Genomic DNA, 72,089 nt, shown 5'->3' on the forward strand with positions numbered 1-72,089 from the left:
GGCACGGGCTAGAGAAGAGATGGAGTGATGTGGTACAGGAGGACGTGGAGCTGAGTGGACTTGCCGATGACCGGTACCAGCGGTGTCAAAATCGGCCTCAGTGGAGGAGGCTCGTGAAGGACGCTACTGGGCAGTTGGAGGCAGTCGCCCTCCAACAACAACGGAGGGCGGAGGAGCGACGCTCACAACAACGAGCGGAGCGCCGGGTGGCTAAAGCACAGCAAATTGGCACAGTATGGGGCACAGGTGGTGCATCAGCCGGTCATCTCAGTCAGTCGATCCGTGGCACCTGCTGGGTCTGCCCCGTGACCTCCTGCCAGCGGGCGTTCGACACTTCACGTGGCCTCAAGGTGCACATGGCCTGGCACAAGCGTCGTGGTGACGTCACCGCCACTTAGTGGCGAATGGCGGTTGTTGTTGTTGTTGTGTGCCTGTGTGTGTGTGTGCCCGTGTGTGCCCGTGTGTGCGTGCGGGCGCTCCGGGAATGAGGGATAACGGGCGCGGGCTACACTTCATCCCGCGTCCCCTCCGCCTCCCCCCACCCACCCACCCACCACCCCAGAATCCCACCAGCCACCTCGCTACATTCCACAGTTCCGAGTTGCACGTCACCCCACACACACTCACTCATAGGGACACAGAGGCAAAGTTCCCCCGTGTAGCCTTCGACAGGCTGTAGGGGCAAGTTGCTGTTAAGCCTGCAAGCTGCTGACCGATGTTGACACACCGCACCAGGTTCTCGTTTGAGGCTGGCTCGAAACGCGTGCGTCTCTATAAACTACACACAGAGGTAAATACGCACGCAAACCTGCGTTCTGATATGCACATAAATGCGCGTACGTGTACGTATGCATATTTATAGACGTACACGTACGTGGCACATACACAAGTACATCCACGCATACATTTGTGTCCGCGCATACGTACACACGTACGTGCGAACGTACGAGCGCACATACGTAAACGCAGGTACACGGGCATACAAAGCGCCCCGTAAAGGCTTAACGGGCTGTAGGGGCAAGTGCTGTTAGCGAGTAGCACCTATGAAGGCCGGCACGGCACACGAGGGGGGCGAGTGGCCAACATCACGCCCAGCCACCTGTCTCCTCAGTGGCGATGTTTACACATCGCACCAAGTACTCATTTGAGTCTGAGTCGACCTAGGGGAGGCCCAGGACCGTTTCAGATAATCGTCACCGGTGTTTGTCCGTGAGAGGGAATCGAACCCGGGTCGCCGGGTTCGTAGCACAACGCGCTAACCGCTGCACCACCGCTCCCCGTCACGACACACAGACGGGTACACGAACAGCCTCGCACACGGCCGCACGTCGCGCTCCTGAGCGCCACCATCCCAGAGACGCGCACGCGTTCAACATTCCGGCCGCCCTGACGTGGGCGTCCCCTAGGTCCACTCGGCCTAAAATGATGACTCTAGAACGGTGAGTGCGTGCGTGCGTTACGCAATCGTGCGATTATACACGTGCCACGACACTGACTCGCATCCCTCCGTGGAGTGCGATGCTCCGGCCTTAATAGGAGCTCGCAGACACCCACTGCCCCCCCACCCTCCCCCCGCACCCTCCCCCCGTCACTGTCATCCTTGAAAATGATGACACCACCCCCTCCCCCCCCCTTCAAACGAAAAAAATCGACAACACTGCCATGAAGATGAAAACAATATACGAGACGACGACGTTTCATGCAATGACCCCTGTTAGTGATTCTGATTATCGATGAGAGTGTGTTTAAAAAATCACTCTTCGCCTGGATAACCAGGCAGGAGATATTTTCCGGAGCCCTGGCCCCCAAAACTACGGCTCGCAATTAAACTCGGGTTGAAATCCTTAATTGTACGAGACAACGCGTCGTCTCGTTTATTAAAAAAAAGATACCTCCACATTCAGTAAACACGGCACAATTTCTTTAATTGCTTTAGGAATCAAAGCCTGCCGTTAACATAATCAACAGACAGCGTGTAGACGACACGGTCACGTAAATAGAGACAAAGATCCCCCGTGTAGCCTTAACAGACTGTTGGGGCAAGTGCTGTTAGCGAGCACCTATGAAGGGCGAAATGTTACACGAGGGGGTGGGTGGCCAGCACCCCGCCCGACCGCCTTTGTCTCCCTAGTGACGATGTTTGCACATCGCACCAGGTACTAATTTGAGGTTGAGTCTACCTAGGGGATGCCCAGGACAGTTTCAGATAATAGTCACTTGGTATTGGCCGTGAGCAGGAATCGAACTCTGGTCGCCGGGTTCGTAGCGCAGCGTAGCGCTAACAGCTACACTACTGCTCCCCATGAGGTACCACACACACACAGCACACACACACAGCACACACACACACAGCACACACACACAGCACACAGCACACACAGCACACACACACAGCACACACAGCACACACACACAGCAGTAGCACACACAGCAGTAGCACACACACACAGCACACACAGCACACACACACACAGCACACACACACAGCACACACACACACACAGCACACAGCACACACAGCACACACACACAGCACACAACAGCACACACACACACAGCACACACACAGCACACACACAGCACACAGCACACACAGCACACACACAGCACACACACAGCACATACACAACACACACAGCACACACACACACACACAGCACACAGCACACACACAGCACTACACAACACACACAGCACACACACACAGCACACACACAGCACATACACAACACACACAGCACACACACACACAGCACACACACAGCACATACACAACACACACAGCACACACACACACACACAGCACACAGCACACACACAGCACATACACAACACACACAGCACACACACACAGCACACAGCACACACACAGCACATACACAACACACACAGCACACACACACAGCACACACAACACACACACAGCACACAGCACACACAGCACACAGCACACACACAGCCCACACAACACACACAGCACACACAGCACACACACAGCACACACAGCACACACAGCACATACACACACAGCACACAGCACAGCACACACACAGCACACACACAGCACACACACACAGCACACACACACAGCACACACAGCACACACACAGCACACACAGCACACACACAGCACACACACAGCACACAGCACACACACACAGCACACACACAGCACATACACAACACACAGCACACACACAGCACACACAGCATACACACACACAGCACACAGCACACACACAGCACACACACAGCAGACACAGCACACAGCACACACACAACACACACACAGCACACACACAGCACACACAGCACCCACACACACAGCACACATACAGCACACACACAGCACATACACAACACACACACACAGCACACACAAGTCGATATATCTATTCTGTTCACGTTTACAGCAATTTCGAGCACTCTGCTTATTTTCAAATCGCAAGTGCTTGATTTTGTTGTGAACGAGAGTCAGACTCATCTACTCGTTCTTCTGAAGTCCAGTGTAGCAGGCCGCAAACACAGCGTATTGATGAAGTAGCCTCGAGTTCTAGATTTGAAGCTTTCGTGACTGCAAGTATTCATATTCTTAGGTTTTTTCCAGTAAAGTCACGTAGGTAAAAAATTAATAAAAGTAAAAATAAAATAAAAAAATAAAAATCTCGACGTTTCGGAGGCAACACAAGCTTCCGTCTTCAGGTGGAACCGTCACAGCCTGACTGCTGCATCAAGTGAGAGGTGTGACGGTTCCACCTGAAGACGGAAGCTTGTGTTGCCTCCGAAACGTGATTTTTATTACATTTTTATTTTACTTTTATTAATTTTAATTTTTCACCTACGTGACTTTACCGAAAAAACCTAAGAATATGAATCCTTGCAGTCACGAAAGCTTCAAATCTAGAACTAGTTGTCATTTGTTCCAAAGTACGTGCACGTACAGAGCACGCTACGTGTGGCGGATTTCCATCGCGGAAATTGTCGTCCATAGCAGCCTCGTTAGTGCTCATTTGTGCGGCGTCTGGACGTGACCTCGAGGCCTGCCTCGAGGTCACGCGTCTTGGAGCGCCGCCTGGCGGCATCGTGACGACTTCCCGGCCCACGAGGGGAACGTTGGAAGTCTTGGAGCGACCGACTCCGATATCGCGTCACTCAGGGGTGTCCAAACTTTTTTGCAAAGAGGGCCAAGTTTGATCAAATGAAGATGCCCGGGGGCCAATAGTCCCTTCCGACATTATTTTTTTCACCACAAAAGTTACGTGAAAACACACACACTGTTATAAAAAAATGTCATTGCCACAATTAACTTTATTTTTCAAATGACAATGTAACCAAATATAAGCCACTCAGGCAGACGTGAACAACTCTAAAACGCAATTCTGCCTTTCATTCAGTCAGATAACATTGAACAAACTGTATAGAATACCTTACATTTCCATGAGTTAAATATCTTTACCTCATGAACATTTTTAACAGGAGTTATAAGTAATGCAAAGTGGTCTGTTATCATTAAACTTTAAAACAAGTGAATTTTGCCCTTGTTTTTTACAAGATCTTTCAGAAAGCAATAGTTTGTGTCACATCTACAGCTACATAACATCAACAGTTATAACCAAATCTTATTCAAGAGTTTAATAAAAACAAGTGCCATAAGTCCATCATGTTTGCAATAACCACAATACAAGCAGTCAAAATGCGAACAAAAAGAAACAACTCTGATGATGATAATGATATGCACTGTCCTTGAAGTTGATTGGTCCACATCCGAGACAGTACCAGTTGAAAGGGTAAAAACCTAGCACTATATTTTGCCACTGGTAAAGGAGATGTCTCATAGTGTAAATGCTTACCCCGAGCTCTCAATACTCTGATAGTGCGCTGTCTTTGAGTTGTACGCCTTTTGGTGTCATCTGGTCCAACACCAATGGTGACCGGGCTCTAAGGAAAGCTGTCTCGGGTGTGGACCAATCAACTTCAAGGACAGTGCATATCATTATCATCATCAGAGTTGTTTCTTGTTTGCATTTTGACTGCTTGTGTTGTGGTTATTGCAAACATGATGCCTTGTATAAAGGTGTCAGTTGTTGTACCAGTTGAAAAGGGTAAAAACCTATCACTATTTTGCCACCGGTAAAGGAGATGTCTCGTAGTGTAAACGTCAAACCACATTTGGTGAACGAGGCGTGTAACGATGGAACTTCTCCAAAGAGACACGCGACCGAGCCAAGTGTGATTGGGCAACTGCGCCGTGCGGCGCCTTGCGCACGAGCGCGTGAGGTGCACTGCCCCAGCAACGTAGCGGCGCAGAACCCGCCGCCGCTCACCGTCCGTCAGCGTCGTACCATTGCCGGCACGGGGCTTGCAACTACCCGCCCCCCTCTGTTCGCACCCGGGTGCTTCGACCCCTCCGGCGCACCGGCGCAGTTGCACCGCCTGTGCACTCGACGGTAGCTGCGCTGCCGCGAGCGGTGAGCGGTAGACCAGGCAGTGCCGTTCGAGTTCACCCTTCACTTCGCTGCCGGCCGCTGGCGGCACGAACCTCGTGGCCTACGCAGAGATGATTGCACGAGTTGGGCAACTTGCGTGAAGGGTAACTGCGTTGCAGGGCAGCAAGTAGGTGGCCGAGCTAGCGCGTGCTCAACGGGCGTGTTGTCTCCTGCTGAACGTGTTTGTCGTATTGAAACGGCTGCACGCCGTATGGAGCTGGAAATCAAAATTTCCCTGTACAAGAATAGGGGTAAGCCGAATGGGTTGACATGTATGAATGTGTGGCATTTAAATACAATACTCGTTTTTATTAAAGCTGTGTCTGTGTTTGTTCAGGGTGTGCCAGGGTCTCAGGGTCCTATGGGACCTCCTGGTGTGCCTGGACCTCACGTGAAAAGTTAAAGAAAGTGTGCGGTAAATAGTTGATGTCAAAGGTTTCTGGAAATTGTTGACTCCCCCCTCAAAACATATCTTTACCCCCACGTAGTTATATATAGCTACACGCCCTACATACAACAGAGGAAGTAGTATCTATTGATTCTGTAGTTGTCTCGACGGACTGTACAGTAGTATCTACTGAGCCAGTAGTAGCTACTGACTGTGTAGTAGGATTTACTGCATTTCGTATTTTCATTAGAGAATGCACTGAATGTGTAAGTTGTGAATAAATGACGCTGCAGCGACGACAGCCTGACTCGTTCTTAGTTTAATGTCGCATTTAGTCGTCTAGACAAAAGTATCAGCTTAGATGCAATATCACCCTAAGAAAGTTACGTACCCGTTATTTTGGTATGATTTATCCAAGAGATAAACTGCCTCATGTGGCACTCCGCTTGTTTCTACTTTATATATACTGTATTAATGTATACTTACATACATTTAATCACGATTATTTCCTGTTCCATCAGCTAAAATTACCATCATATATACAGTGAGGGAAAAAAGTATTTATCCCCTGCTGATTTTGTACGTTTGCCCACTGACAAAGAAATGATCAGTCTATAATTTTAATGGTAGGTTTATTTGAACAGTGAGAGACAGAAAAACAACAACAAAATCCAGAAAAACGCGTCAAAAATGTTATAAATTGATTTGCATTTTAATGAGGGAAATAAGTATTTGACCCCCTCTGCAAAACATGACTTAGTACTTGGTGGCAAAACCCTTGTTGGCAATCACAGAGGTCAGACGTTTCTTGTAGTTGCCCACCAGGTTTGCACATATCTCAGGAGGGATTTTGTCCCACTCCTCTTTGGAGATCTTCTCCAAGTCATTAAGGTTTCGAGGCTGACGTTTGGCAACTCGAACCTTCAGCTCCCTCCACATATTTTCTATGGGATTAAGGTCTGGAGACTGGCTAGGCCACTCCAGGACCTTAATGTGCTTCTTCTTGAGCCACTCCTTTGTTGCATTGGCCGTGTGTTTTGGGTCATTGTCATGCTGGAATACCCATCCACGACCCATTTTCAATGCCCTGGCTGAGGGAAGGAGGTTCTCACCCAAGATTTGACGGTACATGGCCCCGTCCATCGTCCCTTTGATGCGGTGAAGTTGTCCTGTCCCCTTAGCAGATAAACACCCCCAAAGCATAATGTTTCCACCTCCATGTATGACGGTGGGGATGGTGTTCTTGGGGTCATACAAGTTAAGGGGGAGGAGGGGGGGAGCTTATCAGAATGTGGTAGCCAATGAATGGAACGTATTGGGAGGGGGGGGGGGTGCTAAAAGAGGTGTACGTAGACGTCGACGTGGACGTGTTTGTGCGCAAGCCCCTGTTGGTGCACATGACAGAAGAGAACGAAAATGCCCATGTTGTTTTCACCAGTGTTGGCTGACAATCAAATACGAAAAAGGAGAGTACTGTTAAACGCTGGGGATGTCAACACTCGGTAAAGTAAAATAGTGCCTGTCAGATAAAATGGTCCAAAAATGTGTAGTTAAATCTTTTTTTGCATGGTTAATAACATCTTTCCAATGATTACTAAGTTTGTACCCATCATCACGGTTGAAATTATGTCTGTGTTTGTATATCTGAATGGCTTCGTGTACAAACCTTTGATGGTATCCAGAGGGTTTGCAGAGCACCTTAGTCTCGGAAAAACAATATTATGAGAGCCCATCTGTGAAGGATGTCATCCCTGACTTGCAATACCCTGGAGTCTATAAACTGAGTTGCAGCTGTGGTGATTGTTACATTGGGGAAACGAAACGTCATGTCTCTGATCGTGTCCGCGAGCACAAGCAAGATTTGAAACACGGCAAAATTGAGTCTTCCGCCTTTGCCGATCATTGCTACAACGCGGTGGGCTCTCATGATATTGTTTTTTTCCGAGACTAAGGTGCTCTGCAAACCCTCTGGCTACCATCAAAGGTTTGTATACGAGGCCATCCAAATTTACAAACACAGACATAATTTCAACCGTGATGAGGGGTACACACTTAGTAATCATTGGAAATATGTTATTAATCATGCAAAAAATATTTAACCACACATTTTTGGACCATCTGCCGCCCTTCCATGCGCACCTTTCCCTGTAAAACACGAGATCATCGAGTCCACGCATTTCCCCCGTGTTCGACGAGGGAAATGCTCGCCGGGGGGGGGGGGGGGGGGGACGCTGGGATTCACTGGGAGATGCTGCACTCGGTGCCGGCGACATACAGAACTTGTGGGTCCTCGTGGTCAGCAAATCTGAGTGGGAGAAGCGGCATGTGGTTGGAGGGGCAGAGGTGGTGGTGGGGGGGAGGGGCAGGGCAGGGTGAGCGATGTGGACGAGTCACCGACTCCTCCTCTCTCTCCCATCATGCTGAGATCTCGGTGGCTACTTTGTCCCAGGCTCGGGAGCCGATTGCAGATCTCACTCTTGCAGGGATCCGCCTGGCGCCCCCCCCCACCCCGTCGGCAATCACGCAGGGTGGCGGTGGGTGGGGTGGAGTGAGGGAGGGGAGTTGAGGGCAACTGCGAGGTGCGGAACGACAGCCGCGCCATCATGCAGCGACATCCGCTGACAATTTTGTCCGGCCATGATTGTTGTTGCCAGGGGCGAGGCCCGTGGGGGCCACGGCCGACAGTCGACGGGGCGAGCGATCGAGCCGGCGGATTAGTCGGGGCCCCAGCTTCCCAGCAAGCCGCCGCCGCCGTCACTTGCACGTGTACTCCTCCGCCCCCTCGCTGCTCGTGCTGCAGCGCACGTAGCAGCACCAGCGGAACTCGCACTTGCAATGCCACGAGCGCGTGTACCGGCGCGTGTCGTAGCCGCGGCCGCAGCACAGCAGCTCGCAGCCGTCGGCGCGCGGCGACGTGCGGTCGCACGGGCGGCCGCGCGTGCCCACGCTGCCCGTCAGCCGGTCCTCCTCGCAGTAGCTAGGCGAGCTCTCGGTGAACACGAGCTCCGTGTGGAGCGGCTTGCGGTGGCCGCGCGAGCGCCTCGCCTGGAGGAAGGCGGGGGGTAGCGGTGGCGGTAGCGGCCGGCGTGCACCGGCTCCACGTGGACCGCCTCGTCGTACTTGCGCTTGAGCGCGGAGCCCACCTCGCGGAACTGGGGCAGCGTGGCCCAGCACGTCCTGGTGGTGCACGAGCCCAACACTCCGTGGCACTTGCACACCGGCTTCATCTTCTCCTCCAGCACCTGGCGGCACGTGGGGGGGAGAGAGAGACGAGAGGGCAGGAGAGCATCGGGGAGGTAGGTGGGGACAAGTGGGGGGGGGGGGGGGGAGACAGAAAGACAGAGAGAGACAGAGAGAGACAGAGAGAGACACAGAGAGACACAGAGAGACAGAGACAGACTTTGACTTTAATAATTTTATTACACCAGCGGCAATTGTGCTGGAGTTTTCCAATATATGAGCCTTTATGGCAACACACAAACATGTAATAAAAGACTCTGTCAGCCACTGCTGGTCTCCGCTTGTCTTCTATTTAGGTTCTTCTCCGCACCCCGCTGGTCTCCTCCACGGACCAGCGTCGTCTCCTCTCGCGTGCCACGCACGCTCCTCCGTTAGCTCCTCTACTCCCGCACTCCGCACCCCGCTGGCCGACGGCGTGCTGAGGACCTTCGGCCACGTGGCCGATGGCGCGGATCTCTCTCTCACCACCCAGCGTGGCTCAGCCTCTCAACTTCCACGACTGCCCCGATCTCTTCCGGGCTCCCACTAATATACATTCCCCCCACGTGATCCTGACTCCTCCCTTCCGGATCGTCAGATCCGGCCTTCCCATAATGCCCCGCTGGCTCCGCCCCCATTCACCTCGCCTCCCATTGGAGCCGAGGTGAACGGTGGCCCCTCCCACACTGCCCCGCAGACCAGGCTCCGCCCCCCAATACCCCGGGCCGCGTGATTGGACCAGAGCCCAGCAACAACCCCATTTACACTATGAGACACCTCCTTTACCAGTGGCAAAATATAGTGATAGGTTTTTACCCTTTCAACTGGTACAAAAACTGACATCATGTTTGCAAGAACCACAAGAACTCACAACACAAGCAGTCAAAATGCAAACAAAAAGAAACAACTCTGATGATGATAATGATATGCACTGTCCTTGAAGTTAATTGGTCCGCACTCGAGACAGCTTTCCTTAGCTAAAAATAAGCATTGTGCCGGAAAAATGACGAGGAGAAGAGGTAGGATAATGGGGGGTGGGAAGGGGGGGGGGGAGAGAGTGGGGAGGGGGGTGATTTTGTTTTCAGCGCCTGCGTTGGATTGGATCTGGAGGAGTGCTTGGTGTGGGGAAATCGCTGGACACCTTGCGCCCGGCGGCGTTGTTGTGCAGGTTCATGAGCGTGCGCGCGCTCCGCTGGACCTCGCGCGCGTCCACGAAGAGGCGCGAGAACTCGAGGCTGTGGCTGAGGTCGGCCGAGCAGCCGCCCTGTGCATCGTAGAAGCCGCCCTGCTTGGCGCCGTCGCAGCCACACCAGCTCCGGTCGCCCCGGCCGCACGCCGCCGTGATGGCGTACGCCACGGCCGCCGCCATCACGGCGTGCGCGAAGGCCGCTTCTCGGCTACCTGCTCGTGTCGGGGAGCCCACGCACGGGGGGGGGGGGGGGGCGGTGTGAGCAGCAGGGTGGTGGAGCAGGGACGCGTGGGAGGTGGGGGGGGGGAGACGCGGGGTCGCGGTGATGGGGGTGGGGAAACAATTGATCGGCTGGATAAGGCAACTGCTGCATCATAAGCTCACGGGCAGCCTGCTGATAAATGGAGTCCTCTCTGAGGAGATACCAACTGGGTCAGGTGTGCGACAGGGGTGTCTCCCTATGTCACCGGTGTTATTCATATTGTGAATGGAGCCCTTTGCCCAGGCGGTCAGGGGAAATCAGCGGATTAAAGGGGTGTAGGGAGCCAGCAAAAATAGCCATGTATATGGACGATGTCGTCATTTCCTGTGGGGATGTCTCCTCGGTATGGGAGGCCCTAGGACTCGCGGATAGATTATTTTTGGCCTCGGGATCTAACGTAAATGTGAGGAAGAGTGAGATGCTGATCTTCAGTGACCCCAGGCTATTCGAGGGCCGTCGACCGGTATAACGGTGCTGGGAGAGGCGATCAAGATCCTAGGGGTCAGCTTCTGTTGGCAGGACTCGGCGACGAAGCATTGGATGGGAAGGGAGAGGGCGGTGAGGGGCAGGCCGGCCGGCCGGGCGGACAGGCGCCTTCCAATGGATGGTAGAATGTTGGTCCCGAGGGTGGAAATCCTCCCGGCACTTATCTACCGGGCCTACGTGATCTCGCCGGGGCGCGCAAATGGCGAAAAGACTGCAGCGAATGTTCTTCAGGTTCATCTGGGGAGGGGGGGGGGGGGGGGGGGCGCGATGGGCCGAGTGGAACGGGAAACGATGTGTAATAATAAAGCGTCGAGAACGGTGGGAGGGGCGCCCCGAATATCACGTGCACCCTCGCCACGATCCTGGTCTGCGACACGCTGCGCCTGTATTTCTCCAATGGACTCCAGGTGGAAGCCTCGTTACATACGGCACAGGCAGGCGTGGCTCCTGCGGTGGCCAGGGGCTTCGTTGCCGGCACCCCCGTGGCTTGGCCTCAGGGGTGGTCGTGCACCGCGGCAAGCGAACACGTCGTGAGGCGTGAGCCGGCCCAGACACGCGCGTCGTGGATTCCCAGGGACGTCCTGGCGGAGACGTCTAAGCAGGAGGCTGGTACAGAGGTGCCAGGTGCACGGGGTGCCGTGCACCGACTACTTTAGAAAAACGTAACATCGCCAGCCCTGACGAAAAGGCAATGGGATTTATCCTGGCTGGCGGCCTGGGACAGGCCGGAATAAAGACGGTTCATGTGTTCCCGAAGATTGGCCCGCACCCTCAGTGCCCATTTGCTCGGGAGGTGTGGGAGTTATGTCGGCCTCTGCGGCCTCATTTTTGTCCAGTAAAGGCCACATTGCCTAATATAATTTGGGGGATGTTCAGACAGAGGGCGGGGGAGGTCTGGGCTCAGGCGTGGGCCGTCGTAAGCGCCGTGAAGGAGGCGGCCCTGTGGGCGGCGCGCGGGAGAGTGATTAAGGGCACCTGCATGTCGGCCGTTGGAAAGGGTGGTGTAGGTGGAGACAGAGATGGTGGGCAGTGACGCTGCAAATGAGAAATGGCGGTGGCCTCCACCCCCGTGTGGCACAGAGTTTGAGGACGGCCTCCGCTGCGAGGGTAGGCGGATTCATGTTTCTTCCCTGGCGACGGTAAACTTGTTCGCTCAAAGGTTGTGTGCAGGATGTGTCTCTCGTGTTTCATACTCGGTGCACCTGCTGTCAGGGAGAGTGGTGCAGGCACTGGTTGTTACAACAGGATCACCGGCTCGGGTTGTGGTCATGATTTCTCCTGTTCTTTTTCCTGTTCTAGGCAGAGGACTGCCCATGATTGAGAAATGAAAAAACTTTTAAATAAATAAGAAACGTGGCGCGTTGCGAGTTCTAGAATTCAGAGAGAGACGCACAGGGTGACCGCACACCGCGGGTCCGCCCCTCTGCCGAACTGACGCCGAGTCGGGGCGCTCACCGCCTGGGAGCTCCTGGCCGAACACCGTCTCCTCCCCCAGCGCCGAGCAATTCCAGCGGCTGAATCGGAACTGGTGCCGGCACTCGCCGATTCCCAGGCGCGCGCCCTCGCCGACCGCGACCATCGCGTCCGGGTGGCTCCGGCACAGCGCCCGCTGCTGTGGCGTCAGTCCCGGAATCTTGCCGCAGATCGTGTCCGCGGACAGCGCCCTGCGGCCATCGGGCAGGCAGACGGACGCACGGACGGCGCGTGGACGGAGAGCCGCCCGGCGGCACCGTGACCCGCGCGAGCGAACGCAGCAGCAGCAGCAGCATGCAGACTTCTCCCTCGACGATCTTCACAGCGACGCGTTGCCACTCATTGACCCGACATCGCCACCGCAGCCCCCCCCCCCCCCCGTCACAACGCCGCGCGACGAGCCCGGCTTCTCGACGAGCCCGGCTTCTCTCTCTTACCCCCACTCGCGAGTCGAAGAAGGCCGCCGTGAGAGCAGCAGCAATGCGGAGGAGGGGGCGGTGCGGCGGTGCCCAGCGGTGGACGCGCGCGCCACATGGCGCCGTCTGCCGCGTGGCCGAGGTGCTGGCGCGCGCCATCTCGCGGAGTGTCACAGTGCCGCTGTGACGAGTCGAGCCAGACCACCTCGTCACACGCAGCAGCAGCTACACACACAGTGACACTCAGCTACACACAGTGACACTCAGCTACACACACACGCCTACACACAGTGACACTCAGCTACACACACACAGCTACACACAGTGACACTCAGCTACACACACACACCTACACACAGTGACACTCGGCTACACACAGTGACACTCAGCTTATACACAGTGACACTCAGCTACACACACACAGCTACACACAGTGACACTCAGCTACACACAGTGACACTCAGCTACACACAGTGACACTCAGCTACACACACACACCTACACACAGTGACACTCAGCTACACACACACAGCTACACACAGTGACACTCAGCTACACACACACACCTACACACAGTGACACTCGGCTACACACAGTGACACTCAGCTATACACAGTGACACTCAGCTACACACACACAGCTACACACAGTGACACTCAGCTACACACAGTGACACTCAGCCACACACACAGCTACACACAGTGACACTCGGCTACACACAGTGACACTCAGCTATACACAGTGACACTCAGCTACACACAGTGACACTCACCTACACACACACAGCTACACACAGTGACACTCAGCTACACACAGTGACACTCAGCTACACACACACAGCTACACACAGTGACACTCAGCTACACACAGTGACACTCAGCTACACACAGTGACACTCAGCTACACACAGTGACACTCAGCTACACACAGTGACACTCAGCTACACACAGTGACACTCAGCTACACACAGTGACACTCATCTACAAACAGTGACACTCGCTACACACACACAGTGATATTCAGCTACACACACACAGCTACACACACACAGTGACACTCACCTACACACCACAGTGACACTCAGCTACACACACAGTGACACTCAGCTACACACACAGTGACACTCAGCTACACACACAGTGACACTCAGCTACACACACAGTGACACTCAGCTACACACACAGACACTCACCACACACAGGTGACACACACCTACACACACAGACACTCACCACACACACAGTGACCACACACCTACACACACACACTCACCACACACACAGTGACACACACCTACACACACACAGACACTCACCACACACAACAGTGACACACCCCTACACACGCAGACACTCACCACACACACAGTGACACACACCTACACACACAGAGACACTCACCACATACACAGTGACACACACCTACACACAGACACTCACCTACACACACAGTGACACACACCTACACACACACAGACACTCACCACACACACACAGTGACACACACCTACACACACACAGACACTCACCTACACACACAGTGACACACACTACACACACACAGACACTCACCTACACACACAGTGACACACACCTACACACACACAGACACTCACCACACACACACAGTGCACCACCTACACACACACAGACACTCACCTACACACACAGTGACACACACTACACACACACAGACATGACCTACACACAGACACTCACCTACACACACAGTGACACACCCCACACACACAGACACTCACCACACACACAGTGGCACACACCTACACACACAGACACTCACCTACACACACAGACACTCACCTACACACACAGTGACACACACCTACACACACACAGACACTCACCACACACACAGTGACACACACCTACCACAGTGACACACACCTACACACACACACACTCACCTACACACACAGTGACACACACTACACACAGACACTCACCTACACACAGACACTCACCTACACACACAGTGACACACACCTACACACCACAGACACCACCTACACACACACAGACACTCACCTACACACACAGTGACACACACCTACACACAGACAGACACACACCTACCACACACAGACACTCACCACCACACAGTGACACACACCTACACACAGTGAACACACCTACACACCACAGACACTCACTACACACACAGTGACACACACCTACACACAGACACTCACCTACACACAGACACTCACCTACACACACACAGACACTCACCACACACACAGTGACACTCACCTACACACACACAGACACTCACCACACACACAGACACTCACCTACAACACACAGACACTCACCTACACACAGACACTCACCTACACACACACAGACACTCACCTACACACAGACACTCACCACACACACAGTGACACACCTACACACACACAGACACTCACCACACACACAGTGACACACACCTACACAACACAGTGACACACACCTACACACACAGACACTCACCACAACACAGTGACACACCTACACACAGTGACACACACCTACCACACACAGACACTCACCTACACACACACAGTGAACCACACCTACACACACACAGACACAACCACACACAGACACACACCTACACACAGACACTCACCTACACACACACTCACCTCACACACAGTGACACACACCCACACACACAGACACTCACCACACACACAGTGACACTCACCTACACACACACAGACACTCACCTACACACACACAGACACTCACCACACAACAGTGACACACACCTACACACACAGACACTACACACACACAGACACTCACCACACACACAGTGAACACACCTACACACACACAGACACTCACCACACACACAGTGACACACACCTACACACACACGACACTCACCACACACACAGTGACACTCACCTACACACACACAGACACTCACCACACACACAGTGACACACACCTACACACAGTGACACACCTACACACACACAGACACTCACCACACACAGTGACACACACCTACACACACAGACACTCCCACACACACAGTGACACACACCTACACACACACACACAGTGACACACACCTACACACACACAGACACTCACCACACACACAGTGACACACACCTACACACGCATACATCACCACACACACAGTGACACACACCTACACACACAGAGACACTCACCACATACACAGTGACACACACCTACACACAGACACTCACTACACACACAGTGACACACCCTACACACACAGACACTCACCACACACACAGTGACACACACCTACACACACACAGACACTCACCTACACACAGTGACACACACCTACACACACACAGACACTCACCTACACACACAGTGACACACCTACACACACAGACACTCACCACACACACAGTGGCACACACCTACACACACACAGACACTCACCTACACACACAGTGACACACCTACACACACACAGACACTGACCTACACACACATACACTCACCTACACACACAGTGGACACACACCTACACACACACAGACACTCACCACACACACAGTGGGCACACACCTACACACACACAGGACACCTACACCTACACACACACATACACTCACCTACACACACAGTGACACACCACCTACACACACACAGACACTCACCACACCACACAGTGACACACACCTCACACAGTGACACACACCTACCACCACACACAGACACTCACCTACACACACAGTGACACACACCTACACACAGACACTCACCTACACACACAGACACTACACCTACACACACAGTGACACACACCTACACACACACAGGACACTCACCTACACACACACAGACACTCACCTACACACACAGTGACACACACCTACACACACACAGACACACACCTACACACACAAGACACTCAACCTACACACACACAGTGACACACACCACACCACAGTGACACACACCTACACCACACAGCAGACACTCACTACACACACAGTGACCACACACCTACACACAGACACTCACCTACACACACAGACACTCACCTACACACACACAGACACTCACCACACACACAGTGACACTCACCTACACAACACAGACACTCACCACACACACAGACACTTACACAACAGACACTCACCTACACACACAGACACTCACCTACACACACACAGACACTCACCTACACACACACACAGACCTCACCACACACACAGTGACACACACCTACACACACAGACACTCACCACACACACAGTGACACACACCTACACACACACAGTGACACACACCTACACACCAGACACTCACCACACACACAGTGACACACCTACACACAGTGACACACACCTACACACACACAGACACTCACCTACACACACACAGTGACACACACCTACACACACACAGACACACACCTACACACACAGACACTCACCTACACACACAGACACTCACCTACACACACAGGACACACACCTACACACACAGACACTCACCACACACACAGTGACACTCACCTACACACACACAGACACTCACCTACACACACACAGACACTCACCACACACACAGTGACACACACCTACACACACAGACACTCACCTACACACACACAGACACTCACCACACACACAGTGACACACACCTACACACACACAGACACTCACCACACACACAGTGACACACACCTACACACACACAGACACTCACCACACACACAGTGACACTCACCTACACACACAGACACTCACCACACACAGTGACACACACCTACACACAGTGACACACACCTACACACACACAGACACTCACCTACAACACAGTGACACACACCTACACACAGACACTCACCTACACACACAGACACTCACCTACACACACAGTGACACACACCTACACACACACAGACACTCACCTACACACACACAGACACTCACCTACACACACAGTGACACACACCTACACACACACAGACACACACTACACACACACAGACACTCACCACACACACAGTGACACACACCTACACACAGTGACACACACCTACACACACAGACACTCACCTACACACACAGTGACACACACCTACACACAGACACTCACCTACACACACAGACACTCACCTACACACACACAGACACTCACACACACACAGTGACACTCACCTACACACACACAGACACTCACCACACACACAGACACTCACCTACACACACACAGACACTCACCTACACACACAGCACACTACCACACACACAGACACTCACCTACACACACAGACACTCACCACACACAGTGACACACACCTACACACACAGACACTCACCACCACACACAGTGACACACACCTACACACACACAGTGACACACACCTACACACACAGACACTCACCACACACACAGTGACACACAACTACACACAGTGACACACACCTACACACACACAGAACTCACCTACACACCCACAGTGACACACACCTACACACACACAGACACACACCTACACACACAGACACACACCTACACACACAGACACTCACCTACACACACAGACACTCACCTACACACACAGTGACACACACCTACACACACACAGACACTCACCACACACACAGTGACACTCACCTACACACACACAGACACTCACCTACACACACACAGACACTCACCTACACACACAGACACTCACCACACACACAGTGACACACACCTACACACACAGAGACTCACCTACACACACACAGACACTCACCACACACACAGTGACACACACCTACACACACACAGACACTCACCACACACACAGTGACACACACCTACACACACACAGACACTCACCACACACAGTGACACTCACCTACACACACAGTGACACACACCTACACACACAGACACTCACCACACACACAGTGACACACACCTACACACAGTGACACACACCTACACACACACAGACACTCACCTACACACACACAGTGACACACACCTACACACACACAGACACACACCTAACACACCAGACACACCTACACACACAGACACTCACCTACACACACAGACACTCACCTACACACACAGACACTCACCTACACACACAGACACTCACCTACACCACACAGACACACCTACACACACACAGACAACACCTACACACACAGACACACACCTACACACACAGACACACACCTACACACACACAGACACTCACCACACACACAGTGACACACACCTACACACACACAGACACTCACCACACACACAGTGACACTCACCTACACACAGTGACCACACACCTACACACACACAGACACTCACCACACACACAGTGACACTCACCTACACACACACAGACACTCACCACACACAGTGACACTCACCTACACACACAGTGACACTCACCTACACACACACAGACACTCACCACACACACAGTGACACTCACCTACACACACAGTGACACACCTACACACACAGACACTCACCTACACACACACAGACACTCACCTACACACACACAGACACTCACCTACACACACAGTGACACACACTACACACACACAGACACTCACCTACACACACACAGACACTCACCTACACACACAGTGACACAACACTACACACACAGACACACTACACACACACAGACACTCACCTACACACACACAGACACCACCTACACACACAGTGACCAACACCTACACACACAGACACTCACCTACACACACACAGTGACACACACCTACACACACAGACACTCACCTACACACACACAGACACTCACCTACACACACAGACACTCACCTACACACACACAGTGACACACCTACACCACAGACACTCACCTAACACACACAGTGACACACACCTACACACACAGACACTCACCTACACACACAGACACTCACCTACACACACACAGACACTCACCTACACACACAGTGACACACACCTACACACACAGACACTACCTACACACACACATTGACACACACCTACACACACAGACACTCACCTACACACACAGACACTCACCAACACACACAGACACTCACCTACACACACACAGTGACACACACCTAACACACAGACCTCACCTACCACACACACAGTGACACACACCTACACACACCAGACACTCACCTACAACCACAGACATCCACCACACACAGTGACACTCACCTACACACACAGTGACACTCACCTACACACACACAGACACTCACCACACACACAGTGACACTCACCTACACACACAGTGACACACACCTACACACACAGACACTCACCTACACACACACAGACACTCACCTACACACACACAGACACTCACCTACACACACAGTGACACACACCTACACAACACACAGACACTCCACCTACACACACACAGACAACTCACCTACACACACAGTGACACACACCTACACACACAGACACACACCTACACACACACAGACACTCACCTACACACACACAGACACTCACCTACACACACAGTGACACACACCTACACACACAGACACTCACCTACACACACACAGTGACACACACCTACACACACAGACACTCACCTACACCACACAGACACTCACCTACACACACAGACACTCACCTACACACACACAGTGACACACACCTACACACACAGACACTCACCTAACACACACAGTGACACACACCTACACTCACCTACACACACACAGACACTCCCTACACACACACAGGACACACACCTACACACACAGACACTCACCTACACACACACATTGACACACACCTACACACACAGACACTCACCTACACGACACAGACACTCACCAACACACACACAGACACTCAACTACACACACACAGTGACACACACCTACACACACAGACCTCACCTACACACACACAGTGGACACACCTACACCACACAGACACTCACCTACCACACACAGACACTCACCTACACACCACCACGGACACACACCTACACCACAGTGACACATCCCCTACACACACACTGACACACACAGACACTCACCTACACACACAGACACTCACCTACACACACAGACACTCACCTACACACACACAGACACTCACCTACACACACACAGACACTCACCTACACACACACAGACACTCACTACACACACACAGACACTCACCTACACACCAGACACTCACCTACACACACACAGACACTCACCTACACACACAGACACTCACCTACACACACAGACACTCACCTACACACACAGTGACACACACCTACACACACACAGACACTCACCACACACACAGTGACACACACTACACACACAGACACTCACCTACACACACAGACACTCACCTACACACACACAGACACTCACCTACACACACAGACACTCACCTAACACACAGTGAACACACCTACACACACAGACACTCACCTACACACACACAGACACTCACCACACACACAGACCTCACCTACACACACAGACACTCACCTACACACACACAGACACTCACCTACACAACACATACACCACTACACACACAGTGACCCACCCCTACACACACACAGACACTCACCTACCACACACAGTGACACTCTCCACCAACACACACAGACACTCATACACCACACAAGTGACAACACACCTACACGCACACAGACACACTCACCTACACACACACAGACACTCACCTACACACACACAGTGACACCACACCTACACACACACAGACACTCACCTACACACACAGTGACACACACCTACACACACACAGGACACTCACCACCACACACAGTGACGACACACACCTCACACACCACAGACACTCACCTACACACACACAGACACTCACCTAGCACACACAGTGACAACAAACACCGCCATGCGCCACTAAGTGGCGGTGACGTCACCAACGATGCTTGTGCCAGGCCAAGTGCACCTTGAGGCCACGTGAAGTGTCGAACGCCCCGCTGGCAGGAGGTCACGGGGCAGACCCAGGTGCCACTGGTCGACCTGACCGAGATGACCGAGATGACTGGCTGATGCACCACCTGTGCCCCCTACTGTGCCAACTTGCTGTGCTTTAGCCACCCGGCGCTCCGCTCGTTGTTGTGAGCGTCGCTCCCTCCGCCCTCCGTTGTTGTTGGAGGGCGACTGCCTCCAACTGCCCAGTAGCGTCCTTCACGAGCCTCCTCCACTGAGGCCGATCTTGACACCGCTGGTACCAGTCATCGGCAAGTCCACTCAGCTCCACGTCCTCCTGTACCACATCACTCCATCTCTTCTCCAGCCCGTGCCGCGCCCGTCTAGCCCCCTCGATCCGGCCGAACAAAAGCTGTTTAGGCATGCGGTGGCTGGGCATGCGGGCTACATGACCCAGCCAACGCAGCCTTGCCTGCCGGAGGAGCTCACTGATGGGACCTTGCCCAGATCTTTCAAGGATTTGTGAGCTCCTCACACAATCCAGCCTGGTTAAACCCAGGATGGATCGTAGGCAGGCCAGCCTAAATGTTTCCAACCGGCGAAGATGCTCCACCAGGGGGGTCCACGTCTCGCAAGCGTAGAGAAGGGAGGGAATGACCGTGGCCGAGAAGACCTGAAGCTTCGTGCGGAGCGACAGACCAGGTAGCTTCCACACAGCGTTACACAACCGATGAAAAGATATTGCCGCTCGACTGATTCGGAGTGAGACCTCTGCTGATAGACTGGAGCCGGTCATAAGCACACTGCCCAGGTATGGGAAACTCTCCACTCTCTCCACAACTGCCCCATCACCAATTGGGAGTTGTGGGGGTGGAGTGTCCGATGGTACAAAATACCCAGGCAGGTGCTTGGTTTTGGTGGGGCTGATGGTAAGGCCCCACCTCTTAGTGGCACGCTCCAGTCTCAGCAGCAGCGCCTCCAACTCCTCTTCTGAATGAGCAGCTATTACCAAATCATCGGCATACATAACGTGGTTGACCAATAGGGAGCCATCCCTTGATCGCACCCGGGCGTCGATCAGCCTCCCATTATATCTGTACCAAACGGAAATTCCCCCGTACAGCTATTGAAGGCTTCACGAACTACGCGGTCAAAATAGATGTTAAATAATGTGGGAGCCAGAGGACATCCCTGTCGCACCCCAAGGTGTACAGGGAAAGGCTCCGACTCCCGGCCGCGTAGTTTTACCCGGGCCCGCTCACCATCATGAAGGTCCTTAATGATCGTGAGCAGAGGGTCAGGGACTCCGAAAGCACGAAGAATAACCCAGAGTCCAGTCCTACTGATGGTATCATAGGCCTTGACCAGGTCAATAAAGCAGAGATGTAGGTCTTTTTGGAATTCCCTACACCTCTGCTGTAGCAGACGGACAGAAAATATGGCATCTGTGCAGGACCGCCCTTTCCTGAAACCGCATTGGGGCTCCGCAAGCCCCTCCTCAGCGTGCCTAGCAAGGCGATGTTGAATAATCCTTGCCAGGACCTTACCCGGCACACTGAGGAGTGAGATGCCCCTGTAGTTGTTACAGTCTGTAACAACTACAGGGGCATCTCACACCTACACACAGACACTCACCTACACACACAGACACTCACCTACACACACAGTGACACACACCTACACACACAGTGACACACACCTACACACACACAGACACTCACCTACACATACAGACACTCACCTACACACACACAGACACTCACCTACACACACAGACACTCACCACACACACAGTGACACACACCTACACACACACAGACACTCACCTACACACACAGACACTAACCACACACACAGTGACACACACCTACACACACACAGACACTCACCTACACACACACGGCTGCGGCCGTGGTGAAATCCTCTATGAAAAGTAGTTAAGGGGCCGTCCATAAATGACGTCACGCCAGGTGCGTGACGTCATTTAATGACGGCCCCTAATCGATGCACACAAACACATTTAGAATAATTGATTCTCGATGGGCTTTAATTGATGAAGCAAGCAGGTGTAATCAATTCCGTTGTGTGTTCTAATTGCCCAAATCGCGCTGTGAGATGCAAGTGCACGTGGCACCTTGACCAAGTCATTCAGGAAATGTGAGCCACATCTCACGCCCCTCCGCCCCCAGAGCCACGACACCATTCGCCACCCTCGCCGGTGGGATACACGTCGAAACCTCATCGTCGTGTTGTCGATGACAGTCACTTCACACACACATCGTGTTGTCGATGACAGTCACTTCACACACACATCGTGTTGTCGATGACAGTCACTTTACACACACATCGTATAGTCGATGACAGTCACTTCACACACACATCGTGTTGTCGATGACAGTCACTTCACACACACATCGTATAGTCGATGACAGTCACTTCACACACACATCGTGTTGTCGATGACAGTCACTTCACACACATCGTCGTGCGGATCCACCTCGTCACGGGAGAGAACAGGACTCGCCAAATAAAAACGAAGCAATTGGCAACATTGTCACTGGTAGGAACCTCCTAGTTACACCAGCCCACAGGGGATTATTGTGTCCGTCCGTCCGTCGTGCAGGGAGGGGCTGGGTGGGGAGGGAGGGGCTGGGTGGGGAGGGGAGGGTGGGGAGGGGCTGGGTGGGGAGGGTGGGGCTGGGTGGGGGGTGGGAGGGGTGGGGCTGGGTGGGGAGGGGCTGGGTGGGGAGGGTGGGGCTGGGTGGGGAGGGGCTGGTCACCCCGTGGTGCCCTTATAAAACTCAACGTTTCACCTACTCACGCCGGCTTGTGCCCGCCCTCACAGTCGGCATATTTGCGGAATACACCACGCCGCCGTTGACCCTGCAGGCCATTGAGCGAGCAACCCGACGTTCCTACCAGCTCCCTCCGCAGCAGCAGGAATGTTGTTCAGTGGCAACTTAGAGGTATGAAGCCAGGCTCAGATGTCCTTGAATGATGGGATGAACAGATCTGACGTCAGCTGCTGCACGTGTGTGTGCTGTGCTAACTTCCTGCTTCGACTCTTATAAAGAGTTCCAGAGGAAAACTAAAATAAACTATTGTTTTGTTACAACCTCCGTGTTCATCAGAGTTAATATACTTTACACTGTCACACACTGCCCGGTTTTTCCCTCCACATTCAGCGTCTTTGACAGACAGACATTGACACACGGAGTCTTGGTTCTTTCGGTAAAGTCACGTAGATAGGAAATAAAAATAACAGATCATGAAATTAAATTAAAAAAACACCACTTGTGTTGCGATCGAAACGTCGTGGGTTTATTCTTTATTTGCATTTTTTTTATTTTATTTAACATTATTATCTGTTATTCTTTTTAATCTCCGTGACTTTACCGAAATAACCAAGAATATGAATTGCTGCAGTCACGAAAGTTTTAAGTCAAAACACCGAGACACACGTTGACAAAACCCACCTTGTTGTTGTTGTGGGCAGGTAGCTTCTGTAAACAAGAGCGGTACAGCAGCTCAAGCGGGCTTGGGCTGGTAAAAAAGCGAAAAAAAAACTGCGTTAATATCTACAATAAACCAAAGTGACAAAGTAGCGAGCCGCGTGAAGACAAATTAAACTTAAGGGAGGGAATTAAAGCAAACGCGACCAGGCGAGGGCAGGAGGCAAGGCCCCGCGTGTCTAGGCCCCGCGTTGTAAAGTTCCAACTTGGACATCGATTCACAAGCTGCTGCTGCTGCTCTATTGGCATCCCTACGAGAGAGAGAGCGAGGCTCTACCTTGGTAAACAACAACAACAACCACAACAACAACCACAACAACAACAACCACCACGATGAGAATTTCTCACCTCGTATTTCACTGCACGCGCGGAGCGACAGCTTCTTGTCACCTCGTGACGTCACGCGGTAGTAGGTGACATGACGTCACTTCCTGGGTACGTATGAATAAATTATGTTAATGAGACCGTCGCAATATACTGGTGACGTCTTTAACGAACTCTTTATGTTAATGAGCCGCCAGTCACTGGTCGTGGCTTTGCCCAAATAAGGATTGGCAACTGGAACGATGTCTGCAGTGACCGAGGCGGAGGTGACGTCACGTTCAAGAGCGCGGGGGACGGGGGGTGACATCCTTGGCGACATGACGTCACTAGCGAGGTACACCTCCCCTGGTGTTTCACGCGGATGACGTAATGCTGAGTGGTGACGTCACAGAGCGGGGTTGGAGTTTAAGTTGATTTAGATCCATTTTCATTGCTCCATCTCTTGAACAGAGACCCCTTGGGTGTGTGAGCTCAGCAACTACAACGTGGACATTATTGTGTGTGCGCAGTGTGTGTGTGTACACTGTGTGTGTACACTGTGTGTGTGTACACTCTGTGTACGTACAGTGTGTGTTACATGTACGCACACAATCAGACAAGTATTCATTCTAAATTATTGACAGGCATATGCACAAAATTGAATTAGTGCAGTGAAATATACTGCATCAGATAACATCTTATTCTCTGGTTTTTTCAGTAAACTCATGTAGAACGAAATTTAATAGAAAACGACGTTTCGATTGGAACACAAGCAACCATCGTCAGGTACAAGTGAATGAGAAAACAAACATAGTGAACTTAGAAATATAATGCAACACAACACAGAGTCAGCCAACACAAGTCAACACCCTACCTGGTGGATTACGTTCTTCCAAAATTGAATAATTTAGTTTAGATAACATCTTATTAACAAGGAGCTATTTCAAGAATGCACCCTCTACTGAACAGTGGATGTGAAACACACAATTGTGCAATTCAAAACGAGTAGGCCTTTGCATGTTGGCGTCTGGGTCAAAAATGTAGCAAATTCTAAACATTACCTACAAACTCCACAACTGAGATGACAGATCAACCATCGCCCCCCACTGACAGACTCTTGTCCACACGCAGGCCGGTGCAGGGCCACCACCTTGTGCCACACAGGGGCAGCTGCCACTTGGGGATGTTTCGAGTGTTTGAGACAAGATACGATGCAAAACTCAGAGTTGCTGAGCGGATTAAGTAAGCACCATGTGAAAGCAATTATAACATCGTGAATGCTTGGGAGCTTATTGGCTCTCACTGCTGGTTAGAGATCTACCCAACACACAGGTCCACAAAGACTGGCCACCCTTACCCTGCAGGTTGAACCTAGGAACTGAGTGTTCAACTTCACATTCTTGTCATTAAAGGCCTGTGACAAAGGTGCATCTATTGGAGCGGCATCGTCACTGGCTTACACATTTCCCGGGTCTCCATTTGACTTTGTATTGTCTCAGAGGAAGTCCACACACAGCTCCACTTCCACAAACTGCTGCTGGGAGTTGCCTCGCTCTGCCTCACAGTCAGAATTCTCCTCCTGCTTCACGTTGCCATCGATGTGAAGGTCCCATTTTGGAGTTGAACCTTCATCTTCACATTTTACCTTCACTTCTTCACTCTTCACCATCACTTCTTCACATTTTACCTTCACTTCTTCACTCTTCACCATCACTTCTTCATATTCCACCTTCACCTCTTCATATTTCACCTCGTTACCTTAAAAGTGTCCAAGCTGGGATTTTCTTCTGGTTCTTGTTTGATGAGGGATGGGCTCATTGCAGCACTTTGACTTTCACAAGCTTTCAGACTCCACTCCTGGTGGATCTTGTGATGCTTGTGTGTTCTCTGATGTACATGAAGATTTGATGACTGTGCAAACGCCTTCCCGCACGGAGTGCACCTGAAGGGTTTCTCTCCCGTGTGTGTTCTCTGGTGTTTTACAAGAGCAGATGACTGTGCAAACGCCTTCCCACAGACACTGCACTTGAAGGGTTTCTCTCCCGTGTGTGTTCTCTGGTGTGTTTTAATAGCAAATGACCGTGAAAACGCCTTCCCACACACACTGCACTTAAAGGGTTTCTCTCCCGTGTGTGTTCTCTGGTGTTTTATAAGAGAAGATGACCGTGAAAATGCCTTCCCACACACACTGCACTTGAAGGGTTTCTCTCCTGTGTGTGTTCTCTGGTGTTTTTTAAGATTTGATGACTGTGTAAATGCCTTCCCACACACAGTGCACTTGAAGGGTTTCTCTCCTGTGTGTGTTCTCTGGTGTTTTTTAAGAGAAGATGACCGTGAAAATGCCTTCCCACACACACTGCACTTGAAGGGTTTCTCTCCCGTGTGTGTTCTCTGGTGTTTTATAAGAGAAGATGACAGTGAAAATGCCTTCCCACACACACTGCACTTGAAGGGTTTCTCTCCCGTGTGGGTTCTCTGGTGTGCTTGAAGATGCGGTGATTGTGCAAACGCCTTCCCACACACACTGCACTTGAAGGGTTTCTCTCCCGTGTGTGTTCTCTTGTGTGTTTTAATAGCAAATGACCGTGAAAACGCCTTCCCACACACACTGCACTTGAAGGGTTTCTCTCCTGTGTGTGTTCTCTGGTGGATCTGAAGAACTGATGGCCATGAAAATGCCTTCCCACACACACTGCACTTGAAGGGTTTCTCTCCTGTGTGTGTTCTCTGGTGCTGTGTCAAATTTCCAGTCCGCTCCGTGCTGTATCCACGCTGGTCGCATTGTTGCCTTGCCGTACCGAGCTGTGCTGAGCGCCTTTGCTCCATCAGACCAAGCGACAGCTGCAGACAGAAAAAAATTATATCCACACCACCTACACGTCAGACACAGAGTAATGCATATACACAGTCACACGTGACTTACACGTCTATACTTATTCATATATTCATGATGTAGTGAAAAAGTTTCCCAAATTCATCACACAGGCTGTTATTGCACACAATGAGAGGGCAAATGGTCATAAATATGCCTGGAAGCCCTCGTATCTCCGTGGTGAGATGTTAACTACCTCACCTGGTATACAGGAAGTCGTGGGTTCGATCCTGACCCTGACGCCTGCTGCTGTATATTTGGAGTTTGCGTGTCTCTCTCTCTCTCTCTCCGTGGTGAGATGTTAACTACCTCGCCTGGTGTACAGGAAGTCGTGGGTTCGATCCCGACCCTGACGCCTGCTGCTGCTGTATATTTGGAGTTTGCGTGTCTCTCTCTCCGTGGTGAGATGTTAACTACCTCGCCTGGTATACAGGAAGTCGTGGGTTCGATCCCGACCCTGACGCCTGCTGCTGTATATTTGGGGTTTGCGTGTCTCTCTCTCCGTGGTGAGATGTTAACTACCTCACCTGGTATACAGGAAGTCGTGGGTTCGATCCCGACCCTGACGCCTGCTGCTGTATATTTGGAGTTTGCGTGTCTCTCTCTCTCTCTCCGTGGTGAGATGTTAACTACCTCGCCTGGTATACAGGAAGTCGTGGGTTCGATCCCGACCCTGACGCCTGCTGCTGCTGTATATTTGGAGTTTGCGTGTCTCTCTCTCTCCGTGGTGAGATGTTAACTACCTCGCCTGGTATACAGGAAGTCGTGGGTTCGATCCCGACCCTGACGCCTGCTGCTGTATATTTGGGGTTTGCGTGTCTCTCTCTCCGTGGTCGCGTGGATTTTCCTCCGAATCTCCCGGGTTTCCCCTCCACATTTAGAGTCAACATCAGCACGCGTGCAGCGTCTTTGACCGATACACATTTCCACACGTATTCTTGGTTCTTTCGGTAAAGTCACGTAGATAGACAATAACAACAGATAATAAAATCAAATAAAGGCCATTTGTGTTGCGATCGAAACGTCGTGGGGTTTTATTTATTTATTTACAATTGTTTACTTTTAGTAATTTTATTATCTGTTATTTTTACTAAATTTCCTATGTCCGTGACTTCACCGAAAGAACCAAGAATATGAATTGCTGCAGTTACTAAAGTTTTAAGTCAAAACATTGACACACGCGTTCACAAACCCCCCATACCTTGTTGTTGTTGTGGGCAGGTAGCTTCTGTAAACAAGAGCGGTACAGCAGCTCAAGCGGGCTTGGACTGGTAAAAAAACAAACAAAAAAACTGCGTTAATATCTACAATAAACCAAAGTGACAAAGTAGCGAGCCGCGTGAAGACAAATTAAACTTAAGGGAGGGAATTAAAGCAAACGCGACCAGGCGAGGGCAGGAGGCAAGGCCCCGCGTGTCTAGGCCCCGCGTTGTAAAGTTCCAACTTGGACATCGATTCACAAGCTGCTGCTGCTCTAGTGACATCCCTACGAGAGAGAGAGCGAGGCTCTACCTTGGTAAACAACAACAACCACAACAACAACAACAACCACAACAACCACCACGACGATGAGAATTTCTCACCTCGGATTTCACTGCACGCGCGGAGCGACAGCTTCCTGTTACCTCGTGACGTCACGCGGTAGTAGGTGACATGACGTCACTTCCTGGGTACGAGACACGCCCCTCCCACAACGAGCGGCTCTGTAACTAAATGCGAATATGAATAAATTATGTTAATGAGACCGTCGCAATAAACTCGTGACGTCTTTAACGAACTCTTTATGTTAATGAGCCGCCAGTCACTGGGCGTGGCTTTGCCCAAATAAGGATTGGCAACTGGAACGATCTCTGCAGTGACCGAGGCGGAGGTGACGTCACGTTCAAGAGCGCGGTGGACGGGGGGGAGGGGGGTGACATCCTTGGTGACATGACGTCACTAGCGAGGTACACCTCCCCTGGCGTTTCACGCGGATGACGTAATGCTGAGTGGTGACGTCACAGAGCGGGGTTGGAGTTTAAGTTGATTTAGATCCATTTTCCATTGCTCCATCTCTTGAACAGAGACCCCTTGGGTGTGTGTACACTGTGTGTGTGTGTGTACACTGTGTGTGTAGACTGTGTGTGTACACTGTGTGTGTGTGTACACTGTGTGTGTGTGTATACTGTGTGTGTACACAGTGTGTGTGTGTACACTGTGGGTGTGTGTACACTGCGTGTGTGTACACTGTGCGTGTGTGTACACTGTGTGTGCACTGTGCGTGTGTGTACACTGTGTGTGTACACTGTGTGTGTGTACAGTGTGTGTACACTGTGTGTGTACACTGTGTGTGCATTGTGTACATACAGTGTGTTACATGTACGCACACAATCAGACAAGTATTCATTCTAAATTATTGACAGGCATATGCACAAAATTGAATAACTGCAGTGAAATATACTGCATCAGATAACATCTTATTCTCTGGTTCTTTCAGTAAAGTCACGTAGAACGAAATTTTATAGAATACGACGTTTCGATTGGAACACAAGCAACCATCGTCAGGTACAACAAGTGAATTAGAAAACAAACAGTGAACTTAGAAATATAATGCAACACAACACAAGAGTCAGCCAACACAAGTCAACACCCTACCTGGTTGATTACGTTCTTCCAAAATTGAATAATTTAGTTTAGATAACATCTTATTAACAAGGAGCTATTTAAAGAATGCACCCTCTACTGAACAGTGGATGTGAAACACACAATTGTACAATTCAAAACGAGTAGGCCTTTGCAAGTTGGCGTCTGGGTCAAAAATGTAGCAAATTCTAAACATTACCGACAAACTCCACAACTGAGATTACACATCAACCATCGCCCCCTACTGACAGGCTCTTGTCCACACGCAGGCCGGTGCAGGGCCACCACCGTGTGCCACACAGGGGCAGCTGCCACTTGGGGTGCTCTTAGAATGTTTGAGACGAGGTACGATACAAAACTCAGAGTTGCTGAGCGGATTAAGCACCATGTAAAAGCAATTATAACATCGTGAATGCTTGGGAGCTTATTGGCTCTCTGCTGGTCAGAGATCAACCCAACACACAGGTCCACAAAGACTGGCCACCCTTACCCTGCAGGTTGAACCTAGGAACTGAGTGTTCAACTTCACATTCTTGTCATTAAAGGCCTGTGACAAAGGTGCATCTATTGGAGCGACATCGTCTCTGGCTTACACATTTACCGGGTCTCCATTTGACTTTGTATTGTCTCGGAGGCCACCCACACCTCCACTTCCACAAACTGCTGGGAGTTGCCTCGCTCTGCCTCACAGTCAGAATTCTCCTCCTGCTTCACGTTGCCTCCATCGATGTGAAGGTCACATTTTGGAGTTGAATCTTCATCTTCACATTTTACCTTCACTTCTTTGCTCTTCACCATCACTTCTTCACATTTCACCTTCACCTCTTCACATTTCACCTCGATACCTTTCAAAGTGTCCAAGCTGGGATTGTCGTCCGGTTCTTGTTTGATGAGGGATGGGCTCATTGCAGAACTTTGACTTTCACAAGCTGATTTCAGACTCCACTCCTGGTGGATCTTCTGATGCTTGTGTGTTCTCTGGTGTACATGAAGATGTGCTGACTGTGCAAACGCTATCCCACACACACTGCACTTGAAGGGTTTCTCTCCCGTGTGTGTTCTCTGGTGTTCTACAAGAGCAGATGACTGTGCAAACGCCTTCCCACACACACTGCACTTGACGGGGTTCACTCCCGTGTGAGTTCTCTTGTGTTTTACAAGAGTAGATGAATTTGAAAACGCCTTCCCACACACACTGCACTTGAAGGGTTTCTCTCCCGTGTGTGTTCTCTTGTGTTTTACAAGAGTAGATGAATCTGAAAACGCCTTCCCACACACACTGCACTTGAAGGGTTTCTCTCCCGTGTGTGTTCTCTGGTGTGTTACAAGAGTAGATGACTTTGCAAACGTCTTCCCACACACACTGCACTTGAAGGGTTTCTCTCCCGTGTGTGTTCTCTGGTGTTTTACAAGAGTAGATGAAAGTGCAAACGCCTTCCCACACACACTGCACTTGTAGGGTTTCTCTCCCGTGTGTGTTCTCTGGTGTGCTACAAGAGTAGATGACTTTGCAAACGTCTTCCCACACACACTGCACTTGAAGGGTTTCTTTCCCGTGTGTGTTCTCTGGTGTGCTACAAGAGTAGATGAAAGTGTAAACGCCTTCCCACACACACTGCACTTGAAGGGTTTCTCTCCCGTGTGTGTTCTCTGGTGTTTTACAAGAGTAGATGAAAGTGAAAACGCCTTCCCACACACACTGCACTTGAAGGATTTCTCTCCCGTGTGTGTTCTCTGGTGTGCTACAAGAGTAGATGACTTTGCAAACGTCTTCCCACACACACTGCACTTGAAGGGTTTCTTTCCCGTGTGTGTTCTCTGGTGTGCTACAAGAGTAGATGACTGTGCAAACGCCTTCCCACACACACTGCACTTGAAGGGTTTCTCTCCCGTGTGTGTTCTCTGGTGTGTTACAAGAGTAGATGACTTTGCAAACGTCTTCCCACACACACTGCACTTGAAGGGTTTCTTTCCCGTGTGTGTTCTCTGGTGTGTTACAAGAGTAGATGACTGTGCAAACGCCTTCCCACACACACTGCACTTGAAGGGTTTCTCTCCTGTGTGAGTTCTCTGGTGCCGTGTCAAATTTGCAGGACGATCCGTGCTGTATGCACACCGGTCGCATTGATGCCTTGTCGCACCGAGCTGCGCCGAGTGCCTTTGCTCCATCAGACCAATTCTGCAGAGGAAGCGACAGCTGCAGACAGAAAAAGAATATCCACACCATCTACACATCAGTATCGAGACACAGAGGAATGCATATTTACATAGTAACACGTGACTTACACGTCTATACTTATTCATAGATATTCATGATATAGTGAAAAAGTTTCCCAAATTCATCACACGGGCTGTTATGGCACACAATGAGAGGGTGAATGGTCATAAATATGCCTGGAAGCCCTCGTATCTTCTTAATGAATGTTAACCCAAAATTCCGAGCACACAATTTTGGCTGTCTGGTTACAAAATAGATATTTATAAGAGCTAAATTCGGCTGACATTGCAAAGGGTGTTGAAAACAATCCTATTTGTGTTATGCAGAAATGCATAAATTAATGTTCAATCGCAACTTAGCGGTGTGAAGCCAGCCAGGCTTAGATGTCCTGAATGCTGAGATGAGCAGATCTGACTTCAGCTGCTGCACGTGTGTGCTGTGTCAACTTCTTGACTTTTCCATTCTTATAAAGAGTTCCAGAGGAAACCAAAAACAAACAATTGTTGTGATATAACCTCCGTGTTCAACAGAGTTAATAGATCTTCTTGGTTCTGTCGGTAAAGTCACGTAGAAGGGAAACGTCGTGAGAATTGTTTTATTATGTTTTATTTTTATTATTTTATTATTTCCCTTCTACGTGACTTTACCGAAAGAACCCAGAAGATGTAATATTGTTTTGATATAACGTGCGTGTTCAACAGAGTGAACAGACTTGACTCTGGCACACACACTGCCATGGTCAACAGCAGCAGGGGTTGTCCCCTCCACATTTAGAGTCAACATCAGCACGCGCTCAGCGTGTTTGACAGACATTGACACACGTAGTCTTGGTTCTAAAGTCACGTAGATAGCAAATACAAATAACAGATAATGGAAATAAACAAAGACCACTTGTGTTGCGGTCAAAACGTCGTGGGTTTTTTTGCTTTATTTGCAATTTTTTATTTAATTTAATATTTTTTCTGTTATTTCATTTTCTATCTCCGTGACTTTACAGAAAGAACCAAGAATATGAATTGCTGCAGTTGCTAAAATTTTAAGTCAAAACACCGAGACACGCGTTGACAAAACCCACCTTGTTGTTGTTGTTGTGGGCAGGTAGCTTCTGTAAACAAGAGCGGTACAGCAGCTCAGGCGGGCTTGGGCTGGTAAAAAAACGAAAAAAAAACCGCGTTAATATCTACAGTAAACCAAAGTGACAAAGTAGCGAGCCGCGTGAAGACAAATTAAACTTAAGGGAGGGAATTAAAGCAAACGCGACCAGGCGAGGGCAGGAGGCAAGGCCCCGCGTGTCTAGGCCCCGCGTTGTAAAGTTCCAACTTGGACATCGATTCACAAGCTGCTGCTGCTGCTCTATTGGCATCCCTACGAGAGAGAGAGCGAGGCTCTAGCTTGGTAAACAACAACAACCACAACAACCACAACAACAACCACAACAACCACAACAACCACAACAGCGATGAGAATTTCTCACCTCGGATTTCACTGCACGCGCGAAGCTGCAGATTATGACGTCACGCGGCAGCAGGTGACATGACGTCACTCCCGGGGTACAAGACATTCCCCTCCCACAACGAGTGGCTACTCTAACGGACGTCATTAATACATTATGTTAATGTGTGGAGATCGAAACGTCGTGGGTTTTATGCTTTAATAAGCGACTTGACCGAAAAAGCCTAAGAGCATGAATCATTGCAGTCACGAAAGCTTCAAATCTAGAATTTAATGAGCGACTTGACCGAAAAAAGCCTAAGAGTATGAATCATTGCAGTCACGAAAGCTTCAAATCTCGAACTCATCATGGATGTGGCTGAACGTCACCGTGTAGGAGCCCAGAGCGTGACACCTTCACGCGCTGGGGGAGTAGCGCATACTAAAATAATTATTTTATTATGTTTCATTTTTATTACGTAGAATGGAAATAATTAAATAATCAAAAGAAAGCATGATTAAATAATTATTTTGTTATACATACTAAAATAAATTATGTTTTATTTTTATTACGTCGAATGGAAAAAATAAAATAATCAAAATAAAACATAACAAAATAATTATTTATTATGTTTTATTGTTATTATTTTATTATTTCCATTCTACGTGACTTTACCGAAAGAACCAAGAAGATGACACACACAGCTTGCACGCTAACAACGACACTGGGACCCTCGCGATGCTACGGAGACATCAGCGCACCTGGTAGCGTGAGCACGCTACAAAGTACACTGACCTCTCTGATGTTAAAGTCGCCGGATCGCTGCCCGCCTCCTCCACGGGGAATATTTTTTAAAATAAAATTTTAACTATAACGCCCCAGCGTTATTGTTGGTGACATGTTCACATTGGTGAACCAGCTTGACCTCTCGTCGCCCTCGATTTTTGATGCGGATTTGCAGTTTACTAAACCCGCATCTTAGTTGATGTAAAAGTGCGGCGCGAGTTGCTCGCTGCGCTGAAGACTCCCGCCTCTGGGCGGCAGGCGGCGCTCGTGAGAACGCGAGAGGCGCCAGCTGAGAGCTGCACCCCGAGGAAGCCTCTTGGCGGCTTGTTGTTGTTGTCGCACTGAAACACGTTCATCACCTTCAGCGCAACGGGGTCTCTGCTCGTGAATGTAAAAGCGGAGTTTCCTTTTTGAAAACTATTGTTTGCGTGGAGGATGCGGGGATCGAACCCGCGACCTAAAAAAATAATAATTTTATTATGTTTTATTTTTATACATAATAAAATATTTTATTATTTTAATAATAAAATATTTTATTATTTTATTATTTCCATTCTACGTAATAAAAACAAAACATAATAAAAATAATTATTTTATTACGTATATAAAATAATTATTTTATTATGCTGTATTTTTATTAGTTTATTATTTCCCTCCTATGCGACTTTGTTTAATTTTTATTATTTTATTATTTCCCTTCTACGTGCCTTTATGGTGAATTATTATTTTATTATTTCCCTTTTATGCGACTTTGTTCTATTTGTATCATTTTATTTCTCTTTTACGCGACTTTATGTTTTATTATATTATTATTTCCCTTCCATGCGACTTTATGTTTAATTGTTACTATTTTATCATTTCCCTTGTACGCGACTTTATGTTGTATTTTTATTATTTTATTATTTCTCTTTTGCGAGACACACAGAGAGAGACACACACAGAGAGAGACACACAGAGTGAGAGAGACTCGGCACTGTACGTAATCCAAGCGTTTGGTGGGGGGAGCTGGACGACTGAGTGGCTGAGTAAGACGGTTGCTGATTGGCTGAAGCATGGGTGTGTGAGGCGTTGCTGATTGGCTGAGGCGTGGGTGTGTGAGTAAGACGATTGCTGATTGGCTGAGTGGCTGAGTGAGCCGATTGCTGATTGGCCGAGGTGTGGGTGTGTGAGGCGTTGCTGATTGGCTGAGTGGCTGAGTAAGACGGTTGCTGATTGGCTGAGGCGTGGGTGTGTGTGAGGCGTTGCTGATTGGCTGAGTGGCTGAGTAAGACGGTTGCTGATTGGCTGAGGCGTGGGTGTATGAGAGGGAGGCTGCTGATTGGCTGAGTGGCTGAATAAGACGGTTGCTGATTGGCTGAGGCATGGGTGTGTGAGAGGGGGGCTGCTGATTGGCTGAGTAGGTGGGCGGGGCTCCATCTTTGTGTGAAGCCAGGTGACGCGTTCCGCCATTTTCTCAACATTTCGATTCAAGGTGACGCATCTTATTGTAGCTCCCAGCGAATTCTAGCGACTTCTAGTGACTTCCAGCGAATTCTAGTGACTTCTAGTGACTTCTAGAGACTTCTAGTGACTTTTAGTGACTTCTAGAGACTTCCAGCGAATTCTAGTGACTTCTAGAGACTTCCAGAAGCTCCCATCAGCTGACAGAAGCGTCCATCATCACACGGAGAGACACGCAGAAAAGGCGGGTTTTTCAACTAGGTATGTATAAATGTTGTGTGTATAAATGTTGTGTGTATAAATGTTGTATGTATAAATGGTGTATGTATAAATGTTGTATGTATAAATGTTGTATGTATAAATGTTGTATGTATAAATGTTGTATGTATAAATGTGGTATGTATAAATGTTGTGTGTATAAATGTTGTACGTATAAATGTTGTATGTATAAATGTTGTGTGTGTGTACTCTTTAAGTTTTTTTTCACGTAGGGTAAAAAATAAAATTAAAACTTAATAAAAGTTTTAGTAGAAATACAGCGAATGTAGCTGTGACGGGCCCAGCTGATGACGACACGTCGTGATTTATTATTTTATTTCTATTATTACTTTAATAATGTTATTCTTTTAACCTTCGTGACTTTCCCGCATCGATTAGCAAATTAGATTTCGTTCGCTTGCAAAAATTAATCGTTAAAGAGTTAATAATTCTTTAACGATTCATTTTGGGAGCTTGGTGAGGGGGTTGTTTAGGCCTCAGCCTGGGCGCTCGCCTGGATCTCAGGCCGGGCTCGTTGGGCCGGAGTCGCTAGGCGAGGCCGTGGTCCCCCGACGTGAGGCGAGGCCTGGTGACTACCCATCATGTCTCGCCCTCTCACGTTCACATTGGTGCACTTGCAACGATTTGTTTATGTTACTCGTGGGCTATAAGCTTTCATTGTGACGTTGCCGTGCTTTAAACATTGTTATTTATCCTCTTGGTTCTTTAGGTAAAGTCACGTAGAATGGAAAAAATAAAAATAAAACATAGTAAAATACTTTATGTTTAATAAATTGTTGGTTCTTTCGGTAAAGTCACGTAGAATGGAAATAATAAAATAATAATAAAACGTAAAAAATACTTTATTATGTTAAATAATTTATTGTTTTTTTCGGTAAAGTCACGTAGAATTGAAATAATAAAATAATAAAATGTAAACTTCATAAAATAAATTATAAACCAATTAAATATTGTATTGCTTTATTTTTATACTTTATAAAATATAATATTTTATTATGTGTTATTTTTATTATTTTATTATTTCCATTCTACGTGACTTTACTGAAAGAACCAAGAAGATGAATCCCTGCAGTCACCAAAGCTTTAAATCGAAATTATTATTTACGTTTTAATAGCGGTTAGCAGACGCGAATCGTTGTAGCGTACACAGACAAAGCCGCTCCTCGCACAGACTGTAGGGGCAAGTGCTGTTAGCGAGTAGCAGCAGCAGCAGCTATGAAGGCAAAGACAAAGATGCCCCGTGTAGCCTGTAGTAGCAGGCTGTAGGGGCAAGTGCTGCTAGCAGGAGGGGTGGGTGGCCAGCACCACGCCCGGCCGCCTTTGTCTCTCCTCAAGTGGAAATGTTCATTCAGTCTGCTGCATGTCTCTGTCTATCTACACCATCCGCCTATATCGGTGTCTCACGGCCATTGTATGTACTGTCTGTGTAGAGAACACCAAGATGAGTTTGCAGGAGACCACAGAAGACATCATGGCAGACCAGCCCAGCCAGGTGGATGCCGATCAGGTGAGCATCACGTCACTACCCCCTCTCCTCCTCCCCCCGTGTGTCTCACAAGCCAAGCAGACCCCAGCCTGGTAGTGCTGATTGTGGGGACTAGTGAACCACTGCCTGGCTGCGTGGTGGTGAGCGACACGTCTTTACCCCCCTCCCCTCCTCCTGTGTGTCTCATGTAGAGTGAGGAGAGAGACGGATCTCTCCCCGTGCTTGCGTGGACTTTTCTCCGGGTCCTTGAGGTTTCCCCTAATAACATATTTGGGAACAAAGCGTTTGGTGCAGTGGTTCTTAACCTGGGGCTGTGCAAGATGCCCCTCTTCTGAGGTTAAGAACCACTGGTATAGAGTAGGACTGAACGATTAATCAATTTGAAATCGAAATCGCAATTTGAAGCAATGCGATGAGGAAATCGATTTTTTTTGCGATTTGTAAAATGCCGATTACTTATTGGAATTGTTTTGTTACTTATTATTCTAACTTTATTGATTTCACTTCACAATTGTTCTATGTTTGATTGTTCTATTTAAATTGTTTTTTTATAAATACATGTTGGAAGCAATTCATATATTTTTAAGTTCTCATCCTTCCATTAGAATATATGTATCAGTTCTTATGTTGACGGTATCATGTGGCAATGCCACATCACACGTTGTAAATCTATTACACAGTGAATATTGAACTGAAGCTTGACTTGAACAAATTGTTTTATATCAAATCAAATCGCAATATCTGTCAGAAAAATCTCAATTAGGTATTTCCCCCAAATCGCCCAGCGCTAGTTTAGAGAGTGACAGCCTCTTGTTGTTGTTGTTGTGCCCCCCCCCTCCCCTCGGCTTCGCCGTCAGCCCACGGACACGAGCGACGGCGCCCGCCGCTACCCGGGGCCCCACCTCCAGGGCCACCACCTCGGCCTCCCCACGCCGCGGCAACTGCGGCGCCGCTGCCTGGTGGTGCCGCGCTGCGTCGTCTTGCCGCAACCGCGGCGCCAGCAGCCGCAGGAGGAGCCCCGGCGCGACCCGGAGGAGCCGCGCCGGGTGGCGCCGGCGGCGGCCACGGCAGCCAACCCGGACGGCGTCGCCGCTCAGGTGAGAGAGACGCACCGCGGGGGGGGGGGGGGATCTCGTCCCGAAGGTTTCGTGGACGCGGCAAGAATTGACGTTCTCGGGTCTTTGGGTGAAGAAGTCGCGTCGGCGGCGGCGGGTTCGGAGAGAATCACAGAAGCGCGACGCTTCGACCGCGACGCGAGCGGCGGCCCTGGTGGGCGCCCGCGACACGGCGCCCCGTTCTAACCCTCCCGCCCCCCCCCCCCCCCCCTCCCTCAGCGCCGTCGTCATCACCGGCGCCGGTGCCTCACCTTGACCAGGCCGGAGATGCTGGCGGTGGTGGAGCAGTTACGGCAGCAGCAGCAGCAACAGCAGCAGCAACAGCAACAGCAGCAGCGCGCCACGGAACCCGCCGACAACGCCGACCGGCTCCGGGCGCCGCCCTTAGACGGCGCCATCGCGGCCGTGGGTCCCGCCCGACAGCCGGCGGTGGTGGCGCCCGGCGGCGAGCGGGAGGGGGAGGAGACGGAGCTGCGTCGGCGAGTTCGGCAAGCCGAGCAGTTTGCCATGCTGCGCGAGGCGGAGCGTCAGGAAACGGAGAGGTGAGACTCACCACACAGAGACCCACAGACTCACCACACAGAGACCCATAGACTCACCACACAGAGACCCATAGACTCACCACACAGACTCACCACACAGACTCACCACACAGAGACCCACAGACTCACCACACAGAGACCCACAGACTCACCACACAGAGACCCACGGACTCACCACACAGAGACCCATAGACTCACCACACAGACTCACCACACAGACTCACCACACAGAGACCCACAGACTCACCACACAGAGACCCACAGACTCACCACACAGAGACCCACAGACTCAACACACAGACTCACCACACAGACTCACCACACAGAGACCCACAGACTCACCACACAGAGACCCACAGACTCACCACACAGAGACCCACAGACTCACCACACAGAGACCCACGGACTCACCACACAGAGACCCACAGACTCACCACACAGAGACCCACCCCCTCGCGTGTCGTTCGCTAACAGCACTCGCCCCAACAGTCTGTTAAGGCTACACGGGGGATCTTTGTGGGTGTGTGTGTGTGCGGGTGTGTGTTTGTGTGCGCTTGTGTTTGCGTGTGTTTGTGTGTGTGTGCGGGTGTGCGCTTGTGTTTGCATGTGAGTCGGTGCGTGTGTCAGTGCCGTGCGTGTATGTGTGTTTGCGTGTGTGTGTGTGTTTACGTGTGTGTGTGTTTGCATGTGTGTGTTTGCGTGTGTGCGTGTGTGTTTGCGTGTGTGTGTGTTTGCGTGTGTGTGTGTGTGCGTTTGCGTGTGTGTTTGCGTGTGTGTGTTTGTGTGTGTGTGTTTGCGTGTGTGTGTGTTTGTGTGTGTGCGCTTGTGTTTGTGTGCGAGTCGGTGCGTGTGTCAGTGCCGTGTGTGTTTGCGTGTGTGTGTTTGCGTGTGTGTGTTTGCGTGTGTGTGTTTGTGTGTGTGTGTTTGCGTGTGTGTGTGTTTGCGTGTGTGCGCTTGTGTTTGCGTGCGAGTCGGTGCGTGTGTCAGTGCCGTGTGTGTGTGCGTGTGTGCGCTAGTGTTTGTGCGAGTCGGTGCGCGTGTGCCAGTGCCGTGCGTGTGGAGCGCTCCGTGCGTGACGACGCTGACGTGACCGCCCCCCCCCCCCCCCTCTCTGGCAGGCTCCTGACGGCGCTGCTCCGACTGGCGCGTGAGCAACACACGGCGCTGGCGGCCGCCGGCCTGGCAAGCGCCGAGCAGACGGCCGTCCTGACGCGCACCGTGCGGCTGGTGCGGCGCCGGCGATGCATCGCCTGGGCCGGCGGCGGCGGCGCCAGCCGCTAGGACGGAGTCACTACACACTCTCGGTCTCTCGTCTTGTACTACTTTGTAATAAAAGACATTTGTGCAAACTTTAAGCTGCGTTATTGACGTCTTTATGAGAAGCGCACTTCACTCTGCGATCTGTCCGCGATGAATCATTGACATCATCGTCGGTGGTGGTGCTGACAATCTGCTCTGCACGTCGCGCTCTGTCGAGGGTTCAGTCGCTTTGCCGGAATGCCTCGATGCGCACGGCAGCTGCACCGTAGTGGCTCGGCGATGTGTGCACTCGCAACCGGCGTTCAGTTACCTCGCTGGAGGGTCAAGGCTCTGAATGCAATCGCTTCAAGCCAGGCGTGTCCGCAGACACTTGTCCCAGACAGAGCCCTGCACCGCACACTTCGACATGACCGAGATGACTGGCTGATGCACCACCTGTGCCCCCTACTGTGCCAACTTGCTGTGCTTTAGCCACCCGGCGCTCCGCTCGTTGTACGCACACACACACAACCGCCATTCGCCACTAAGTGGCGGTGACGTCACCACGACGCTTGTGCCAGGCCACGTGCACCTTGAGGCCACCACGTGAAGTGTCGAACGCCCGCTGGCAGGAGGAGGTCACGGGGCAGACCCAGCAGGTGCCACGGGTCGACTGACCGAGATGGAGTGACACACACACACAAGTACACACACACAGACATCGACTTACACACACAAGTACACACACACAGACATCGACTTACACACACACACAAGTACACAGACATCGACTTACACACACACACAAGTAAACACACAGACATCGACTTACACACACACAAGTACACACACACAGACATCGACTTACACACACACACAAGTACACACACACACAGACATCGACTTACACACACACAAGTACACACACACAGACATCGACTTACACACACACACAAGTACACACACACAGACATCGACTTATACACACACAAGTACACACACACAGACATCGACTTACACACACACAAGTACACACACACAGACATCGACTTACACACACAGACATCGACTTACACACACACACACAAGTACACACACACACAAGTACACACACACAGACATCGACTTACACACACAGACATCGACTTACACACACACACAAGTACACACACACACAAGTACACACACACAGACATCGACTTACACACAACAACAACAACAACCGCCATTCGCCACTAAGTGGCGGTGACGTCACCACGATGCTTGTGCCAGGCCAAGTGCACCTTGAGGCCACGTGAAGTGTCGAAAGCCCGCTGGCAGGAGGTCACGGGGCAGACCCAGGTGCCACTGGTCGACTGACCGAGATGACTGGCTGATGCACCACCTGTGCCCCCTACTGTGCCAACTTGCTGTGCTTTAGCCACCCGGCGCTCCGCTCGTTGTTGTGAGCGTCGCTCCTCCGCCCTCCGTTGTTGTTGGAGGGCGACTGCCTCCAACTGCCCAGTAGCGTCCTTCACGAGCCTACCTCCACTAGAGGCCGATCTTGACACCGCTGGTACCAGTCATCGGCAAGTCCACTCAGCTCCACGTCCTCCTGTACCACATCACTCCATCTCTTCTCCAGCCCGTGCCGCGCCCGTCTAGCCCCCTCGATCCGGCCGAACAAAAGCTGTTTAGGCATGCGGTGGCTGGGCATGCGGGCTACATGACCCAGCCAACGCAGCCTTGCCTGCCGGAGGGCTCACTGATGGGACTTTGCCCAGATCTTTCAAGGATTTGTGAGCTCCTCACACAATCCAGCCTGGTTAAACCCAGGATGGATCGTAGGCAGGCCAGCCTAAATGTTTCCAACCGGCGAAGATGCTCCACCAGGGGGGTCCACGTCTCGCAAGCGTAGAGAAGGGAGGGAATGACCGTGGCCGAGAAGACCTGAAGCTTCGTGCGGAGCGACAGACCAGGTAGCTTCCACACAGCGTTACGCAACCGATGAAAAGATATTGCCGCTCGACTGATTCGGAGTGAGACCTCTGCTGATAGACTGGAGCCGGTCATAAGCACACTGCCCAGGTATGGGAAACTCTCCACTCTCTCCACAACTGCCCCATCACCAATTGGGAGTTGTGGGGGTGGAGTGTCCGATGGTACAAAATACCCAGGCAGGTGCTTGGTTTTGGTGGGGCTGATGGTAAGGCCCCACCTCTTAGTGGCACGCTCCAGTCTCAGCAGCAGCGCCTCCAACTCCTCTTCTGAATGAGCAGCTATTACCAAATCATCGGCATACATAACGTGGTTGACCAATAGGGAGCCATCCCTTGATCGCACCCGGGCGTCGATCAGCCTCCCATTATATCTGTACCAAACGGAAATTCCCCCGGTACAGCTATTGAAGGCTTCACGAACTACGCGGTCAAAATAGATGTTAAATAATGTGGGAGCCAGAGGACATCCCTGTCGCACCCCAAGGTGTACAGGGAAAGGCTCCGACTCCCGGCCACGTAGTTTTACCCGGGCCCGCTCACCATCATGAAGGTCCTTAATGATCGTGAGCAGAGGGTCAGGGACTCCGAAAGCACGAAGAACAACCCAGAGTCCAGTCCTACTGATGGTATCATAGGCCTTGACCAGGTCAATAAAGCAGAGATGTAGGTCTTTTTGGAATTCCCTACACCTCTGCTGTAGCAGACGGACAGAAAATATGGCATCTGTGCAGGACCGCCCTTTCCTGAAACCGCATTGGGGCTCCGCAAGCCCCTCCTCAGCGTGCCTAGCAAGGCGATGTTGAATAATCCTTGCCAGGACCTTACCCGGCACACTGAGGAGTGAGATGCCCCTGTAGTTGTTACAGTCTGTGCGGTCCCCCTTCTTAAAGAGGGGGACCACCAGGGCATCCTTCCAGTCCTGCGGAACCCGTCCAGTGGTCCAGACTGTTGTTATGATGTCATATAGGGCAGTCTGTGCACAAACGCCACCCTCCCTCAGCATTTCGCTTGGGAGATCATCTCTGCCCGGTGCCTTCCCTGGTCTCAGACTCCGGATCGCCCTCAGTACTTCCTCAACAGCTGGAACCTCAGCCAGCCACTCACAGGGGGTGACCTCTTCCAATATTTGAGGCACCGCAGCCTCAGCAGGGTTATCCCCACTTTGTGCCATGATGTTTTCCTGGCTGAGAGAATTTCCCTCCCCCAGGACCTCACAGAAATGCTCAGCAAATCTGCAAACCTGTTCCTGGGGGTCGGAGATTGGATCACCGTTTTTTCCTCTAATGATGGTAATAGGTGTGGCGCTGCAGGTTACTTTTTTGATGGAGTTAAATAGTGATTTGTGATCACGGGCCACTGAGGCAGACTCCATCTCCTCAGCAACCCGCGACCACCACCCATCCTTACAACGCCTTACGGCTCTCCGAACTTCCGAGCGAAGGCTGCGGTAAACCTCCTCATTCTCTGACGTGGGATGCTGTAGGCGATGAGAGTGGGCCTGTCGCTTTTTCTCAATTAACCTGAACACCTCCTCTGTCAGCCAGGGTTTCTGGGGAGGTCTGGACCGCGTACCCAAAGCAGCCATTGCAGCTGCATGAGTCACAGTCCTAAACCTCGCCCATTTACCCTCGACATCAGGTGGAGTGGGGGACGATGCCAACCCCAGCTGCAAGCGATGATGAAATTCTCGCTTGCAACTTTCATCAGCTAACTGAGACCAGGCCACTTTTGGTTGGAATGGGATCCTGGGTGTACACCCACCACCGGAGTGGAAGAAAGGCAGGCGCATCTTACAGATGACTAGTCGATGGTCAGAGGACAGATCAGCTCCACGGTAGGTCCTGGTGTCAAGGACATGGGTTCGCATCCGCTGGTCCGTCACTATGTAGTCCAGCAGATGTTCTTGCTTGGACCCGGCATGTATCCATGATGTTGTGTGGATGCGCCGATGCCGGAAGAGCGTGTTGGTAATTACAAGCCCATGGGCTGCACAAAAATCTAGCAGCCTCCTACCGTTATTATTGAGCTGATCTGGCCCATGCCTTCCAATCACTCCAGACCAGGTGTCAGCATCATGACCAACTCGGGCATTGAAGTCACCCAACAAGATGACTCTGTCCCGAGTGGCCACTTTAGCCAGCACCTGTGACAGGAGGTCATAGAAAGCGTCTGACTCATCGGCTTTGCTTGCATCCCTCCACGGATGTTCGTCTTCGGTGGGGGCATAAGTAACCACGACCACCACTCCTCGCCTCTGGTTGATGGGAAGGCGAGCCCAAAGTATCCTGGGGCTTACAGCTTCCCACACCTCACCGCCACGCTCCCACGCCCCCTTCATTCTTTTGTTCAGAAGAAGAGCCACACCCTGTTGTTTGGCAGTCTCCTGCCCCGAGTAGAGGACTGTCCACCCCTCATGGTGGCAGGAGCCAGAACCGGTCCACCGGACCTCCTGAATGCCACAGAGATCCAGGCGGTACCGGTCCAGCTCCCGACAGAGGAGTGGCAGCCTCTCCTCCGCAGTGAGCGTTCGAACATTCCACGTGGCCATCCGCAATGGTTTTTTGTTGTTTCTGGAGGAGCCCCGAGGGTGAAAATTCAATCTCCTGGCTCCGCCAAATGGGGTTTGGCCAGGAGACGTCATAAAAGCCTGACCCCCCGGGGCCTCCGGCACAAGCTTATTTGTTACAGGTTTATGTTTAATTCGTGGTTTAGTGGTTACCAGCCCCTCACACCCGTCCAGAGCCCCCGTTTAGCCACTGTGGTGGTCACAGACGCCATGAGGGGAGAGGCCAATGGGCATTGGCCCTCCCCCCACAGCACTGCCCACGACAGTGTTGCCCGTCCGGCACCGCGAGGAGGTAGGAGGTTGTTTTGCCGGACTTACACACACACACAGTACACACACACAGACATCGACTTACACACACACACAAGTACACACACACACATGGAGTGACACACACACATGGACACACACACGCGATAGTCTATTTCCATGTGATCCCAACGGAAATCGATTCCATTAGCTTAATAAACTATAAATCGATTCCCATGTTATCCCAATAGAAATCGACTCTATACATCCACTACGCTACAGGAATCGATTCCTAATGTTATCCCATTAAGAATCGACGCAAGTAAAGTTAATCGAACCGGGAATCGAATTTCTCTGCACCACGTGACTTGAGAAACTGAAACACGTGGGTCCCAGGTGGGTGTCATGGCGGTGCAAGAACTCTTCTCGAGACTTGGCCTACTCTTCCTCTCCGTCCTCGTCACGTGTACACACGGTGAGCCCAGCCAGAGGTGGTTGATACATCGGGTACCAGGTTGTGGTGGACGTGGGGAGCGGTGGTGAAGTGGTTAGCGCACTGTGTGTGTGTGGGGAGCGGTGGTGCAGTGGTTAGCACACTGTGTGTGTGTGTGGGGGGGGGAGCGGTGGTGCAGTGGTTAGCGCACTGTGTGTGTGTGGGGAGCGGTGGTGCAGTGGTTAGCACACTGTGTGTGTGTGTGGGGAGTGGTGGTGCAGTAGTAAGCGCACTGTGTGTATGTGTGTGGGGAGCGGTGGTGCAATGGTTAGCGCACTGTGTGTGTGTGGGGAGTGGTGGTGCAGTGGTTAGCGCACTGTGGGGAGCGGTGGTGCAGTGGTAAGCGCACTGTGTGTATGTGTGTGGGGAGCGGTGGTGCAGTGGTTAGCGCACTGTGTGTGTGTGTGGGGAGTGGTGGTGCAGTGGTTAGCGCACACTGCCCATCTCCCCAGCTGCGACTCCCCCTCTGAATGTCCGCGTGGAGTCTCGCGACCTGCTGACGCAACTCCGCTGGGACACGACGCTCAAGTGGACGTCGCCACCAGCAGCAGCTCAAAGCTCCTGGACGTTGCCTACAGGGTGGACAGCAAACTGTGAGATGCTCGCTCACTCGCTCACCCACCCACCCACTCACTCACCCACCCACCCACTCACTCACCCACCCACTCACTCGCTCACTCACCTACCAATCCACTCACTCAACCATCCACTCACTCATTCGCTCACCAACTCACTCACATCACCCACTCACTCACCCACTCACTCAACCATCCACTCACTCACCCACTCACCCACTCACTCAACCATCCACTCACTCGCTCACCCACCCACTCACCCACCCACTCACTCGCTCACCCACCCACTCACTCAACCATACACTTGTAGGGGTGGTTAAAGAGAGGGCCCGTTATGCATGGCAGCCTATGGAAAACAAACACAGTGGGCGGGGCTACGTAAGTGCACGAGGAGGTGCCCTCTACGACGTCCGAGCCAGACACCCTGGGGGGGGCTGGTTCGAACGTTATGATCCCCCGGGGCCCCACCCCTCAGGGAGGGGTTGGGTATAAAAGGGGATGTTTCAAAGGGCTCGAGAGTTATGTTTTAAGCTAAAGGAAGAAGACTGAAGACGTCTTAGATAGAGCCCTGGACTCCCCTAGTTCGATGTCCTTTTCAGGGCCGGACAGGACTGAGCCAGTGGCGTGGTCCCCGAAAGCCAGAGCCGGTGCTCTTGTAAGAGCTGGTCTGGAACTCCGGGTACCGGGCCCGACTTACCAGTGTCGGGCCAGATAGCCTCCCCTAGCCCATTAGTGGAGGACTCGGGGCTAGGACAGAGTTAGCAAGGGGTGTATCCCGAGTTATACGGGTGAGGGGGCCGATACCTTCTCGAGTGTTATATGCCCACTGTCGTATTGTGAAATAAATATACGTGTGCCTCAACCTCGGTGTCAAGCGTCCTCACCGGTACTTCACACTCACTCGCTCACCCACCCACTCACTCACCCATCCACTCACTCACCCATCCACTCACTCGCTCACCCACCCACTCGCTCACCCACTCGCTCACACATCCACTCACTCAACCATCCACTCACTCGCTCACCCACTCACTCGCTCACCCACGCACTCACGCACACCATCCACTCACTCATCCATCCATCCACTCACCCACTCACCCACTCGCTCACCCACCCACTTACTCATCCATCCACTCACTCACCCACCCATCCACTCACCCACCCATCCACTCACCCACCCACTTACTCACCCACCCCACTTTCTCACTCACCCACCCACTCATGCACCCACCCACTCACTCTCCCACTCACACACTCAACCACCCACTCACCCACCCACTCACTCACTGACTAATGCACTCACCCACCCACTCACTCACCCACTCACTCACTGACTAACTCACTCACCCACCCACTCACTCACTGACTCACCCACTCACTCACTGACTAACGCACTCAACTACCCACTCACTCACTCACCACTCACTCACTCACTCACCCCACTCACTCACTGACTAATGCCCTCACCCACCCACTTACTCACCCACTCACTCACTGACTAACACACTCAACCACCCACTCACCCACTCACTCACTGAATAACTCACTCACCCACCCACTCACTCACTGACTCACCTACTCACTCACTGACTAACGCACTCAACTACCCACTCACTCACCCACTCACTCACTTACCCACTCACTCACTGACTACTGCACTTACCCACCCACTTACTCACCCACCCACTCTGTCACTCACCCACTCACCCACTCACCCACCCACCCACTCACTCACTGACTCACCCACTTCACTCACCCACCCACTCACTCACTGACTCACCCACTCACTCACCCACTTACCCACTCACTCGACCACTCACCCGCTTGCTCACTCACCCACCCACTCACTCACTCACCCACTCACTCACCCACTCACTCACTGACTCATCCACCCACTCACCCACCCACCCACTCACCCACCCACTCACCCACTCACTCACTCACCCACTCCTCACCACCTCCTCCTCCCCGTGTCTCTGTCTGTGCAGCTATGGACGAGCCCGCTGGCGGACCGTCTGCGCTGCCACCGCAGAGACACGGTGCGATGTCTCCTCAGCGCTGCGACATCCTGGCGACCGCTATCACCTTCGCGTCAGATCCACCGTCTCATCGCCACCAACATCACCACCATCATCATCACCACCACCACCATCGCCACCACCATCACTACCATCATCATCACCCTGGGTCGTGGTTGAGGTGTTACCCTTGAAGACAAGTGAGTGGCATTGTCTATGTTTCTCTCTCTGTGTGTGTCTCTGTCTCTGTGTGTCTCTGTGTGTGTCTGTCTGTGTGTGTGTGTCTCTGTGTGTGTCTTCGCCGGTTGGAAACATTTAGGCTGGCCTGCTTACGATCCATCCTGGGTTTAACCAGGCTGGATTGTGTGAGGAGCTCACAAATCCTTGAATGATCTGGGCAAAGTCCCATTGGTAAACTCCTCCGGCAGGCAAGGCTGCGTTGGCTGGGTCATGTAGCCTGCATGCCCAGCCACCGCATGCCTAAACAGCTTTAGTTCGGCCGGATCGAGGGGGCTAAACGGGTGCGGCACGGGCTAGAGAAGAGATGGGGTGATGTGGTACAAAAGGACGTGGAGCTGAGTGGACTTGCCGATGACTGGTACCAGCGGTGTCAAGATCGGCCTCTGTGGAGGAGGCTCGTGAAGGACGCTACTGGGCAGTTGGAGGCAGTCGCCCTCCAACAACAACGGAGGGTGGAGGAGCGACGCTCACAACAACGAGCGGAGCGCCGGGTGGCTAAAGCACAGCAAGTTGGTACAGTAGGGGGCACAGGTGGTGCATCAGCCAGTCATCTCGGTCATCTCGGTCAGTCGACCCGTGGCACCTGCTGGGTCTGCCCCGTGACCTCCTGCCAGCGGGCGTTCGACACTTCACGTGGCAGCCTCATGGTGCACTTGGCCTGGCACAAGCGTCGTGGTGACGTCACCGCCACTTAGTGGCGAATGGCGGTTGTTGTTGTTGTCTCTGTGTGTGAGTGTCTCTGTGTGTCTGTGTGTCTCTGTGTGTGTCTCCGTGTGTGTGTCTGTGTGTGTCTCTGTGTGTGTGTGTGTCTGTGTGTCTCTGTGTGTATGTCTGTGTGTGTGTCTGTGTGAGTGTCTGTGTGTGTGTGTCTGTGTGTGTGTGTCTCCGTGTGTGTGTCTGTGTGTGTGTCTGTGTGTGTCTGTGTGTATGTCTGTGTGTGTCTGTGTGTGTCTCTGTATGTGTGTCTGTGTGTGTCTGTGTGTCTCTGTGTGTATGTCTGTGTGTGTCTGTGTGTGTGTCTGTGTGAGTGTGTCTGTGTGTGGGTGTCTCTGTGTGCTGCTCTGGCACCAACAGTCTGTTCAGGCTAGGGGGTGAGTGAGATGACGTCATCTCTTCACCAGGTGAGTGAGATGACGTCATCTCTTCACCAGGTGAGTGAGATGACGTCATCTCTTCACCAGGTGAGTGAGATGACGTCATCTCACCAGGTGAGTGAGATGACGTCATCTCCCTCACCCCTCCCCACCCGTGACTCTCCCCCCCCCCCCCCCCCCCCGTGTCTCAGCCGTGCTGAGTGCTCCGACTGTCACCTTGATGCTGCACAAGAACGTGACGCTGGAGGAGGAGGGGGGTGGTGAGGGGGAGGGTGGTGAGGAGGAGGAGGGTGGTGAGGAGGGGGAGGAGTGTGGTGGTGAGGAGGGTGAGGACTACGAAGATGACGACGACGATGGCTACGACGATGATGACTACGATGATGATGATGAGGGTGATGATGATGATGAGGATGATGATGAGGATGATGATGAGGATGATAGTGGCGACGGTGATGGGGCCGACGGTGATGGCGGTGACGGTGATAACTACGATGATGATGAGGGTGATGGTGGTGACGGTGATGGTGGCGATGCTGATGATGATGATGAACGTGATAGCGGTGACTCTGATGGCGGTGACGGTGATGATGACGATGAGGGTGATGGCGGTGACAGTGATGGCGGTGACGCTGATGACGATGATGATGGTGATGGCGGTGACAGTGATGGCGGTGATGGGGCCGACGGTGATGGGGCCGACGGTGATGGCGGGTGACGGTGATGGCGGGTGATGGCAGTGACGGTGATGGCGGTGATGGTGATGGTGATGATGATGATGGCGGTGATGGTGGTGACGCTGATGATGATGATGGCGGTGATGCGGTGACGGTGATGACGACGACAATGAGTTTATGACGACGATGACGACGACAGCGAGGGAGAGCGGAAGGCGTGGGAGCTGTCCGTGCGGGTCTCCATGAGCAGCGTGTGGAGGAGGAGGATGGCGCAGAGTGACGTGCGCTACCATCTGCAAGCCGAGGTCTCCACAAGGAGGGGTGTCACTAGCACGGTGAGAGTGGGTGGGTGGGTGAGTGGGGGTGGGTGAGTGAGTGGGTGAGTGGGTGAGTGGGTGGGTGGGTGAGTGGGTGGGTGGTGGGTGGGGTGAGTGAGTGGGTGGGTGGGTGGGGTGAGTGGGGTGAGTGAGTGAGTGGGTGGGTGAGTGGGTGGGTGGGTGGGTGGAGGGGGTGGGTGGGTGGTGGTGAGTGGGTGAGTGAGTGAGTGAGTGGGTGGGTGAGTGGGTGGGTGGGTGAGTGGGTGAGTGGTGGTTGGGTGGGGTGGGTGGTGGTTAGGTGGGTGGGTGAGTGGGTAGGTGGGTGGGTGGGTGGGTGAGTGAGTGAGTGGTGATGGGGGGTGAGTGGGTGGGTGAGTGGGTGAGTGAGTGGGTGAGAGAGTGGGTGAGTGAGTGAATGGGTGAGTGGGTGAGTGAGTGAGTGGGTGAGTGGGTGGGTGAGTGAGTGAGTGGGTGGGTGAGTGAGTGAGTGGGTGAGTGGGTGGGTGAGTGGGTGAGTGAGTGGGTGGGTGGGTGAGTGAGTGGGTGAGTGAGTGAGTGAGTGGGTGGGTGGGTGGGTAAGTGGGTGAGTGGGTGGGTGTGTGAGTGGGTGAGTGAGTGGGTGGGTGGGTGAGTGGGTGAGTGAGTGGGTAAGTGGGTGGGTGAGTGGGTGAGTGGTGGGTGAGTGGGTGGGTGGGTGGGTGGTGAGTGAGTGGGTGGGTGAGTGAGTGAGTGGGAGGGTGGGTGGGTGAGTGAGTGGGTGGGTGGGGTGAGTTGGTGGGTGGGTGGGTGAGTGAGTGGGTGGGTGGGTGAGTGGGTGAGTGAGTGGGTAAGTGGGTGGGTGAGTGGGTGAGTGGGTGGGTGAGTGGGTGGGTGGGTGGGTGAGTGAGTGAGTGGGTGGGTGAGTGAGTGAGTGGGAGGGTGGGTGGGTGAGTGAGTGGGTGGGTGGGTGAGTTGGTGGGTGGGTGGGTGAGTGAGTGAGTGGGTGGGTGAGTGAGTGGGTGGGCGGGGTGGGCGTTTGAGTGGGTGGTTGAGTGGGTGGTTGAGTGGGTGGGTGGTGATGCTACTACTACTGATGATGATGCTATTGCTGCTGCTGCTACTACTGATGATGCTATTGCTGCTGCTTGCTGCTACTACTGTTGATGATGATACTCAGGTTAACCACGTAGCAGGCTTCGCGACCAATATCATCCATAAGAGGTTTTGGGTTAGATCACGTAAATATATAAATGATGTGTCGTTAAAACCCGCGACCACCCGACACAGCCAACTCGTGAGGGTTGTCACGTAAACAGAACGTGGCCAATGTACATGTGTGTGTGTTTGGATGGATGGGTTTTTGCGAGTTGAGATGATTTAGAAACGCGCTCAGTGCATGTTTGCCGTGTGGCCAGACCACCGATGTGTCATCCACGTAACCCAGCACACTGAGACCCTCTGCTTGCTCCTGCCAGGAGCGCTTTCTGGGATGTCGCTACCGCCACGCGCTGCCTCAGCCTGCAGGCGCCGCTGACTACTGCGTCCGCGTGAGAGTCGTAGTCAACTACCCGCGGTGGAAGACAGGGGAGTGGTCTCCCCTGTCGTGTGTCTCCGTCCCTCCACCACACAGCGCCGTGGGGTGAGTGGGTGGGTGGGTGGGTGAGTGGGTGGGTGGGTGAGTGGGTGGGTGGGTGAGTGTGTCAGTGAGTGGGTGGGTGAGTGGGTGGGTGAGTGGGTGGGGTGGGTGAGTGAGTGGGTGGGTGAGTGTGTCAGTGAGTGGGTGGGTGGGGGGTGAGTGTGTGAGTGATGTGGGTGTGTGACGGAGTGGGGTGAGTGGGTGAGTGGGTGGGTGGGTGAGTGTGTGAGTGATGTGGGTGTGTGAGTGAGTGGGTGAGTGTGTGAGTGGGTGAGTGAGTGGGTGAGTGAGTGTGGTGAGTGGGTGGGTGAGTGAGTGGGTGAGTGTGTGAGTGGGTGAGGTGGGTGGGGTGAGTGAGTGGGTGAGTGGGTGGGGTGAGTGGGTGGGTGAGTGGGTGAGCTGGTGAGTGTGTAAGTGGGTTGGTGAGTGGGTGAGTGGGTGGGTGAGTGAGTGGGTGAGTGGGTGAGTGTGTGAGTGGGTGGGTGAGTGGGTGAGTGAGTGAGTGGGTGAGTGAGTGGGTGGATGAGTGAGTGAGTGAGTGGGTGGGTGGGTGAGTGAGTTAGTGAGTGGGTGGGTGGGTGCGTGAGTGAGTGAGTGGGTAGGTGGGTGAGTGAGTGGGTGGATGAGTACCGCACCCATTTAGCCCCCTCTATCCGGCCGAACAAAAGCTGTTTAGGCACGCGGTGGCTGGGCATACGGTCTACATGACCCAGCCAACGCAGCCTTGCCTGCCGGAGGAGCTCACCGATGGGACTTTGTCCAGATCTTTCAAGGATTTATGAGCTCCTCACACAATCCAGCCTGGTTAAACCCAGGATGGATCGTAGGCAGGCCAGCCTTAATGTTTTTAAGCGGCGAATATGTTCCATTAGGGGGGTCCACTTTTCGTATGCGTAGAGAAGGGAGGGAATGATTTTGGCCGAGAAGATCTGAAGCTTCGTGCAGAGCGACAGACCAGGTAGCTTCCACACACCGTTACACAACCAATGAAAAGATATTGCCGCTCGACTGATTCGGAGTGAGATCTCTGCTGTTAAACCGGAGCCGGCCATGATCACACTGTCCAGGTATGGGAAACTCTCCACTCTCTCCACAACTGCCCTATCACCAAATGGTGATGTGGGGGTGGAGTGTCCAATGGTACAAAATACCAAGGCAGGTGCTTAGTTTTGGTGGGTCTGATGGTAAGGCCCCACCTCTTAGTGGCACGCTCCAGGTTCATCAGCAGCGCCTCCAAATCCTCCTCTGAGTGAGCAGCAATTACTAGATCATCGGCATACATAACATGGTTGAGCAATAGGGAGCCATCCCTTGACCGCACCTGGGCATCAATCAGCCTCCCATTGTATCTGTACCAGATGGAAATTCCTCTGGTACAGCCATCGAAGGCTTCACGAACTACGTGGTCAAAATAGATGTTCAATAATGTGGGAGCTAGAGGACATCCCTGTTGCACCCCAAGGTAAAAAGGGAATGGCTCTGACTCCCAGCCACGTAGTTTTACCCGGGCCCGCTCACCATCACGAAGGTCCTTAATAATCGTGAGCAGAGGGTCAGGGACTGCAAAAGCACGAACAATGACCCAGAGCCCAGGCCTACTGATGGTATCATAGGCCTTGACCAGGTCAATAAAGCAGAGATGTAGGTCTTGTTGGAATTCCCTCCACCTCTGCTGTAGCAGACGGACAGAAAATATGGCATCTGTGCAGGACCGCCCTTTCCTGAAACCACATTTGGGCTACGCAAGCCTCTCCTCAGTGTGCCTGGCAAGGCGATGTTGAATAGACACACAGACACACATAGACAGACACACACAGACAGACACAGGCAGATAAAGATCCCCCGTATAGCCTTAACAGACTGTAGGGGCAAGTGCTGTTAGCGAGCACCTATGAAGGCCGGAACGGTACACACAGACAGACACACAGACACAGACAGACACACACATACAGACACACAGACACAGACAGACACACACAGCCACACACAGACAACAACAACCGCCATTTGCCACTAAGTGGTGGTGACATCACCACGACGCTTGTGCCAGGCCACACACACAGACAAACAGACAGCCACAGACACACACAGACACACACGGACAGACACTGCCACACACAGACAAACACAGACACACAGAGACGCACACAAGACAGACAGAAAAGTGATGAAGACCAAAACCTCATCACTAACCTCATACAACAACACTGCTCAGCATCCCACTCTGTCTGTGTCTCTCTGTTTCTCTCTCTGTCTGTATCTGTCTCACTGTGTCTCTCTGTCTGTGTCTCCCTGTCTCTCTGTATCTGTCTCACTGTGTCTCTCTGTCTGTGTCTCCCTGTCTCTCTCTCTGTCTCTCTGTCTGTATCTGTCTCACTGTGTCTCTCTGTCTGTGTCTCCCTGTCTCTCTGTCTGTATCTGTCTCACTGTGTCTCTCTGTCTGTGTCTCTCTGTTTCTCTCTGTCTGTGTCTCCCTGTCTCTCTCTGTCTCTCTGTCTGTATCTGTCTCACTGTGTCTCTCTGTCTGTGTCTCCCTGTCTCTCTGTCTGTATCTGTCTCACTGTGTCTCTCTGTCTGTGTCTCTCTGTTTCTCTCTCTGTTTCTCTGTCTGTGTCTGTCTCTCTCTGTCTCTCTGTCTGTGTCTCCCTGTCTCTCTCTGTCTCTCTGTTTGTATCTGTCTCACTGTGTCTCTCTGTTTCCCCGCGTCTCACCGTATCTCCCCGCGTGTGTCCCCAATCCCGTAGCCACCACCACCACCACCGCCACCACCGCCACCACCACCTCCCGCTCCTCCCGACCCTCGTCCGCGGTGTCTACGGGAGACGAGGCGACGCTCCCCGCCGGTGGCGGTAGCGCCCCATCAGCTTCATGGCGGCCATAGCGGTGCTGGCGATCCTCCCCTTCGTGGTGTGCACCGCGTGGGGCACACGGAGTGCCGGCAAACGTGGCGGTGAGTGTTGTGGTGGCTATGAGATGTTGACGGTGAGCGTTGTGGTGGCGTTGTGGTGACGTTGTGGTGGCTATGAGATGTTGACGGTGAGCGTTCTGGTGGCGTTGTGGTGGCTATGAGATGTTGACGGTGAGCGTTGTGGTGGCGTTGTGGTGACGTTGTGGTGACGTTGTGGTGGCTATGAGATGTTGACGGTGAGCGTTGTGGTGGCATTGTGGTGGCTATGAGATGTTGCCGGTCAGCGTTGTGGTGGCTATGAGATGTTTGACGGTGAGCGTTGTGGTGGCGTTGTGGTGGCTACGGAGATGATGCCGGTGAGCGTTGTGGTGGCGTTGTGGTGGCTATGAGATGTTGACTGCCTCGCCTGGTACACGGGAGGTCGTGGGTTCGATCACGACCCTGACGACGCCTGCTGCTGCTGCTGTGTATTTGGAGTTTGCTCTCCGCATCTGCGCGATGTTCTCGTTCCCCAGCGGACGAGCAAGGAGGGAGCTCCCCGAGCCTGGTGCCCTGAGAGAGATGCCGTCTCTGCCGAGTGCAGGTAGCCACCAACACTAACACCACCAACACCACCACTAACACCACCACCGTCACCACCGTCACCACCACCGCCACCACCACCGCCACCACCGTCACCCCACCACACCGCCACCACCACCATCATCATCACCACCTCCCACCACCACCATCATCAATCACCACCGCCACCACCACCACCGCCATCATCATCACCACCACCGTCACCACCACCACCATCACCAACACTAACACCACCACCACCAACACTAACACACCACCACCACCAACACTAACACCACCACCACCAACACTAACACCACCACCACCAACAACTAACACCACCACACCAACACTAACACCACCACCACCAACACTACACCACCACCACCAACACTAACACCACCACCGCCACACTACACCACCACCACCAACACTAACACCACCACCACCAACACTAACACCACCACCACCAACACTAACACCACCACCACCAACACTAACACCACCACCACCAACACTAACACCACCACCACCAACACTAACACCATCACCAACACTAACACCACCACCACCACCACCAACACCACACTGCCGTCACCCCCCCCCACCACCACCAACACCACCACCACCAACACTAACACCACCACCACCAACACCACCAACACTAACACCATCACCAACACCACCACCAACACTAACACCATCACCAACACCACCACCAACACTAACACCACCACCACCACCACCGTCACCACCGTCACCGCCACCACCACCATCATCATCATCACCACCATCACCACCGCCACCACCATCATCATCACCACCACCGTCACCACCATCACCGCCACCATCACCGCCACCACCGCCACCACCGCCGCCACCACCGCCACCACCGCCACCACCATCATCACCACCACCACCACCATCCCAGACACTGGGAGATGTTGACCACCTCGCCTGGCACGCAGGAGGTCGTGGGTTCAATCCCAGACACTGAGAGATGTTGACCACCTCGCCTGGCACGCAGGAGGTCGTGGGTTCAATCCCAGACACTGAGAGATGTTGACCACCTTGCCTGGCACGCAGGAGGTCGTGGGTTCAATCCCAGACACTGAGAGATGTTGACCAGCTCGCCTGGTACGCAGGAGGTCGTGGGTTCAATCCCAGACACTGAGAGATGTTGACTACCTCGCCTGGTACGCAGGAGGTCGTGGGTTCAATCCCAGACACTGGGAGATGTTGACCACCTCGCCTGGCACGCAGGAGGTCGTGGGTTCAATCCCAGACACTGAGAGATGTTGACCACCTCGCCTGGCACGCAGGAGGTCGTGGGTTCAATCCCAGACACTGAGAGATGTTGACCACCTCGCCTGGCACGCAGGAGGTCGTGGGTTCAATCCCAGACACTGAGAGATGTTGACCAGCTCGCCTGGTACGCAGGAGGTCGTGGGTTCAATCCCAGACACTGAGAGATGTTGACTACCTCGCCTGGTACGCAGGAGGTCGTGGGTTCAATCCCAGACACTGGGAGATGTTGACCACTTCGCCTGGCACGCAGGAGGTCGTGGGTTCAATCCCAGACACTGAGAGATGTTGACCACCTCGCCTGGCACGCAGGAGGTCGTGGGTTCAATCCCAGACACTGAGAGATGTTGACCACTTCGCCTGGCATGCAGGAGGTCGTGGGTTCAATCCCAGACACTGAGAGATGTTGACCACCTCGCCTGGCACGCAGGAGGTCGTGGGTTCAATGCCAGACACTGAGAGATGTTGACTACCTCGCCTGGCACGCAGGAGGTCGTGGGTTTAATGCCAGACACTGAGAGATGTTGACCTCCTCGCCTGGCACGCAGGAGGTCGTGGGTTCAATCCCAGACACTGAGAGATGTTGACTACCTCGCCTGGCACGCAGGAGGTCGTGGGTTCAATCCCAGACACTGAGAGATGTTGACCACCTCGCCTGGCACGCAGGAGGTCGTGGGTTCAATCCCAGACACTGAGAGATGTTGACTACCTCGCCTGGCACGCAGGAGGTCGTGGGTTCAATCCCAGACACTGAGAGATGTTGACCACCTCGCCTGGCACGCAGGAGGTCGTGGGTTCAATCCTAGACACTGAGAGATGTTGACTACCTCTTTTGGCACGCAGAAGGTCGTGAGTTCAATCCCAGACACTGAGAGATGTTGACCACCTCGCCTGGCACGCAGGAGGTCGTGGGTTCAATCCCAGACACTGAGAGATGTTGACCACCTCGCCTGGCACGCAGGAGGTCGTGGGTTCAATGCCAGACACTGAGAGATGTTGACCACCTCACCTGGCACGCAGGAGGTCGTGGGTTCAATCCCAGACACTGAGAGATGTTGACCACCTCACCTGGCACGCAGGAGGTCGTGGGTTCAATGCCAGACACTGAGAGATGTTGACCACCTCACCTGGCACGCAGGAGGTCGTGGGTTCAATGCCAGACACTGAGAGATGTTGACCACCTCGCCTGGCACGCAGGAGGTCGTGGGTTCAATGCCAGACACTGAGAGATGTGACCACCTCGCCTGGCACGCAGGAGGTCGTGGGTTCAATCCAGACACTGAGAGATGTTGACCACCTCGCCTGGCACGCAGGAGGTCGTGGGTTCAATGCCAGACACTGAGAGATGTTGACCACCTCGCCTGGCACGCAGGAGGTCGTGGGTTCAATCCCAGACACTGAGAGATGTTGACCACCTCGCCTGGCACGCAGGAGGTCGTGGGTTCGATCCCCACCCTTGACGACGCCCGCCGATGTTTATTCGGTGGTCGCGTGACGTCTTCCGAATTAGAAATGTTTAGTCTACGAAACGGGCGCGAATAAGTTCCACTGTCCGTGCACGCTCACGCGCTGCCCTGTACGTGCGCATCACCCTCGCCTACTTTCTCTCCGCTCCCTCCAGCGACGAGGAGGCCGTCACGGCGCGGATGACGGAGCGGCACGCGGAGACGGAGGTGTAAGAGGAGAAGAGGTGGAGGATGAGGTGTCAAGAGTCGGAGTCGGAAGTTTGTGTGTTTGTGGGCAAGGCGGCCACTGTAGTAGTACCGTCCTTATTGCTGTTGTTATATTGATGGTGAAAAGTTATTTCTCACCCACCCCCCTCACCCCGACTTTTATTCAAGCTTTTAGTTGTGTGATGTCCGGTACTCACAACAGAGACCCAAAGACTCGCCACAAAGATACCCACAGACTCACCACACAGAGACCCAAAGACTCGCACAGAGACCCACAGACTCACCACACAGACACCCATAGACTCACCACAAATAGACCCACAGACTCATCACACAGAGAGCCACACAGAGGACCCACAGACTCACCACACAGACACCCATAGACTCACCACACAGAGACCCACAGACTCACCACACAGAGAACCACAGACTTATCACACAGAGACCCACACAGAGATCCACAGACTCACCACACAGAGACCCACAGACTCACCACACAGAGACCCACAGACTCACCACTCAGAGACCCGTAGACTCACCACACAGAGACCCTTAGACTCACACACAGAAGACCCGTAGACTCACCACACAGAGACCCTTAGACTCACACACAGAGACCCATAGACTCACCACACAGAGACCCATAGACCCACCACACAGAGGACCCACAGACTCATCACACAGAGACCCATAAACTCACTCACACATAGACTCACTCACTCAATGCGCACGTGTCCGGAGCTCCCGGCACGGCCCGGCTGACCCACACCGCCGACGGCACAGTCCAGTGCGCTACTCTCCATTGGAGGTCGCCACATCTTTTGGCAGTGGGGGGCCGGTACATATCACGCCACTGGGGGCCAGCGTCCGTCAGCACAGAGAAATATCCCCTCCACTTCATGTCTGGCAGCTCCTCCAAGTCCTGGAAGTGCAGCGCATTTACGCAGGCGGTGTAGAGCTTTTTCTTGTGGACTTCCGCCAGCGAGACACTCCTGCTGTTCTCCATCTTTAATAATTTTCCCCCGTCCTCGCGATCAGAGGGGACGGCACAGGAGAAGGTCAGCTGGGGGAAGGAGGGTCCCCTCCCTGTCGCCCGACTCTCCCAGCCCCACTCCGAGTCTCTTCGTCGCCCGCAGGACTTCCCGCAACAGTTTGGTCCCGGCGAGCATGGAGCGCAGCCCGGCCGCTTCTGAGAGTTCCGGAGCCGTTCTCCAACCTTCGCCGGCTAGGGTCCACCAGGTCGCTGACCCTGCTCACCCCTCCGGCAACAAACCGCGCGGCCAGGGTGCGTTCCCCCTTCAGGCCCTGGAAGAGGTCGTTAGCGAGTAGCGGCTCCCGCAGAAAAAGTTTTGCATCATAGTCCGCGGGCGCCTCTCCCATTCAAGACTACGCCAAGCATCTAGCAGGCTGCGATAATACCTCGGCAGCGGCGACTGGTCTACCAGCCCCAGGTCCGTCAGGAAGAGCTCGCGGCCGTACCCAAGCCTTCCGGCCTGTCTCAGCAAGCCGAGGGCCAGGGCCTTCCAGGGCTGCTCCTCTGGCTCGTACAGCAGGCGCCTTATGTCCAGGACCCTGAACGCCATCACCCTGCTGGCGACGCTCACTAGGCCCTGGCCTCCCTCCTCCACTGGCAAACAGAGGACCCCCGGCCTCTGCCAGTGCCTTCCGTGCAGACGAAGGCGGTGAAAGCCCTCTGTACTTTCGTCAACAGCCAGTCTGGGGGGTGGAGGACTCTGGCCTTATGCCACCGCATGGCCGCCGCCAGGTATTAACGACGAGGACCCGTCCCCTGTACGACATTTGCGGAGCGAAACGGGTCACACGCCTGCAACCTCCCTCCAATCTTCTCCGCCACATCCAATTCCTGGCCACAGTGGCCGGGTTACCCAGGTACACCCCAGGTAATGGTGCCCTCCGTGCCCCACTCCACCCCCCCTGGGAGCGTCACGGCGCGCATCGTCCCCCGCGGCCCCAGACACAGCGCCTCGCACTTTGGCCAGTTCACCTTTGCGGAGGAGGCGCTCTCGTAGAGGACGACCGCCCTGTGCACCGCCGCCACGTCTCTCGCGTCGTTGACCACCGCGCACACGTCGTCCGCGTACGCCGAGACCTTTACCGCAGCATTTTCCGTCCCAGGGATTCGGAAGCCCGACAGGGTCCGGTTCAGCGTTAATAATAGCGGCTCGATGCAGAGCGCATAGAGCAGCCCCGAGAGTGGGCATCCCTGCCTAACACCCCTCGTAACGACCAGGGGGGCACGGAGCCGATTATTCAGCTTGAGGAGGCTGGACACATTCGTGTAGAGGAGCCTCACGTACGCAATAAATCCCTGGCCAAACCCAAAAGACCTTAGCACCGCATACATGTAGTCGTGGCTTGACCTCGGTCAAAAGCCTTCTCTTGATCGAGAAAAAAGGAGGCCGGTGTCCAGTCCATGGGTGTCTGCCAGGTCGATCACGTCTCTGACCACCCCGATGTTATCATGGATAGACCGCCCCGGGATACAGCATGTCTGTTTCCGGCTGGATGATCCTCCCCGCCGCCGCCCTTCAACCGGTTAACCCAACGCCTTTGCGACGATCTTATAGTCCGTGCATAACACGGACACCGGCCGCCAGTTCGCTACGAGGCGCAAGTCCCCCTTCTTGGGCAACAGGGTAACCACTGCTCTCCTGCAACTCTGCGGCAACTCCCCTTTTGCTAGACTCGCATTCAGCACCTCGACCAGGGAAGGGCCGAGCTCACCCCAAAAGCTTTGAAGAACTCGGCTGGGAGGCCATCGATCCCAGGCGCCTTCCCAGTAGCTAGGCCACTCACCGCAGCCTCCAGTTCCTGGAGGGTGATCAGCCCTTCCAGCTGTTCCATCTCATGAGGGGTCAGTCTAGGCACACCCTCTAACAATTCCCCAAGAGCATCCCCCTGGATGCTTTCTGCAGTGCAGTAAAACAGATCCTGGTAAAAAGCCCTAACGACCCTAGCGATGCCCTCGTCGCTCGTGTGGCTTCACCACTCGGTGCCTGCAGGCTGGAAATAGGTTTTTGGTGACTGGCTTGCCTCTGTTGCGTGAAAAATAATTTGGTAGGCGCAATCCATCTTTAGCAGATGTTGCATTCTCTGATTCGCAAAGGCCTTATAGGCTTCCCGGTCTGACACAGACCTCACCAGCCGTTGCTGCTCCAAGAGCGTGCGGTAATCCGCATTAGTTTGGGGTGAGCCCAGCTCTGCTTCCAGCGCCAGCAGCTCATCCCGTAACCGCTCTTCCCATTCCCGCCTAGCTGCTGCGTGCTGGCTCATAAACCGCTGGCATAGTGACCCTATCTGTACCTTCCCATTATCCCACATTGCTGGAGCGTGTCCAAAGTTGCCCTTTTGTGTAGCCACCCTTCCAGAAGGCCCTGAAAGCTCTCTGGAAGTCCGCATTGTCTAAGAGTTGCAGGTTAAAACGCCAGTAGGGTCTGCGGTGCCCAAGAAGGGGGAGACGCAAGCGCACCGACACCAGGTGGTGGTCGGAAAAACCGGACGGGACCACCCTGCTTTCGCCGAGCAGGTTAGCACTGTCGGCATTCACGTAGAGTCGGTCCAGCCGTACGAGGCTGATCCGCCCTTGTGCACCACACCGGCACCACGTATATTGCCGCTGGGCCGGATGTTGCAGGCGCCACGTGTCCGAGTAGGTTTAGCCTCCGTACTATGTCAGCCAACGCCTGCGCAGTCTCCGGGTGAGGCTCGGCGCCATTACTGGTCGAGAGTCGGGTCGAGGGTGCAATTAAAATCACCCCCGACGATCGTGAGCACCTCGTCCGAGTCGGCTTCCTCCAGGGTGTCCCTCAGTGCGCCCGAGAAGAAGAGCCCCCTCTCGCGGGTCGCGCTCGGTGCGTACACGTTTGACTACCCGCAGCCTGACGTCGCCGAGCACAAACTCGGCCGTAATCAGGTGTCCCTTCACGATCTCCCTAAAGATCACATGGTCAGGAGTGAATTTTTTGCCGCACACCAATCGCGACCCCCCCCGGTTGGCCTCCCCGTGGCTAAAGAAGAACCGGCCGCCCATGAGGTGTTGTCGTTGAGCCTGCAGCGTGGCGTCGAGGTGTGTCTCCTGTAGGAGCGCCACTTCGACGTTTTGGTCGACACGAAAACGACACATGCGTCTCCATCTCTCATCGCTTCGAGCACTATTGCAATTCAGACTCGCCACGCGGACGCCTGACGCCATTGCAATAGGGGGGGGGGGTTGGGTGCCACCGGTGGTCACTGCGGAAGGGGGGTGCACCCCTTCCTCAGTTTTTGTACAACTTCTGCAACCGGTAGCATTCCTGCTGGCTGAAGCCGCATTTATTGGGGTCCCGTTGTATATTTTGTGCGGTGTTCAGGAAGCCCATCACATCGGGGAAAGCTCCTGAAGGACGATTGGAGGAAGCTTTGGACGGTTTCGGGTGCGTACTCCTGCTCCCCTCCTACTCCCGAAAAAACCATTCACTGGCTCCTTCGACGTCGGACCCCGACTGCTCTTCGTCGTCAGAGTCCCCGTGTGTGTCGGCGCGTTACTCCGGCCGTCACTTCCTCCGATGACCCGGGCGGAACCGGGGTCTCGCCAGGCTCGGGGTGCTCTCCTTCTGTGGCCGCCCGCTGGCCCCCTCCCCCGTCGCCGTCGAGGCGGGTAGAACGTCGTCGTCCCCCTCGGGCGTGACCGCCATCTCTTCCATTGCGCTGCAAGGAGCCGGGGTCTCACCCTGCTCGGGGCGTGCCTCATCCGCGGGATCCGTGGTCGTCGCCCCGCCGAGCGATGGGGCGGTCCCCTCAGGTGGCGCTGCGCCCTCAGGCGCGACGGTGGCCCGCAGTCGCTCCTCTGCTCGTGCCGGTGTGGCCGCGGCTGGGTCCGGTGGTCGTCCCTCTGCCTCGGTCGCATCCGGCGGGTGGTTTTGGCCGCCGGCGGCGGCGGCGGCTGTGCTCACCGTGTTCTCCGCCGTGCCCTCACTGCCGCTCCCTGCCGCCCCTTCTGGGCAGCCGTCCGGCTCGGTGGTGCCGCCAGCGGTGCCCGCCCGCTTTGGAAAGGTGCCGTCGCACCCCCCCTCTGCTCGGCTGGCTTTGGCTTTTCGCTTTCGTGACCTAACTAGCACGAAGCCATCTTTGTCGCCTTCAGGCGCCGGCTCTGCGCGGCCAGGCGCAGGGTCAGCGCGTTCCTGCTGCTGTTGCTGCTGTGGTTGTGGTTGTTGCTGCTGCTGCTGTTGCTGCTGCTGTTGTTGTTGCTGCTGCCGTTGTTGTGGTTGTTGCTGCTGCTGCTGTTGTTGCTGCTGCTGCTGCCGCTGCTCAGCGTGCGCCGGCACGGGTGGAGCAACGTTCTCCTTGCCCTTGGTCGGGCAGCTCCTCCGGGTGTGGCCGACGCCGCCGCAGCCGAAGCAACGCTGTACAGCCGTGGAGGCGTATACGGTGTAAACGTGTCCCTCGATGGTATACTTCAGGGTCACGTTGAGTTCTGTATTGCCGTCCTTCAATATCATAATGTCTGTGGCCGCAGCGACATTATATGTGCCATCCTCGTGTCCCTCGTCCGCAATGGCAACATGATGACGCGGGACACTACGGTGCCGAAGCGGAGGAGGTCCCGCTGCAGGTCCGCACATTTCAGGAATGGCGGCGCGCGGAGAGGAGCACCTTCACGGCAGGCGAGGAGAGGGGGGTGCACTGTAAAAACAGCTCCCCCCCCACGTCCAGCCCCGTCTCTGCAAGGCGCGCCACCATGGCCTCCCCCGCCGTATAAAGGACGACCCCGTGATTTTCCCGTTCGCTAACGAGGATGCCCGCCATGCCGATGACCTCAGCCGCCGCCGCGACGACGGCCTCAACGGTGATCTCGGGCGGGGGGAACACCATCACGCCGTTCCTTCGCGAGAGGGTTTCAAGCTTGGGGTACTGTGCCATGATGCTTGGCGACAGCACCCTAGCGTGCAAAACGCGGCTGCACTACCCCAAATAAATTGGAGGGGAAAATAAATAAATAAATGCTCACAAAAATAATAAAGACCCACCTAAACCCACAAGACCCATGAAACCAAGGAGGAACTCACTAGAAAGAAAGAGAGAGAAAAAAGAACAAAGGAAACCCACACGAGAGAAAGAGAGAGTGCTGCGAGTGAGTGAGTGAGACCAGGGAGAGAGACACAGAGAGAGAGCACACAGAGAGACACGGGGGGGGGGGCGCAGAGAGAGAGACACGGAGGGGGGAGAGAGACACAGAGAGATGGACACGGGGGAGGGACACACAGATAGAGACACGGAGAGGGTGCCGTAGGGATGGAAGAAAAACATACAAAACAAATAAAACCAGCACCACGTGAAAGAAACGGAGAACTCACAGTGAAGGAAGAGAAGGATGTTGAACACGACGACTCAATAAACGAAAAAAAAGCGGGGTAAAGCGTCTATAAACGCGTGGGCGCTCTCTCAGCCTAGGCTCAGGCTATCACGTGAGCCCAGGCCTCCATCCACACCAACGTTGGAGCGGGAGCAACAGGTTCGTGCGGCCGCACCCAAACAGGTGGAGAGAGAGAGACACGGAGAGAACGCTTCACGAATTTGGGTGTCATCCTTGCGCAGGGGCCATGCTAATCTTCTCTGTATCGTTCCAATTTTAGTATATGTACTGCCGGAGCAGAGAGAGAGACAAGGAGAGAGACACGGAGAGAGAGAGAGACACGGAGAGAGAGAACACGGAGAGAGAGACACTGAGACACGGAGAGAGAGACACGGAGAGAGATACACGAAGAGTGAGAGATAGACAGCCATTGATTGAATTTCACGGTTTTTTCCAAAAACATTTATTGGAAGAAGGCACCTCGGCACAAGTAAAACAGATAAAAATGTCACAGGTAAAACTGGTAAAGGAAGTAAAAATGGCACGAGTGATCAATTCTGGAGAGAAAGAAGGCACAATGAAACAGGTTCGGGGTTTGGGATGAATCATCTCTTTCATTCATATCTGTATACAACCGTCAGTACAGTACTTATAACTGTTAGCACACCACTTTTAACTGTTAGTAGAGTCCTGTTTCATCGTGAAATGTTTGTGTCCCGGTGTCCACGTGTGCCATTTGTTCCCGTGCCATGTTTACCAAATGTCGGCTACTTACACCCCTCGCCTCGGTGTCTCCGCACACGAGCATTGAAGCCGACAACTCTCGTCCAGCACGAGAGACCCTGGGCTCGACGCGAGCGCTGTTGCCAAATCGCTTCGGAGTCTCGCGCTCGGCCCAGACCACAACTGCGCCGCGTTCACGTTCCATTCCTTCTCCGTGCCCACGCAGCGGAGGCCCCTCTGGCTATTGCCAGTTGCCCGCGGCTGGGCGAGGCGCAGCGCGTGCAAGATGTCACGCATCTGTCCCGCTCATGTTCCAGTGTCTGTTCGGGAAGTCGAACTCGGCTCTCCGGGTCCAGAACGCAAATGCGCTGAAACCGCGGCGCCACCGCTCCACCGGGCGAGCGTCAATGACGCCTGAACACTTGAAACAGGTTTCTGTGTAGAGCGGTCTCCATCGTGGAGAGGAGCGGTGGTACGGGTGCGGGTATCCATTTGCGACCCTGGTGCGGCCGGGTACGGGTACGGGTAAGGAATCAAAACCCGTTTGCGACCTCTGTCTCTCGTACGTCAACAGCCCGGACAGGTGAGAGCCTCAACAGGTGAACATCGAGCTGCCGATTGAAGGTGGATTGTGCTTGGCTATCAGAATTGTAATATTTATAAACACTGGCGGGATTCTACGAGCTGTCAAGCTCTCTCTTGGTAGCTCTCTGGGGCACGTCAGAAAGTTACAACAACAACAACAAAATCAAAACACGATTGGAGTGCAAACCACAGGAACGGTAAACGAATCACTTTAAAAAAACGATACACGTAAAAAGAAACAATGTTGTATCTTACCAAGTAAGGCCCACTGGGCTATTAGCTTAATTTTCAGAAGCGACCGGGCTACAAATGAAAGCTCAACAAAGTGGCTTGTCATGTGGAACTTGATATATGTTCCACTGCCATCACAGTATCACAACAACAACAAAAATAATACGGTATCTGGATATATTCCGCACCTTAAAGCTGCCTTCGCAGTTTAACAAATAAAAATCCGTGGTTATTTCCCCCCCCTTCCACTTAAAACAAAAAAGGATTGCAAAATATCGCGTGTACGTTAATCGTTTCAGTTGTTTCTGGCCATTCGTTGACGCAGATAGCAATGGGACAGAGTCTTGTAGAAGCTGTCGGAGTGAATTGACGTTCACAAGGGTCGTTAATTGTCATAACATCCCAAATTTGACCATTTACGAACAAGTGATACGTTGTAAAAACAATCATCCCCTTAGGAACTTGTACAACATAAACCTCTTCCAGTAACATCCGGCTTGTCATAACATCACGGCGGAACTGGTCCCAACACGTACTCGATAAACGCAAAGCCATTCACAATAACTGTGACGCCGTTCTTATACTTGAGGATCTCAGCACAATAATAAGAAGGCAAAAAAGAAGCGATCAAAGGTTTTCGCAAAGTCATCAAGATATGTGTGTTGTTGTTTGCCTGTTGCGTGTGTGGCCAGAGCTAGAGACCGCACAAGACAAAGTCGTTGAACGACACACACACAAAGGGCTCGCCGCTAAAACGAACACCTGGTGATGATTATTATTTTGATGATCGAACTTTCCCGGAGGAGCTGTAACAGGTAAAAACGATACGGACCAATGGCTCAACGTCGATTGTGAAGGCTCATGAAACACACGCGGGATCACGCGCGTGAGATATCGATGGCTTTGTGAACCCCCCCCACAGCAGTCAGCGCACTGTGACCAGGGATCTGACCCGAGTCAGATCCCTGGTCACGGACAGCGTCAGTGGCGAGTGGTGTCCGAACAGGACCTGGGAATTCACCGTTTACCAACACGAACCGACCGGCACCTCCACCAGCCACCACCGCCGATATCCATCGGCTCCGGTCCCCGCGGCACCGGCGCCGATGCCGCGGATCTCGGACGGATGCGGCACCAATCGCCGGCGGCAATCGAACACCGACGAGCCGCCCGCAACCTCCTCCCGTTCCGTTAGTTGGCGTCCACCGCCCGACACGTCCGGCTCGGAGCCGGCGCCTTCCCCGCCGGCGCCCCGGCGCCGCCCCGGCAAGCGGAAGCGCTGCCGCACGAGCTCCACGCCCTCGCGCAGCCGGTGCCCCTTGGGCGACGACGACCGAGCTGCGTTCCTCGGGTGCCGTCGTTGGTCGGAGGAGGCGCTGTCGCCGTCGTCGCCGTGGCCGCCCGCAGGTCCGCCGACTTGTGCAGGGAGCCGGCCCAGCTGCCGTGGCCGAGCTTGCAGATGCGCGCCTCCCGCTGCTGGTACCGGGGCCCGCCCAGCTCGCCCGGCCGCCAGCCCAGGGCGCCGGCCGTCGGCTCGGCCGCCGCGCTCCACCGGCCGGCGCCGCGCTGCGGGCGCAGGTCCGTGGAGACGGAGGTCAGGGCGCGGCGCCGGAACTCGTGCTCCCCGTTGGTGGACTGCTGCTGCTGCTGCAGGTTTGGCGATTTCCCGCGACGATCGCCGGCGCCAGGATGGACGTGGGGGCCAGACGCTCTCCACCGCCGCTCGGCATCGTCACCGCCGTCATGGCCGTCGTCGTCATCGTCGTCGTGGTGGCGGCGCGAGGTGTCATAGTGAGCGATGGACGCGGGCCGCACCAGCGCGGGCAGCGCACCGCCGCCGCCGCCCACCGCCGAGCCCACCGCGCCGCCCGCCCCGCCGCCGACACCGTACGCCGTGGCCGCCGGGACGGGCACTGCTGGCTCATACCGCACGCTCAGGTTGGCGCGGGCAGCCTCCGCCTTCCTCTCGCGCCTCTGCAGCAGCGCGGCGATGTAGGCGGTCGCCTTGTCGGCGCCGAGTGGCGCCGCTACGGTCGCGGTCACCTCGTCGTCCGCGCCGGCGTCGTCGTGGCGACGGTGGCGGCGGGCGCCATCGCTCATCGGAGGAGGTTTTCCGTCGGGCGACGCGGCGGCGTCGCGGTCGTCGCCGGCGCCTCGCCGGTGCAGGAATGCGGAGCTCTGCATGGCGACGGCGTGCAGCGGGCTCGGGTAGCGGTACACCTCGGAGCCGTCCCGCGAGCGCAGGTCGCAGTGGAAACGCGGGTCGGGGTCACGACCCGGGGCGGAGGTCACGGGGTCGGCGAGCCCGACCGGGGACGTCCGAGCGTCTGAGCCGCCGCCGAGGTCGTCTGCGGAACGAGAGGAAGGAAGATGAGATGCGGAACGCGGACGAGGTGGAGCCGCGCCGGTTGTCTGTGCGGTGGTGGTGGCGGCGAGATGATCACGAGCCACTTCTGAGACCACTTCAAGTGGTCTCCGGTCCGAAGGATCGAAGAACTCACACGACAACTGAGGCCTACATGGCCCGGCTTTCGGTGGTCGAGAGCCCCAGGGCTTGAGAAGGCGACGGTGATTACGTCAATAAACAAATAAACATTCGGCGTCTTCGGTGATGGTGGACTGGGACTAACATCGGCCCGGCCATTCGTAAACACACCGGGCCAAATTCGGGATACGGGCAGTTATTTAAGTTTATGATAATATTTTTTTTACCCTTTTATCTGGCAACAAAACTGACACCTTTTTCACAAGGAGTCATGTTGCATAGACAACAATACCTGCAGTCGTAATGCAAACAAAAACATAACTCTGATAATGTATGCACTGTACCTTTATCTGACAAGTTTTGTTGCCACATAAATGGGTAAAAAGAACAATTATCATATTTTTCTACTGGCAAATGCGGTCCCAATGGCATTTAAGTTGAGTTCAATAGTCTGTGTGACAAACTGTGCGGCACTCGTAGCTCGCCGTTGTGACGTGACGATGCGCGATCTAGTTGGCCCATCGTGAGCTGGATCCAAAAAACACCAAACTGGGCCAGTGAGGAAAAATCTTTGGGGCTGCCGAACATACGGGAGGCGTCATGGCGATTGAGAGTGCAAAACAGCAACGAAGGGCACACATCTTCTTGGTTCTTTCGGTAAAGTCACGTAGAAGGAAATAATAAAATAATAAAAAAAACATAATAAAATAATTCTCACGACGTTTCGGCCACAACGCAAGTAGCAGTCCTCAGGTGAAGACCAGGTCTGTTGAGAAGACAGAGTCTGTTTCTTCACCTGAGGACGGATACTTGCGTTGTGGCCGAAACGTCGTGAGAATTATTTTATTATGTTTTATTTGTATTATTTTATTATTTCCTTCTACGTGACTTTACCGATAGAACCAAGAAGATGAATCCCTGCAGTCACGAAAGCTTTACATCGAAAAACGCAGGGCACACAGACGCTCAGCTCAGCCCACGTCAACGTCCCGCGCTCGGCGCTCACCGGACTTGTCTCTGCTGCTGTCCATGTGCAGCTCGCTCAGAGGCCGCTCCACAGCGCACCGCTTGCCCACTCCACACTGCGGGGAGGCGGTACGCGCACACACACACGCATACACACGCGCGCACACACACACGCGCACACACGCGCACCGACGGATGGACGGACGAGCCACACGCACGGACGGGTACACGCAGACACGGACGGGCGGGCGGACAGCTGCTGGGTTAATTCCATACCTGGTGGTGGGCAGCTAAACGCGAAGTGAGGTCAAGTTTGAAACTTTTCTGTACCAAGCGCTGTTTGCCAGCAAACACAACCAGATAAAGATCCCCCCCCCCCCCCCCGTGTAGCCTGTCGGGTGCATGTGCTGTTGGCGAGTAGCACCTATGAAGGCCGACACGGCACACGAGGGGGTGGCCAGCGCCACGACCGGCCGGCCACCTTTGTGTCTCCGAGACCGAGGTTAAACACAGCCCCAACAGGTACCCATTTAAGGCTGAGTCGACCTAGGGGAGGCCCAGGACCACCGCTCCGGAGGAGGAATCACGAAGCCTCTCACCCCGCGTGGAGCGTCAGGCCCCGTTGCATTGGAATAGCGTAGCAGCCGCCATTCTTCCATCATTAATTGTAATAAAGATGCAAGTTAATTCATTGCTTTTTCATTTATTTGATTTCGATTTAAAGCTTTCGTGACTGCAGGATTCATATTCTTGGTTCTTTCGGTAAAGTCACGTAGAAGGGAAATCATCACCTAA

At 53.3% G+C, this 72,089-nt stretch overlaps 1 non-coding gene and 1 pseudogene across 1 annotated transcript; both read right to left on the reverse strand.

The window, feature by feature from the left end:
- Positions 1–8,108: 8,108 nt before the first annotated feature.
- LOC133362410 (protein Wnt-7b-like) lies at positions 8,109–29,790 on the reverse strand (annotated as a pseudogene).
- Positions 29,791–66,501: 36,711 nt separating this feature from the next.
- Positions 66,502–66,606, reverse strand: LOC133362411 (U6 spliceosomal RNA). Its single transcript, XR_009757498.1, has one exon. It is a non-coding gene; the product is annotated as a U6 spliceosomal RNA (small nuclear RNA).
- Positions 66,607–72,089: the final 5,483 nt, after the last annotated feature.

This window comes from Lethenteron reissneri, unplaced genomic scaffold (assembly GCF_015708825.2).
Source record: "Lethenteron reissneri isolate LAM-NWPU_2019-01 unplaced genomic scaffold, ASM1570882v1 scaffold_1468, whole genome shotgun sequence".
NCBI lineage: Eukaryota > Metazoa > Chordata > Hyperoartia > Petromyzontiformes > Petromyzontidae > Lethenteron > Lethenteron reissneri.